Source organism: Lissotriton vulgaris, chromosome 12 (assembly GCF_964263255.1).
Source record: "Lissotriton vulgaris chromosome 12, aLisVul1.2, whole genome shotgun sequence".
Lineage (NCBI taxonomy): Eukaryota > Metazoa > Chordata > Amphibia > Caudata > Salamandridae > Lissotriton > Lissotriton vulgaris.
In genome coordinates this window covers 124,721,398-124,793,486 of record NC_141700.1, presented here as the reverse complement: position 1 = coordinate 124,793,486, position 72,089 = coordinate 124,721,398, and the positions used below count along the sequence as shown (strand labels likewise).

Genomic DNA, 72,089 nt, shown 5'->3' with positions numbered 1-72,089 from the left:
ATGTCTGAGTGTTCTAAAGAGAGAAAAGACTTTTCTTTCGCTACTAGTAAACCACTTCTGTCTACTTTTCATTCACTCTGGATAGACTTCTTTGCCTGTCCCTTCACACTAGTAACATAGAACCCGTTATTCTTCTGACTCATCCACCTTAGTCGGGGATATGTACTGAGCCAGGATTTCACCAGCGAACTATTTTACTTACCAGACAAGCCTCGGAGACCCTACTACTCCTTTCGTATGCGACCCTTACTAGGTGATATCGCAATGAAAGTTTTATAATGGACTCGTAGCTATCATTCACTCCAGAAACAAAGGTCCTAATTAGTGCTTCCAGTTATCCTTAACCCTGCACTAATACCTCAAACTTAGTGACTTCAACAGCTAACCGGATTCTACTCACCGTTAGCTAAAATACTTCCCCGGGGATTCGGACTACACTGAACATTTACAAACAATTCTGGGTTAATTTCAACATGCAATATTTATAGCAGCAATGCAAAATCATGTACATTTATATATATAAAAAACACATTTCATAATTTTTTTGGAAAAATACAGTAGAAATCAGCAGCACGTTTTTATATTCACGGTTTGTTTATGCCTATCCTGTCTACCTAATCTAACTAGTCCAAACCATCCTCTGGCTGCCAGAAATTACTGCTAGAGCGCGCAGTTTTCCCCCGGTCACCCGAGTTACCAATTCTTTTACACGCACTGGGCCCTTGGCGTGGTAATACTTTTTATCATCACACTAATTTGTTTGGGTGATCCGGGTGAGGATTTCTCCTCCTGCGCGCTGCTAAGAGTAATCAAGTTTGGATTTACCTCTGCTTACCATGTACCCGACTTACCACAGGCACTATTCTTACGACGGACCTGGAGCTATTAGGGAAAATAGTAGACAGGCCTAACATCCAATACACTTTAAAATCAGTAATATACTTTCCACAATTCTGTGAAATGACCACAGACACCTGATGAAGTCAAAGAAACTTTATATAAGAATTCAAAGAGAAGATGCCAAGATAATAAGCGATACACAGAGTAATATATCAAACATTAAAATCAACACCAACAGGTAACTTTGCATCAAAAATATGACCATTAGGATATATGGGGAGACTAAAGGTAGGAGGTTTTAGAACAAAACTAGTCACTGCAATTTTATACTAGAACGTAGGATTGGGGATGAGGCCTAGAACATGTACTTAACCTAAGTATTTAAGCTATTCTTGCTAAGTTCACTGCAAACCACTAAAGGAAAGGGGAAAAAACGGGAACATGCTATGGTTTTATAAAATCAATGAGTTTCTAAAGGATGGGGGGAGAGAAGGAACCAACTAAAATTCAGACACATATAATTGCAATGGCAATAGAGCAATAACACAGGTAAGAATGCTTTTACCAGATCAGATAAAAGAGAGAGAGAGAGAGAGAGAGAGAGAGAGAGAGAGAGACGTAAACCCACAATCTATATTTACCTAGTTCAGATCGAAGACCAACCCTGGCCACGGGTCAGTTGGGAAGACAGGGACCCTCAGAAAAGAAATGCCAGAATGCGAGCAGGTACAGCTCACGGACAGTAAGGACAGGATACCCCTCAGGTTCAGGTCAAGGACTGGGCCTCCCAGGGTACGACCAACACCCACAGCTTCGGACAGCAACGCCTGCGTTACCCCTTCCTGCAAGTAATCCGCCAGAAACCCCGATTGGATTTTCGAATTCCCCAGCAAAGTGCTTCGCCAGCACTTAGGATTTTCCACCCCTTAGGGAATTGTGGAAAGTATGGACAAAGTGCTCCGCAGCACTTTCAGAATGAGCACCTATTGAGATCGTAGGGTCAGTGACAGGTCTGCTACTCGGACAAGTCGGACAATTTTCCTAAGCTAAACTAGGGCAATTATACTATTTTGGGGACCCTTAGACCACCCACTAATGTTGCAAGTGACAGTTTCCCATATTGTGATTGGTCAGGAGAGGTGGTGCGGTCATTACCACCTCCTAGAATTCAGTTTTCTCATGTTTAATATTCAATTTTGCACACCCGCCCCCCGGGTTCACGTTCCCATGCATAGAATACAGCAGTACAGGACAGTTCACAATAGGTAGCAACAGTATTGCTTTTTCCAAGGTAAGACTCCGTATTCCCAGCGATGTTCCCAGGCGCATTGTGCTTCAGGAGCCAGCTGGCTAGATTTAGCTTCTGCGCGGTTGGAACTTTCTCCGGTCATGTGACGGTGCCCAGCAGAGCTTCAAGTATGGCTCCGCTCATGATTGCCCCAGCCCACAAAGACGCGGTACATGAAAAGTAAGCGAAAACAAATTAAAATCATACATAAAAATGATCGCACTGTATACCAAGATAAAACTTAACCAACCCTTACTTTATAATGACTATAGCATTAAGGATTAGTGCGAAAAGACAGATAGGCTAAAGCTGCTGCAGTAAGCAGAGAGCGTGGTGAGAGACAAGCAGCCATTGTAGTGTAGTTCCTAGTTTCCCACTAGGCCCTGCGCATTGGAATAACATAAACAGTAGTATCGACGTGGAACTGCTTATATTCCAGGCCTCCACTGACTATGCTAAACTTAATTGGGTTGTGTTACCAACTAGCTCAGAGGTCACTGGAAACTTTCTTCTCTGCATAGGAAGTGATCAGCTTCCTTGGCACAGACAATAAGGGATTCAGCTTTCCAACAACCGTGCAACATGACAACTTTGCTCCTCAGATCAAGAGTCGATCTCTAGGGTCGTGTGAAACAATAGACATAGATTTCACTCAGTCAGTCTAGTGCAGTTTACTTTCACAGTATGTAGAGAATAGAGAGACGGGCGTGTATCAATAAAGGGTTAACATTTATTGAACAGTCTTTCTTCTCGTACAAGAGAAATGTATTGCCACAATTGCAATAACTGTTATTATAAAAAGTACGTACAGTAAGATAAGAATAGCAAAATAGAACTGTAAAAGCATTGATATGGTTTCTTAGCCATACAATGGTTTAAAAGTAATAAAACATATATACAGTCATATATACATTAGGCTAACATACTCAACTGGTGCTTCTAACTAAGCCTACCCCAGTGTGCCTGACCTAAGCCTAACACGTGAGAAGGGGGAGTAAGTAAGTAGCTTAAGTTAAGTTGGTTTTGCCAAGGTTTGTTTCAAGAATTCTCTTCTAAGGGTTTAGTCAACACCATACCTCTGAATAGAATGATGGAGGATTGGTATCTCCTTCAGGGGTCTCTCTCGATATCCCAGTCACCCGCGAGGGTAAACCGGAAGCGCCGGGACTGGATTTCTCTGCACGAGAAAGGCAGCGGCTTCTCTCAGCGCGTCGAGGAAGGAGGGGTGACAGCGTCCGCGGGCAGCTGGGCTGGATGTCTTCGCAGAGGACGGCTGCACGGCTCCTCAAGCGTACTGCACCATAGGTCGCGCTGTAGCGGCGATAATGGTAATCAGTAGCTTCACCATCACAGGATAGCAGGCTGCAGCGACAGAGTGCTAGTTTTTACCAACACGGGGTCATGCAGGCAGCTGGCATCAGCAACAGTAGCTCACAGCTAACAGCTCACAGCTTCGCATTGCTTAAGGCAATGTTGGTAATATTTATACCTGACAGGTGCCGGGTTTGACGCAAGTTTGCTGGACATAAGACGTCAATTAAAGATGTCACTAGGAAGTGGCAGCTATCAGTTGCTCATTAGAGTTCTATTACTAATCAAAACATAGCAAGCGGGGATTTCCAGGTTTGCTAAGTTTTTATCTTGTTGAAGAACTCGGAGTGTTATCTAGGAGTATCAGATAGTGACTGCTGCTCTGTCATTGCACTAATTGGTCGCAAAGGAAGTAGCAGAGAGTCATGCTGGAATGTGGCTCTGTGGCTCTGCTCGTGTGAGGCCAGAGATGACTTTACAGAAAATCGTACTTGAACGGTTATGCCAATATAGGGAACAAAGGGCTTTATAGCCGAATAGGGGCATAAGGTCACAGTATCGATCAGGAACCTAGATAAGCACATGACACCCACTCCACGAATTCATGTCCATCAAAATTACTAAAACTAAGCAATTAGATGCATGTGTAACATGGTGTAACATAGCCCACCCCAAAATACATAAATGCATTCGAAATAGGCGTACTTGTAATACATGGAATTTAGGTACTGTACGTTTTTTAAAAGCATAGTAATCATTCAAAAAATTATTGCATATGAAATCAATGAACGATTATGCATAAAGAATTACACATGAAGTATCTCTGACAGAAGAAATGCGAGATAAATCATCACATAAAAATGCATTATAATAATATGTGTGCTAGAGGCTGGTGTTATGTTGTTATGTCTCTAGATGAGTTTAGAAATAGAAGTGTGAAGCTTCTGTTCTCTAAGAATAGTTTTTACGTTAAGCAAAGAATTGTTCGTGCCAAAAAGGAAAGGGTCAATATTAAAAAATTGTCCAATTCAAAGAAAAATCAGTTTACCAAAGCTCCTGGCAGTTTTATGTTGATCAAAACTGAAGGCCGAATTCAGAGTTCATGGGAACGCTGTGTGTCGGAAAGCTTCTCAAAAGTTATTGTTTCTCTGTGGGTGAGAACATCGTATCAGACAGGCTCGCAAAGAATTGGTCTACAAAATCAGGTGATAGTTCAACCAAATTAGATAGCGCTGAAACTTGGCAGGTGTGAGAATGATTGCTGTCATCGAAGACAGGATCAGCAATGCTCACAGAACGTTGTACCTGGATGATGTTGCTTTTGTCACTCGCTCCACTGTTACCACTTGGCTGTAGTACAGGAGTCTCCACGAATGCCGTCATCAGGATTGGTAGCCGCTGGGGACAACACAATGCGTGAGCCGTTATTGGACTTAGCAAAGTATCGACGTCCATTGGTACTGCTGATGGAAGTGAAAGACAGATGTCCAACACGCATTCATCGCCGCAAAGCATACACCGTAGCACAGGTAAAATGCAATTTTGCCATATTGGTCTGAATGAAAGGAACCAGGTCATGTTTAGATCTCTCAGCCTGGCCAATCCGAGGACGTTAGTTATCCTGTCCCTGTAGCGCATTGCTAGGATTGTTTCTTCCATTCCCATGGGAGCTATGTCTGAGCCGAGGCTTGCCATAACGTAGCAGGATGGTCAAAAATAGAATCCCTGCGATGAGTCCAAAAAATAGTGGAATACCACCAAAGATGGAGTGCACAAAATTAGGAAAGATTCCCAAAATTGCCTGGAAGGGTGTTAGCAGTCCCGTAAAGACTGTCTTAAATATGCCTGGGATGCTTGTAGCACTAGACATGTTAAGGAGTTGGTCGAGCATTTGTACGAAATGCACGGGGCAATTTGTTGATAAAAGGTCATGGACTTCTGTAGCCGTCCTTGCGACTAGAAGATCATACGTCTCTTTAGATGACGTTATAGGCACTGTTGTCTGTAAAAGCACAGATTTCATTTTGCTTAATGTATCAATTCGTATAGAATAGAGATTCAGACGAGGCCAGAGGGGAGTCACTGTGTCTGGAGGCCCGCTCGGGAACAATGCTTGCATACAGCATTTGACCATGGACGTTACTTCTACTAGATAACTTTTTCCGGGCGCGAGGCCACAGCACCTGTGATCCGTTCTTAGAATGTAACTCCCGTTTGCGAGTTGCATAAAGAAGGGCTCTATCTGAGTTGCAGGTGTGACTAGCTGGTGGCATGAAAGGTTGTTTGAATTGCCATCACATGCTCCGTGTAAATTAATACCCTGACACAAAAGTATACCGCTTAGTGAGTGTTTACAGTTGTCACCACTAAGAAATACATTTTTGTCGCTGTCACTATAGCAAGAATGAGTGTATGGTAATTTCCATTCGGATTTAACATATCCCTTACCCAATTGTTCATACTGGCCAGCAGGTATGTATTCAAGGCATTTTTTAAAGCGGAAAGTTGTTATCGGAATTGTGATAATTCCGTGTATTATCCATTCAATGACAGGGCTCTCTGACATTGTCAATGATAATCTCTCGAGTTTCTCGATGCTCAAGATTGTATAGTCTGCTCCTTTCTGTGCCAAACTGATCTGTTTATCAGTAAGGTTAAAAATGGAAAATAATGACGTTGTGTTTATCAAGCGCCAAGGCACATAGCCTGAACGAAGATTTTGCAGCGTCCAGCCTAGTTCTATAATAGAGCGTAATTGAGACTGGCCATGTTGTAACATTAGCAAATCCCTGTCTATCACATCAAAGGCAGAGGATACAATATTGTCCAAAGAATATATTCTGGAAGACAGAGTCATTAACCCATTGTCTACCACAGAAAGTGATTTTTCCAAATTAATACGATCAATTTCTCGTATTTTTTCAGCAGTTTCAATTTGCTTTACTTTCCAAGCCTCGTTGTAAGCAGCATAGATGCTGGTCGCTATGAAACGCTTTTGACGCTGTTTGCGTGGTCCAAGAATGAAATCGCGCAAATCAGCACCATCTTTTAACAAAGACAAGTGTTGCTTAATTTCAGCCAGTGTGGATGTAGTTAGCCATTCTAGGCAGAGTTTGCCTACACTGTATGTGGTTATAATTCCTGGATGTTGTCTCTGGGAATATCTAGGGTCCAATCTGGTCATTTTTAAACCCTGTGTTTTGTTCAGGAATCTATCTTGACAGCTATTTGTGTCTGTAGGCCAGATTAACCACTTTTTCCAATCAGGATGTGTTCTGTTGAAATGTAAAATGTTTGACACGTCTAACTCATTATCTGCAGTTGCATTCTCAGCTATTGGCTTTGGTATAGACGGTGTTTTCATTTCTTTGTTCTTGGCTAGGCCAAGACAAGATGTTTGGTGTACAGTGTCATTTAAAAATAACATTTGTTCTGGTATCATGCAGGTTCTAAATAGTGCTTCTATGCCTTGCACCTGCCAATCTTTTGTACCCCAAATTGATTTCGTTTCAATATTATTTTTCCAATAATCAAAACCAAATGTCATCATTTTGTCATAAAATGCTTCTGAATATATCAATTTAGAATTTGTCAGCATTGTCTTCATTCCTGTTTTATCTAACAGTTTATAATAAAACGTTTCTGCATCACTGGTGTTAAACCCTGAAAAATATTTGAATTTCTCAAAAAATGCTTTAGAACTGCTTTTAAGTGGTGTAGAACAATGTTCCCATTGATTATACATAAAAACATTTCTAGGCTGTGCAGATTTATGCAAGTAATGATCCCCATAGTGGGTGTAACAGAATAACTGCTCATAACTAGATGAACCTTGTAAATAATCATGATCTGTGAATCTAGCTGACATTACTAAATCAGACATCATGTCATTAATACTGTTAAAGTCCCAATCATCAGAGAATGTACTAGGTGTAACAAAGTCACTTAAGGAAACCTTTAGTTGATGAGGATACTTCAGGATTTCGACCGGACCATAGATCTCATAGTCTGTTTTCTCCCATACTACCCCACCAGGTATTGGAATTGCTGTGACATTTACTGTTGACAGTTCTCTTTTCTTTACGTGGGATGATCTGTGTGGTTTCAGGACTAGGTTGATGTTCTGACTTGCTGTGTCCATTGTAATATATTTTCCTTCAATGAATTTTCCCAAACACAGTACCATGATGAGCCAAAGCAGGAGGAAAAATACACCTAGACCGAACCAGAACTCTAGCCAAGGGGAAATGAGGTAGATTTCCTTCAGTTGATGAAAGAGTTCCGTTGCTTTTTCTTTAAAAGACTTTTTTGTTTCTGGCATCACTTCGGGATCGTTTTAAATCTTCAGAGAAGTTGTCGAAGTTGATGAAATAACCAGAGGCAGTTCTGTCAATTGATGGGATTGTTCTTTCAATCTGTCTCTCGGTAGCACTTTCTGATGCCACATCATTGTAGACTGGTGTTGTTTCTTGACGAACTGTTTCAATCTCTGTTTCAAGAGGCACGAGTTCCATGGCATTATTGCATAGTCCTTCATTGTGCACTGCAGGCTGATCGAATGTGATGAGTCTTTCAGTTTGAACCTCTTGGATTGTTGCAAGTTTGGGTATTCTGTTGTTTCTTGGGAGTCCACTGGGCCTACTGTTGATTATAGGCCACATGCTTGTGGTTTTACCAGATCGATGGACACGATTCTGTTCTCCTTTTTACCAGCAAGGGGCGGTAGCACAACTGATCTTGTTCCGGTGACTGCTAAGACAGGTACTGCTTTTCTGTAAGAAGGCCCAAATTCCTTCTTAACCGCGATCTTTTCTCTGACTAGATCCCCAATCTTTGGAATCCAGACAGGCCTTGCTGGGGCTGTTGCGGGTGGTGCCTCGTCAGTGGTATTTGGCTGTTGCTTTAACTTTATGTTGCTTAATGATTTTCTTGTTTCATTCAGTTCCTGTAAAACAGCCAAACGGTCTTTTACTTCAAACTGCTTTGTTTCTTTTTGTACCACTGACATCTGACTATCGAGGTCCTGAACGTTCATTCTTATTCCGAACAATAGTTCGTATGGGCTGAAACCTTTTAGAGAATTTCTTGGCATGTTGTTAAGACTAGTCTGGACACTTATTAAATGTTTGACCCACCCAGCGCCTGAACCTAATACCTTCGCTGTTATAGATTGCTTTATATCCCGGTTTTTTCTTTCTACCACACTATTCCCTTCGGGATGCGACGGACAAGAATACCGCAACCCAATTCCCATGCTGGCCATGGCCTCCCTATAGGCTCGAGAGCTGAAAGCAGGACCCTGGTCAGAATGGAACGTGGTAATTGCGTATGTGCCGATATGGACTCGCAAATCTTTTATAACCGTTCTAGCGTCAGCCGAGCGCTGGAGGCCTCATTTTTTAAGTGTATTTCGTCTTAAACGTTGTACACTGGGACGCGCTTCTCTTCTTTGATTGCGCCGATAGACCGCCTTATGCTGTCTAGAAGGGATCCTGAAACTACACTGGCCTGTTCATTACTGCGATCTCTGTTGCAGTCTTCACATTTTTGAGCAAAACATTGAATATCTATACTCATTCCTGGCCACCAGTACTCTGATTGTAATTCTTTCAGAGAGGCTTTGATTGTTTGGTGTTTCAGACCCAACCCCATGTGTGCTTCCAGTAATAGGAAGCCCCTCCTGCTCCTGTTTGGAATTACTCTATCCCCCACTCCAGGGATTCGAGCAAAAGGAACGGAGTTTGCATCGATTATGTATGCATAATTGAGTGGATAGTTTACGGGTAGTGCTGCACAGTCGCCTTTTACGGTCGTTTTTACTGCCAGCATGGTTTCCCCGTCTATATACTTATCTGTACGCTTTTTTGTGGCTACGGAAGCCGGTTTAGTTGCTTCCGCGGTGGCTGTATTAGCCAATGAATTCCCTGCAACGTGAACGCCATCACGTTGAAGACTCTGTGCGTGAATCACATGAGTCTTTTGTAGTTCTTTGTGTAAAAGAGCTACCTCGTTCCAGAGCAATTTATGCTTTATTGTGGCACCTGTGTCATCTTTGTAGTCGTTTTCAATCCAACTCTGCAGTTTATTGTTGTAAGAATTGACGCAAAAATGAGAATCGCACACTATAAGTGTGGGGAATTCGCGTTCTGCATTTTCGAGCGCCATCTTTAAAGATCTGATTTCAGTTCTCTGAACCGAACAGTTTCTTACAGATTCAGTTTTTGTTACTTTCGGTCTGAATTTACCGCACAGCCAACGACCTTTAATGATCGCACATGCTGCATTGTAGGATTTACTCTCTACATTAAAATGCTGTACAAAGCTATCTGTATAGATTATACAGGCGTATTGTGGGAGAGGCAGAATTTCGATTGGCAGAGGATATTCTTCTTCATATTCTAAATCATTCAGTTCTTCAAATTGCGGGGCGAAATAGTATTTCACATCTTCCGCTCCTAGAGAATCTATGCACTGTATCCATTTCGGATCCAGTGACACTGTAGGCAGGTTTACTGGGCTGAATAGCGCTTCGAAGGCGGATTCCGCTGTAAGGATATTAATCCGTTTGCCGTGTGCTAGTTCTCTTTCATTTGCTAATGCGATTTGCACTGCGTTCACAGTTTTTTCTGTGCGACTGAATGTTTTTTCTGCTTGTGTGTACAAGTGAGACTTAATTGAAATTGGTACCTTTTCTCCCTCATTAGAGGTTAGGTATGTGAATCCGCATCTTCCTGGGATGACTCGGATTACAAGATCGATCGTGTTGTCACGCGTATCTAATTTTGTTTTTGCTAACATGTCTGTTTGCAGCGATCTCAAAATTTCTGTGTGTTTTTGAGTCCAATTGATTTGTTTTAAATCAGGTTTCATTAGTTCGTAGAGAGGTTTAACCCTCTCTGCGTAATTTAGGATGTAAGTTCTTCCGAAATTCAGAAAACCTAGTATGGATTGTAAATTCTTCAGTGTTTTTGGAGCTTGGAGTACAGCGCACTTCTCTAAGAAGTTGTCCGCTAGGCTTTTTCCTTCACTTGATAATTCGTACCCTAAAAATAGTACTGTCAGATGGGCAATTCGGGACTTTTTAAAGTTGAATTTGTAACCCTCTGCTGCGAACCCAAGTATAATGGTGTTCACCCTTTTCAAGTGAGTATCCAAGTCATCGTCTGTGAGATAAATATCATCTACGTAAGATAATGCTTCATCATCATAGATTTGTAGTAACTCTGTTACCCTAGCTGAGAATAGTCCTGGGCTGTTCTTGAACCCCTGTGGGAGTCGACAGAATTTTTTCTGTGACCCAAATGCGGAGAAAGCGGTCAAGTATCTGCTTTCTGGTGCAATGTTTTGACAAAACACGTTGGGCGCCATGTAGTGTAGTTCCTAGTTTCCCACTAGGCCCTGCGCATTGGAATAACATAAACAGTAGTATCGACGTGGAACTGCTTATATTCCAGGCCTCCACTGACTATGCTAAACTTAATTGGGTTGTGTTACCAACTAGCTCAGAGGTCACTGGAAACTTTCTTCTCTGCATAGGAAGTGATCAGCTTCCTTGGCACAGACAAGAAGGGATTCAGCTTTCCAACAACCGTGCAACATGACAACTTTGCTCCTCAGATCAAGAGTCGATCTCTAGGGTCGTGTGAAACAATAGACATAGATTTCACTCAGTCAGTCTAGTGCAGTTTACTTTCACAGTATGTAGAGAATAGAGAGACGGGCGTGTATCAATAAAGGGTTAACATTTATTGAACAGTCTTTCTTCTCGTACAAGAGAAATGTATTGCCACAATTGCAATAACTGTTATTATAAAAAGTACGTACAGTAAGATAAGAATAGCAAAATAGAACTGTAAAAGCATTGATATGGTTTCTTAGCCATACAATGGTTTAAAAGTAATAAAACATATATACAGTCATATATACATTAGGCTAACATACTCAACTGGTGCTTCTAACTAAGCCTACCCCAGTGTGCCTGACCTAAGCCTAACACGTGAGAAGGGGGAGTAAGTAAGTAGCTTAAGTTAAGTTGGTTTTGCCAAGGTTTGTTTCAAGAATTCTCTTCTAAGGGTTTAGTCAACACCATACCTCTGAATAGAATGATGGAGGATTGGTATCTCCTTCAGGGGTCTCTCTCGATATCCCAGTCACCCGCGAGGGTAAACCGGAAGCGCCGGGACTGGATTTCTCTGCACGAGAAAGGCAGCGGCTTCTCTCAGCGCGTCGAGGAAGGAGGGGTGACAGCGTCCGCGGGCAGCTGGGCTGGATGTCTTCGCAGAGGACGGCTGCACGGCTCCTCAAGCGTACTGCACCATAGGTCGCGCTGTAGCGGCGATAATGGTAATCAGTAGCTTCACCACCACAGGATAGCAGGCTGCAGCGACAGAGTGCTAGTTTTTACCAACACGGGGTCATGCAGGCAGCTGGCATCAGCAACAGTAGCTCACAGCTAACAGCTCACAGCTTCGCATTGCTTAAGGCAATGTTGGTAATATTTATACCTGACAGGTGCCGGGTTTGACGCAAGTTTGCTGGACATAAGACGTCAATTAAAGATGTCACTAGGAAGTGGCAGCTATCAGTTGCTCATTAGAGTTCTATTACTAATCAAAACATAGCAAGCGGGGATTTCCAGGTTTGCTAAGTTTTTATCTTGTTGAAGAACTCGGAGTGTTATCTAGGAGTATCAGATAGTGACTGCTGCTCTGTCATTGCACTAATTGGTCGCAAAGGAAGTAGCAGAGAGTCATGCTGGAATGTGGCTCTGTGGCTGTGCTCGTGTGAGGCCAGAGATGACTTTACAGAAAATCGTACTTGAACGGTTATGCCAATATAGGGAACAAAGGGCTTTATAGCCGAATAGGGGCATAAGGTCACAGTATCGATCAGGAACCTAGATAAGCACATGACACCATATTTAGCATCAATGCGCATGAGCACAGAATCCCTCCAGAATGCGAGTGCGTCACATCACATGGGTATGACCGACGCATGCGCAGACTGAATTTCGGCAAAGCAGCCATTTTCAGTGCAAGCTTCGTTTTAGTACGGAAAAGACAAACAAGCAAGCATCCTGGGGACACCCGCGTGTTGGGAAAACGCTTTATAAATGACGAATAACGAGGTTAATATTATTATGCAGTTTAGACAAGGGTTTTGCATACGAGCAAGGCGCTTTATGGGCAAATCCTTGCTCCATCAGGGTGAAAAACCATCAAAGCGTCATTAACAAGGCAATGGTCTTTTAAAGACGTGTGAAGTACTGGGGCTGCTGTGTGCGCGCGGGGAAGCTGTTACAGCCCAGGCTGCCACACAGGAGGGGGGGGGAGGAGTGCATGCACTGGCAGCAACCTGCCAGGCCAGTGCACAACACTTGCATCACCCTCTCTCTTCCTGCCATTGCGCTCCGTGCATCTGAAAGTTTTAAAAAACACGTGCATTTGTGTTTCAAATGTCCGATCCTGCAGCAGCCACTTCCAAAGCCCATAACCCGATTCAATGCCCCATTCTCCCGATTTTTTTTTTAATTCTCCCACTTTGCTCTTCTGAAATGTTGGCATGTATGACCTCTCCTTCTCTGGATCAGTGAACAAGGAACATATTTCATAGAGGCTAAATTTACAGCAGAAGATACATTATTTTAAGCTCGTCCAACTCAAACAGTACGTTTCCGGCGACATAGTGAGGTCGACCGGCTGACCCCTGTTCGGGCTGCACTCAAATCATCATAGGTCGGGCAAGGGTGAGATTTAACGACAGTCGTTACCTCTCGTTTTCCGGCAGTGTGGCAGTTTACGGCATTTGTCCGACTCTGCCTGTCTTCCGGCAGCGTGACAGTTAGGTAGGCTCAGCTGACGCACTGTTGGTTTCGGTGCCCCGGTGGCCTTAAACCGTACCCTTTTCAGTTCCCGAGGGGCGCTGCTTTCACCATGAGCGTGTATGACCAGTTCAGGGGCTTCTTCGGAGTCCCGGGAAGGAGGTAAGAGGCTATACACCCCCGCCCCCATGCAACACTCCTAATGGCGAGTGACCCCAACGGGTCCTCCAACTCTCCTGCTTTTAACGTTCACACCTGACCTTCCCACATACAAAGGGTGTGTGGTTAACTTGTAACCAACTACATACACCGTTGAAAGGAACACTGCTGGCACGCCAGAGCTACATGTAAGGGGTTCCACCCCAAACACACCAACAATAGAGGCAGCAACAGTCCACGCACAGACTGCATCGTCTCACAGGTGTGAACGTGCAAAGGATGTCTTCCGAAGTGAGGAGTAACTGCTCCACCCGAGGGTGGGACAAGCCAGTGTTCACACACCTACAATTGCTTGAACGACCTCCTCTTCTCACATAGAGGGGGTCGTTAACTGCCACTCTACAAGTAGTTGCGCTGGGGCGGTGGTAACTGACACCCCCGTCGGGGGTAGCCGTGCGCTTAACAAATCTCTATAATACAATAATAAATAACTGTTAGAAGGTCCGACTTTCCTGCACCTCGACTAAAGGCGACTATGATTTCTCTCAATCTACAAACGTATATGTTTTTAGACAACACATATTTTTAAAATCAAGTCACATTTGATTGTTGGTTTAAATCATACTGTATAAAAAGTCAGCATATTGTAAATGTATTTATATGGCGCTTACTCTGACGAGACGTTGAAGCACTTTTCGGTGGGTAGCAGGCTACCCCGGAACCCAAAGTAATAGTGGTGGATTAGTATAGGGAAATATAAGATGTTAATTTTAGGCGGTGGACATGTGAGTCTGTTAGGTTGAATAAGATAGATGAGGGAAGAGTTTAGATCAGAGATACTCCACCTGACCTTTGATTTTGTTCCTCTGGTAAACAGCAGCACTGGGCTTCTGTTCACCTGACAGAGCAGGATCATCCATAAAGCTGTGAAATGGGCATATATTATTTACAAGTAAAGTAACGGTAAAACAGCAACTAAGGTGTCCTAGGCACCTTATCTTTAGGAATACCTTTAGTTTTAAAGACATCTTGCACTAAACATGTTAAAACATGGTAAACTCTTTGCAAACTTCAAAAAAGTGTGTTATATTAACCTGCATGAGCGTTTTACCTTAGTAGATCAGATTAAATCAGTGCATTGAGAGACCTTCATTAGCAGTGATCGTTTTAAACATGATCTTGGAGACATTCATTCCACCCCCATTCTGAAAACAATACCATCTGTGAACCAAGAGTCAAGCCATTAGTCCGGTGCACCTTGTGTGTATCCTTTGTTCTTATATAATTGGAACCTTATAGTTTATTAAATAAAACACAAGAGACTGTTTCTATACAGCATACCCCCTGAACTTGTGTATTTCAAAGGGCTCTCATATGTGGTAATGAAGAAAAAGGAGGTAAAGTGAAATTAACTAATTGCATAGGATCACACAGTTTGTTCAAGTGGAGAAGCCAGGACTGATGCCAGGTATTTTTTGGTTTCAAGTTTTGCAATTCAGCCACCAAATGAGAATCTTTCTCTTTCACGTTTTACATTAGAAGGTAATGCTTTGACTTTAATTCTTGGTGCATGAGAATACAGCCTTGGTGACAGACAGAAGTCCACACCACACATCTGCTTCACGTCCCCCTACGCCCTCCTTTCATCACTCTGACCCTTGCCTTGCTAGCATAGGTGCGGCCATCGGGCATGCCACTGACAGTACTTTGTGACCCCCAAGGAAATGTTTGTGAGTACCAATGGTCTATATAGTGTTATTTGGGAGATCGTATTAGTTAGATGAGGTTTGGGATGAGTTAAATGAGGGATAGGGGAGAGAAGAATCTAGAAAGCGTTATTAAAGATCATAATAGTAAAATAAAGTTTGGGGCGAGTCAAGGAGGAATAAAGAAGGGAAGAGTCAAGAAAGGATCTTTGGGAGATCATAGTAGTAAAATGAGGTTTGGGATGAGTTTGAGAGTGGAGATAGAGGATATACTGAGAGAGGTATAGGATGAGACATAGAGTGGTGCATTGAGGGAGCTAGACGTTCCTTCTTTCTTAGGAGTAAAGTAAAACAATATGTAGATGCAGAACTTTATAGAAAGGGTATGCATTTATAAAGGAAAATAATAAAAAGATAAATGATTGTATTGAATAAAATTCCATATGTGCAAGTATGAATAGTAAGTGAGAAATGCAGACCTTTAGGCATTGTACTTATAAGTCAATTAATAAATATATATATATATATATATATATATATATATATATATATATATAATTCCACAACAGGAATCTTGTAGTGACCACAAACAATGAGGTGCGCACCGGGAATATCCTTGTTAGATTTTATTGCCAACACGTTAAAAACACCGGACAGACGCGTTTTTGCATGTTCGCCTTACTCAATCTTGGTGTGGCTCGATTTCATTCTGCCATTGAAAATAAAGGAAACAGAAAAAGGAAGCTATTCACTGTCAGTGAAATCAACAAAGAGCAGAACTTACAATGGTATATTCTTGAGTCGGCCATCTTTGAATGCTTATTGTTTCTTAACAGTATAACCTCATATTCAACTGCAGGTCCAACCATCCTAAATGTCAGTTATTATTCCAACTGTCTTTTCATTGGGATCCCCAATTATAGCAATGATATAAATCAATTCATTATTAAAATTATCTAATTCATGCAAACATAAAGTACATGTTCCTCAACATTTTTCTATTAAGCCCTGGATGGGCAATCATGATTTTATAAATGTTATTCATATTTATTTCCATGATTTGAATATATTTTTTCGGGGTACATGTCCATCGGTTGAATAGGACCATCCTTGATTATTGGTATCAAGCCCTAATTAGAAAGGGTATACATTTATAAAGGAAAATAATAAAAAGATATAAGATTGTCTTGAATAAAGTTCCATTTGTGCAAGTATAGACAGTAATTTAGAAATTCAGACTTTCAGGCGTACGTAAAAGCACATTAATATATATATATATATATATATATATATATATATATATATATATATTGTTTTCCTCAATATATCAATAGTGAATCACTTACAGATATAGTTGTTAAAATTATAGTTACTGTTAGATGGGGACCCGGAGGGTCGGCCGAGAGCAGGGGTAGAGGCCTCCGGTGAGGGCCGTCTCCGGCGATCGTACAGACAAGTAACCCCCCCCCCCCCACAGATGGACACCACACAAGGATGAGTTCAACACACTTTATATACGAATCTTGAGGCAAGGTGATAACGATACAGTGGAACCAGGATACGAGGATCCTGCCAATTCTAGTAGCTGTAGGGGAAAGGGGTAGCGGGACAGTCTTAGGTCCGGTCCGGTACAGGTGCAGCAAGAGGGAAGCTCACAATCCTCGAGCTTGGAGGTCCGCAAAGATGAGCCGCGGCAGCGCCAGCAGGCTAGGTTGATGGTTCACAACGAGGAGGGCTGCGGCAGCGCCAGCAGGCTAGGACGATGGTTAACAACGAGGAGGGCTGCGGCAGCGCCAGCAGGCTAGGACGATGGTTCACAACGAGGAGGGCCGCGGCAGGGCCAGCAGGCTACGAAGATGGTGCACGACGAGAGAGGCTGCGGCAGCGCCAGCAGGCCAAGACGATGGTTCACGTTGAAGATGGCCGCGGCAGCGCCAGCAGGCTTTGGAGATGGTTCACAAGAAAGGGCCGCGGCAGCGCCAGCAGGCCTTCAAGGATGAGTTCCTCACGGTGTCTCTCGACTCCAAGATACAACTGCCTTCCGGCTCTGGAGCTGCCCCAGTTATAGGTCTGGTCTCCTTTGATGTCCGGACCCTCGCACTTGGAGGTCGGGAGGTCTGGGATGAAGGAGTCCAGACACCCAGCAGGGGGGTGGAGCCAGCGCCCGGGGAGGCCGGGGGCGATCGACACCTGGCGGAGGGGAGCCATCGACACTCCTTCTCCCATTGACCTGCCAAGTGGTCTCTTCACGCCCTAGGTGGATGGTGGTGCCTCGATGTCGGGGCCTGGCCAGGCCCAGGGTTGGGGTCGAGCCGAGGCCACGCAGCCTTGTTATCTAGTGTCCAAAGATGGCGGCTGGGCCGGGGCAGTGGTGCTGACGGGGGCCCGGGCCAGCCGATACTGGGGTGTTCGGGGGCTGGAGTTCTGTTGTGGACGGGTCGTGGGTTGCCCCAGCGGGTTGCCGGGATGGTTCTTGTCCTGTATACAGGGAGAGCCGGGGTCCGGGCCCCGCCATGCCGGGAGGGAGCGGGCCTTCCACGCGGCCTGTCCAACAGTTACATATAGTGATAGGTAAATAAAAGAGAGACACAAAACACTACAAGGGCGGGGGGAGCTTTAGAAAAAAGATAGGTCCAGTACCGTTGCTCCTAAGAACTCACTTATAATCACTTGTTGGTAACTGTTCCTAAACAAAGAACCATAACCAACTTGGTTACGTAGAAGAGAAAAAGAGAAGGAAAATAGGCTCTATATGTGGTTCCCAATTGCTGCAGGTGGGGGAATTTCTCCTTTATAAATTAGTGCCCTCACACACACTTGCGAGTGTCATGCTTCATGATCGGGAGTTGCTCCTCGCGGGGGTGGCGCTGCTGTCCTCCACGGGCCCGCAAGAGAGCTCTTTGTCGGAAATCTTTTTAGAAGACGCCGCACTTGTGCATGTGGGTGTGTGGGCCTAAAAGGGGTTAGTGCAGGTGTATTAAAATTAGCCCAAGGGTACCCGGAGGTCAGCTTTTATTCGTAAGTCCGGGAGGTAAGAGTAAAAGAATTATACAGAAGAGGTGGAGCACCTCATAACAAATATCGTAGAGGTCAGAGTATTACTCTGCTGCTCTCAGTTCCCATGTGGGTTTGTGAGTGTGAAAGTTTGTCCGCATGTTTCGCGCTAGGAAATAGGTCCCTAATGGATCCTCGTTCGCTTCGTTAGGACCATGCGGTGTGAAATCCTGAATAAAAATAGGAGCAAGGAAAAGACACCCTATCTTCCTATGATACCTCTATTAAGGTGTAAGTGCGTCATTGTGCTCATAGAAACATCTCAATTGTGTTCCTCTTATTACAGGGTGGAGAAAAAAAACAATAGGAATAGAAGACAAACATATAGAGACAAACATAAGTTATAGTGAATAAGAATCCACATTTAACTTAATTTCAGAAACTGCGTTTGAACTATACCATGCATCTTGTTGCGGCAATTGTGGGAAAAAGTGCCCTTGACATTATCATACTGACACGTGCACGTTTGACAGCATCTGCTGTCTTTATGATTTGTGGAGGTCTCATTCACTGGCCTCGTGTTGCCTGTGCACGTCGTGTTTTTAATGAGCGATTGATTCAAAACACACTCGTTTGCATCGTGGTCACCTCCAGTGTTAATATATGCAAAGCACACTCCACGTGTGAGACGGAAAAAGAGCATAGCTGCCACGAAGTTCTAGGCAGACTTTTACCGTTATAGACCATCATTGTTGCTTAGTGGTTTTTGGCACTATTATTCTTTAAAAATTGTAAAAATCATATCTCCAGGTACCCATAAAGAATTTTTGTCATTTTGGTATTGTTTTGCTTATTGGACTTCACTCTATTTTGCCTGATTCGGTTTGGGATTGTTAATGCTTGGTGTTTTGACTTTATTACTGTGTTAATACGTCATACATACTTTCCACTTTGCCCTGTGTTACGCCTGCCTTCTCTCTACCGCAGCTACTAGGGGGTTTAGCTCAGGTTAATTTAGTGACTGTACGTTTCTCACTGACAAATTAGTTTTATTCTTCCTTGAGGCGGACAACCGCCCACCTCAAATAATCTCTTTCCTACTGTATCCTTTCCCTCCGTCTCACTCAGAACCACCTGGCATTCAGAAAGCAACTTAAAACTTGTACATTCGACAAGTAATTCCCCACCCTTCTTCAAGCGCCTTGAGACCCTCCGGGTATGTAGCGCGCTATATAAATCTTTGACTTGACTTGGAGGTGTAAATATAAACAATCAAGATGAACGTTCTAGCATCTTCGTGGTCTTGGTTTGGCCCATTCTGCTGTGCTCTAGATATTTATTTCTAGTTAGTCAATTTCATGGACATTTTCTGGCTTGGGTTGTAGTCGTTGTAGTTGAAACCATTCTGACCTGCATTAGTAGGAGTAGTAGTTTTTTGCAGTATAAATGATAGCCAAGTCTAGTGTTGATTGCTTGGATCTCTTTGTTTGATTGTACAGTAATGGGCTCCTGGATCAGGGCGTCTATATTTTTGTAGTTTGGTGTTTTAGGGCCCACTGCTTTTTTAAGAGCTTGGTGTCATTTTGTTCCGAATGCTTAGTAAATGGAGACTGATTAGTGTTAGAAACGGAACTATTTGTTTCCATATCAATTTTGTGCCTAATTATATTTTTATAAATGACGAGGTGTCTCATTGTGGGCTCTCGTGTGTTGTTAGTTTCTGAAAATAACTTGAAGATATTTAGGTTTTTAACATTTCTTTGTTTCAATGAGTAAGCAACATTCACTTACAGGCATTTACTAAATATGCAATGCTGTACAACATCTATTACTGTTTAACTTTTTTCTACTTGTTTAAGGTCCTTCTTTCAGTTGCTTTACATGAATGTAAAAAGGACATAATTTCAAAACTCCCAACTCCCCCCCGCCCCCCCCATACATGCTTCCTCCATGCAAATTTGTCTTATTGTATACTTTAGGTGTGCCATTGATTATCACTGGTTCGCACTTCCTGACTGTGAATATCCTCCAATTCCTGTTATTCCCCCTTAGATGGGTCTTGTTGTCTGGGTGGAGTTTGATATACTGCCTATTGGATCATCATCCCCCATACCTGCAGCCCCTCCAGCAACCCCGCGTCCCTTCTAGTTTTCCTCATGTGGTCCTCTTCCGCCATTGCCCATTCCTTAAGGTCTGTCCTCCACTTATCTATAGTTGGGCCCTGCGGGGTTAACCAGTGTATAGCTATACGTCTCTTGGATTTTGTAAGTCCAAGTATCAAAAATCATCTGCTAGTCTTTTTTGTTTTGGATTTCTAGGTATCAGGCCCTGAAAACAGGTCCGTATTTCAAAGGCTACCTTCCATCCTGTCACCCTGTTAAGTTGATCTAGAATTAGGCCGTACACTGGCTCATACCCTTAGGCCACCCTACAGCAAACCATATATCACAGAGATTTGTAACAACGACGGGACGCTGCTCACGACTCCCACAGATAACAGAGATGAAGTCTTATCCTACTACACTACGTTATACACATCGAGACACAGCTCTGACGAGTCCGCACAAAAGTATTATCTCGGAAATTGCCTTAGTCTACCTACAAAAAACATGCAGGAATTCATGGCAGAGCCAATCACAGTGACTGAGGTGCGTGGGGCGATTAAAGTACTGCATAGCTCTTCCGTCCCTGGACTAGATTGGTTTACTGAAGAGTTCTATAAGGCCTTCTCTGACCTTCTAGCACCGAAATTGATCGTGGTGTATGCCGAGTCCCTGGAAAAGCAAATTCTGCCTCCTACGTTAAGCGAAGCAGTTATTATTCTTTTGCCGAAGCCCGGTAAAGGCCCCTTCCTTTGCGGATCATATAGATAAAATATTAGCTAAAATTGTAGCCAACAGACTGTCGCAATTAATGGAGTACATTATCTCCCCAGCGCAATCAGGCTTCGTCCCACATCGTTCGACCGTATTAAATTTACGGACCTTGTTCGCAGTATTGCATAGGATTAATCCCGAAACTCCGGCCGCGGCTATTCTGCTAGACACCGAAAAAGCCTTTGACACACTCGAATGGTCCTTTTTCTATCCATAATGTGTGGTATGGGTATGCCAGTGGGTTTCATATCTACTGTAGGCTTACTTTATAGTCTGCCTACGGCAAGGTTTCACATAAACTGCACTATTTCTGTCCCTTTCACACTATCTCGAGGTACACGTCAGGGATGTCTTCTGTCACCCCTTCTGTTCATTCTTTCCATGGAACCTCTGATACGACGTTTTCAGGAACGTCTTCTGCATAATGAACTACAATTTCGAACGGGCCCTCTTTTGGCTTCATTATATGCTGATGATACTATTCTTTATGTTAGAGAACCACAACTGAACCTAGCCCCCTGATCCCGGAAATCCTTAGCTTTGGGCAACATTCTGGGTTGGGTATTATTTGGCTCAAATAGATTATTTTTCCCTTGACTAGCAGTACGATCCCTTGGGAATGCGAGTTCCCTTTGGAATGGTGCCCGGATTCTGTCAAATATCTGGGTATTCATGTACACTTGGATCAGGACCAGATTATGTGCCTTAATTACGGTGCAGCGGTTGTGAAACTTGAGACTCAGGTGGAGAAATGGTTATGACTCCCTTTATCCATGGCAGGCAGAATCTCCATAATTGAGATGATGGTCCTACCCAAATTTTTATATCTTTTAAAAAATACCCCAGTACCCCTCACACAGTTTCTTCAGAACACTGCGATCCCACCTTATCTGACTGGTATGGGGAGGCGGGAGACCACGCGTACGATGGAAGATACTCACCTTACTGTATGATAGAGGAGGATTTGGAGTGCCGGACTTTTATTTATAGTATATAGTGGCGCAGTGCAGTTATGCCTTTGCCTGGTACCACCCAGATGCAAGGATCCTATTTCTGCACCCAGAGGCTGACTTCGTCCTCCCTGAGAGATTAGCTGCCGTTTTGCCCAGGGTCGAACCCAGGAGTCCAGTAGATATACAAATGGTTTCGACCACCAGCTGGGCTTGGAACAGGCTTATCTGCTACACTGGCACTGCAGTTTTATATTCCTCTGCCCTTCCGCTGCCGAATGCTCGTTGGCTTCCCATAACAGGAGAGAGAATGGTGCAATGTATGCTAACTAAATTTGACATTAGCACGGTAGGTGATTTGTGCCCGGGTGGGCACGTCTTCTCGGCTACTGAGGCAGTTCGCTTCCAAGAGGCCACAGCCATGGACAAGTTCGTTATTTAGAGACTATATTCTGTATTAATAGCCACAATCAGTGGCTTCCCGCTGGAGCCCATCTCCTTCAAACCACTGTCTCTCCTGATTGAGAATAAGAGTGGAACACACATAATTTCCAAACTATATAAGCTATGCATAGCACTGGTCCCTATCGTGGATGATAAAGTCAGAGCGGATTGGGAGGCCAATTTAGGGCGTCCGATTTTAGACGACCAGTGGACTGACTGCTGCAAAGTCACAAAGTATGTCTCACTAAATAGTTGTCATAAATGATTACACTTTAAATTTCTCCCAAGAATCTACATGACACCGGCCAAATTGCATAAAATTGACCCCGATAGGCCACACACATATGGGAAATATGGCGCCCAGCACGCAGATTTTGCTCACCTAACCTGGACATGCCCACACATACACTCCTATTGGGTACAGGTGCACAAAACACTAGGGGACATTCTTGGGCTCACACTTGTTCTTATACCGGAAGTGGCTCTGATGGGTTACACGATTAATTTTCCCAAAACAGTCAAACGTTGGTTCCTTGGCCATCTCTTAGCAAAACAGGAGATAGCGTTACACTGGGGTAGCAAAGTTTCTCTCACGTTGCAAGGCTGGTTGAATAGCCTAGCACATTGTAGTATACATAGCAAAATCTACTCTAGGCTATTGTCCAGCACTGCCCGCCCCAAGAATATCTGGGGGCCATATATGGCATATATTGATAATTTGCGCAACTCCTCTGCCTCCCAGTCTAGTTCGGGGATAGTACCCGCGGGTATAGGATAGATAATATGGAATACACCTTGATGAGCAAGAAGAGGATTTATATAACACTACTGGTTTTCGCTCCGTGGTATTCTTCTCATAACAGCACTTTCTGTTGTGGGAGATTTTTACTGGATTGCTGATGGCATACCATTCTCGGGATGTATTCAAACACGAGAGTGGCATTTAAACACGGGACAAGTTGGTTGACGAGCAAATGTCATATACCGTATTGTATATTATATCCATTGCTGACATTACGAGGTAACTGTATCCTTTACAATGTGAACTATACTAGATAACACAATATCTATGATGTACTTACTAAAGATAACTGTATTGGATCGTACATGTGCTGTTGTTTTATGATAAATCGATGAAAATAAAGTTTAAAAAAAAAAAAGTTGATCTAGAATTTCAGTCCAATATTCTTGTATTTTGGGGCAGTGCCAAACCATGTGCACAAAATCGACCTGCATGTGCTGACACCGGGGACATTGCGGGTGTAGCGTTGTATTTATGGTGTATAGTCGCTTAGGTGAAAGATGCGTCATGTGAAAAATATTATTTATACTGTATATGCATAAACCTGGCATATATTGATACTCTACGGACTCCTTAATGTATTTGTTTCCAATTTGTCGGCATCAGCGGTTGGTCGCTGGCCTCTTCCCACCTCTTCTCAATCTTAAGGTTCTTGCCCCGATTATCTTCCCTCAATGCTCTATAAAGGTGGGTTACAAACCTCTGACCTCCCGCCATTGTGTTCATGGTAATCAATGTTTGTGAATGATCTGGGGCTTCAGGAAATGTCGGCCATAGCTGTCGGCCGTGGCTGCCATCTTTAGGAATTGTCCATCTTCCCAATTTAAATGTTTCTACCGCATTCTGGTATGTTATGAACCTGCTCTCTGGATATAGATCTGAGAGCATCAGGCAGCCCCCCTCCTTCCACTTCTCAACTGTCATTGCCTGCGCTATCTGGGCAAACTGTGGTTTGATCCAGGTGTCTGCGTCTGATGCATAGGGCCCTCTTTTAATAATCGTTTTTACTGTCCTATCCCATATTCTGGCCATTAATCTTATCACAGGAGGATATGTTCCCTGTATTCCCCTTCCTTTCAGGAGTAGGGCTCCTAGTTGCTGTCTGCCATAGGAACCTGTGAGCAGGGTCATCTCCCAAGAGGGGTCTGTATCAAGCCATGATATTGTATGTTGTCGTTTTCATGCCAGATAGTATAGTTCCAAGTCTGGGATTTCCAACCCTCTTCTTTCCCACTGTCTTTTTATTACCTCCAGTCCTACCCTGCAGCGTTTCCCATTCCATAACAGCTGTGTTAGTAGAACATCCAGTTCCTTGAATATTATATGCAGAATTTCATAGAAGGACCCCTGCATAACAGAGGCACTTAGGCAATACAACCATTTTAATCAGTGCAGCCTTTCCAATCAGTGACAATTTCAGTGTATTCCAAAAGTGTACACTACCTTGCAATCCCTTGACTATGCTTCCCATATTTTGTTCGTAGAAACAGGCATTCTCTCTAACGATGTCTATACCTAGGTATCGAACAGATTCCAATTCCCAGGGGAGCTCCAACCATGCTGAGACACTTCCCCATCCTACACTCTCTCTATTGGGTATAGCTGCAACTTATATTTATTAATTCGCAGGCCAGAGACTTCCACAAATTTTTCTAGGGCCTTAATTAAAATTGAGGTGGAATGCGTCGGGTGGCTCAGATACACTAATGTATCGTCTGCATATAATGACACTATATGTTCTGTCTGTCCCATTGTTATGCCATGTCCCTTCAGTACTGATCTCTGATGGCATTCTAAAAGTTCCATTGCTATTACAAATATTAATGGTGAGAGTGGCCAATCTTGCCGCGTCCCGCGGTGTAACCTTATAACGTCCAGTACAGACCCTTGCCATTAGTTTTGTATACAGTAGATTAACCCATTGGCTGAATCGAGGGCCCAGGCCCATTTTGTGAAGAACTTACCAACTATATTGGTTAGTGTTCAAGTTTTTGGGTGGATACAGGGATTTCCCATTCAGCTAATAAGTGCCAAATTTTTGATTTATAGTGCATCGAATAATAAAAGGGTGCTATAAGAATGTACATTCAAAGATGCTGGAATTTCCAAACTCTGAAATTGGCAAATAAGTGCCTATATGCTAATATGCATTGAAGCTTTTCTTGTTTACATACCATTAACTTGCTAGTTTCATGTACCTTGCTGGGCTATGGCTTTAAAAAGGCCATGTTAATTATTAGAGTTGGTAAAGTTATGATGTTGGATAGCGCTTTTCTAATTTAAAAATAGTAGCTAGATGTAAAAAAAATCATGTTCTTTGGGAATTTATTGGGATGTTAGTACTACAATAGGATGGGTATGCTCTACGTTTGCTAGTTCCACTAGTCTGCCACATGACTGTCTGAAATTTGGAGAGTTATTAGTTACCTTTTTTCAGTCGTAAAATTGTTAGAGCTTTGCTTTGCTTTACCTTGCTGACTTGAGGCCTGATTACGATCTTGGTGGATGAGTACTCCGCCAGAAATGTGATGGATATCCCGTCCGCTGTATTGCAATTCCATTATATCCTATGGAAGGTGTATTACGGCGGACTGGACATCCTTCACGCCAAGATCGAAACCCGGTCCTTGGTTCTTGTATGCCGTGTTCTTATACTTCTTCTAGGGGTTCAGTGTTTTAGTGGCTGAGGCTTAGAATGATTTATTTTTAGCAGCTTGTTAGTTAACCTGCCGAGCTATATGAACGTCGGGTGCTGTGGTAAGTGTCTTGAGCTGTGTCATTAAATCATACTGGCAGTTCGGGCTGGACTGTTCCCATGAGGCGCAGGGTCAGACTGATTTGCATATGGCCATGTCTGAACTGGGGTGGCGGAGTGAGCTAAAGATCGGTGATGGATTAAACCCAGATCAGTTGACTGGAGGTGAGTGTTTGTATTGTCAATGCTCCGTCCATCACCACCTTTGGTTTTCCATTAAATCATACTGTAACACAAAAAGATTATGGACGGAATGTTGAACATTGTCAAACATTCTCCCCCAGTCACAGATCTGGGTTTAATCCATCATTATTTTGCTCACCACGCCACCCCAGTTCAGACATGGCCATATGCAAATCAGTCTTCACCCTGTGCCTCATGGTAACAGTCCAGCCCGAACTACCAAGCCATGTCTTTCCTGGACCGGAATCAAGCATCCTAGGACCTGTTTCTGGCTATCAGCCGTCATCAGCTTGACTCCAGTGGCATAGTGAGCACGGGACCCACATCTGGGCATATCCTTCCCACACAGGGCGAACAGCAAAACATGCAAAATGATGGACGGAATGTTGCACAATGGCAAAACATTCACCCCCCAGTCACAGATCTGGGTTTAAACCATTGTTATTTTTCTCACCACGCCAACCCAGTTCAGACATGGTCATATGCAAATCAGTCTTGACCCTGTGCCTCATGGGAATAGTCCAGCCCGAACTGCCAAGCCATGTCTTCCCTGGACCTGAATCAAGCATCCTAGGTCCGGTTTCTGGCTATCAGCCGTCATCAGCCAGGATAGCTTGACTCCAGTGGCGTAGAGAGCACGGGACCCACGTCTGGGCATACCCTTCCCACATAGGGCGAACAGCAAAACACACAGGATGATGGACGGAATGTTTGTATATGGCTGGGTTCAAACTGAAATGGCATGGTGAGCAAAAAAACAATGGATTTAGGCCCAGATTTCTCTACTGGGTTGAATGTATGACATTATTCTGCATTCAGTCCATCAATTGTTGTTTTTGCATTGCACCCGAGTGGCACGGGTATGCTCAGACGTGAGTCCCGTGCTCTCCATGCCACTGGAATCAAGCATTCCTGGCTGATTAGGGCTGAAAGGCCGAAACCGGTCCTAGGATGTTTGTTTCAAGTCCAGGGAGAACCTGGCTTGGCACTTCGGGTTGGACTGTTCCCACGGGGCACAGGGTCAAGACTGATTTGCATATGGCTGGGTTCAAACTGGAATGGCATGGTGAGCAAAAAAACGATGGATTTAGGCCCAGGTCTATTGCATTAGGGTATTGTTATGACATATTGCCTAGATGTGTTTATGCTCTGTGTTATACGCAATTGTGTGTTCAAAGTGGCACGATGACCGTTTTGTTGGATCCTTGGTGTGTTTGTGATGAAACTTGTTAAAGATGGTGGATACATTCAAAGGGTGAGAGGCTGCCTGGTGTCCAGTAGTGGATCTGTAGAAGCTGTGTGAGATGGATGTGTGCCAGTGGAGCTGTATGGTGCAGGGCTCGACAAATCTGAAAAATTGTACTAGTCCTGCAGGTCTAGTAACTTGGAAAATCCCCTCGACCCAACTGCAACGTACTTGACCTCTGTCTCTGAAAACAGAGCAAAAATGACAAATCTGAAAGAAACAGGTTAGTATTAGATTCCTTACCTTAGAATATCCCTAGGCGTCAGACTGGATCTGGAAACTTTTGCGTAGCAGTACCCCTGCGCGTTGGTAGGCGTAGTCTGCGGCTACGCGTCCGTCGTCTGCGTCGTTTGCACCAGGATGACGTCGCCGAACTACTTAGTCGCCGCCCTCGCGCGCTGACGTCAGTTCTTCTTTTTTCCGCTCCAGCTAAGCGCAGATCCGGAGTAGTAATACCATTTAGTAATTTTTTGACTAAACTTTAATCTTTTTGATCTGTTTTTCGAGTCGATTGACCCCGACGGTGCCGGTAGGGATGCCCGGGTTCAAACCCTGCTCCAAGTCCAGCCGATTGATGTCGGTTACCGACCCCCATCGCCAATGTCTAGATCTCGACCACGACGACCGAACCTGCTCCGACTGCCGGGCCCTGACGTCTAAGGCTAGGCGGGAGTGGTCCCGCAAGCGACTTGAGCTCCGGCAGTCGGCCCCACGCCGTTCGAGGTCCCGGTCCCACAGGAGGTCGAGGGACCGGTTGCGGGGTCGGAGCCCTCGTAGCTCCGAGAGTCGGCATCGGTCTTCGGGATCAAGATCCTCAGGTAAGGGGCATGAGAGGTCGGAAAGGCGTCATCGCTCTTCCGACCCACCCCGACGCTCGCGCGACGCGGCCAGGGGTTCAGGTGACACCACCCACACGGCTCCGATAGTTGCGGGCGTTCGGCCTGCCCCATACCTTCCGGTCCCTGGGCATGACGCGACGCCGGAGGAGATAGAGCGCTACCTCATGGCCATGAGGTCTCTCCCTCCTCCGCCAGGTTCCGTGGCGCCTTCGGGCCCAGCGGCCCCGGCTGGGGGGCCTAGTGGGTCGGGTGCTTAGGCTCAGACGCCGTTGGGTGCTTTGGCCCCGGCGCCGCCGGCGACTTCGCTCCAGGCGCTGCAGGCCCTCACTGGATCCCGTTCCGGATCTGGGTCGTCGCCGGTCGACCTCACCGGCGCCGGCCCCTAGAGTGTCGCCCCTGGCGACGCTGTCCCCGATCCTGCCCTCGATTCGGTTCCGGCGCCGGAGCGGCGCCGCTTTCAACGTCGTGTGGAGATTTTTACTTCCACGAACCGGCCCCATCCTTTGAACCTGCATACCAGGAGATGGATGACGAGGGGGATTGGGAGGGGTCTGAGGACCCTCTGGCACGGGAGTATCAGTCTCAGCAGGACTGGACAGGTGAGCTTGGGACTGCCAGTGGGCTGGACACCCCGCAAGACACTGGTTTTGTCTCCCCTCCCACTGTGGCTTCGGAGGAGGGGGCTGCCTACAGTGTGTGGTGCTGATGTTGGCAGCCAAGGCCTTGGGACTGGAGCTCCCAATCGCGGCCGTGAGGACTAACCTCCTAACTGAGGTCCTTAAACCGCAGTCAAGCTCGGCTGAGCCTCTGCTGCCGTTTAATGAGGCCTTGTCAGACGTTCTTTTAAGCACTTGGTCCAAGCCCGCTACAGGTCAGCCTGTAGATAGGAACGTGGCCAGACGCCACCGCCCGGCTCCGGGCACCCTTGCTTCCTGTCCACTCACCCCAACCCCAAGAGCCTGGTCATCCAGGCCTCCAACTCCCAGACCGCATTCCTGTCTGCCCCGCCCGATCGGGAATCCAAGAGGTACGAGCAATACGGTAAGAAAGTATTCTCCTCCCTGAGTTTGGGACTGCGGTCAGTCAACACCGCTTGCCTCTTGGGACGCTGCACCCACTCTCTGTGGGACACGGTTGCGGACGTGCTGCCAGAATGTCCAGCGGAGGTCAGGACTAAACTCACCCAAGCCCTTGCGGAGGGTCGAGATGCAGCACGGTTTTCTATCCGGTGTGGGCTCGATACCACCGACTCACTGGGCAGAGCGATGGTAATGACGGTGGCGATTCGTCGCAACGCCTGGTTGAGGTCCGCCAAATTTTCGGCCGATGTCCAGAAAACTCTTATGGACATGCCGTTCGATGGCCGTCGCCTTTTTGGCGACAAGGCAGACCATGCGCTTGAGCGCTTTAAGGACGCCAGGGCTACGGCCAAGTCCTTGGGCCTCTCGGCCCGCGCCAGCAAACGGGTGCCTTTTGCTCCTTTCGTGGCCAAGGAAGGGGCGCTCCCACACGTGCTGCCAGCCACGCACCGCAGACTAACATCCAACGCGGTGGCGGCCATGGAAACCGCCGTGGCGGCAGTCGGGGACAACGGCGAGTCCAGTCCACACCTTCCCCCGCAGCATCCGCCTCTAAAGCCTCCTAGTCCATGCTTTCAGGCCCATGTGACGCCAGTGGGGGGCAGGGTTCGCCATCACCACTTCCACTGGCGCACTGTCACTTCGGACAGGTAAGTGTTGCAAATCGTCCGAAGGGGCTACTCCCTCCCCTTCGAGACAACCCCTCTAGCCATGCCACAGCAATACCACCGCGTGTCGGGGGACCGCTTGCAACTTCTTCAAGAGGCTGATGGCCTCCTGCATCCTTCTGGTGCATCACGCCCGGTGGCGGATGCGGGCTCTGCAGTGGGACCTGAAGTTTCAGTGGGCCCAGCATCAGGGCAAACTGTCAGACCATGTCCTGATCTCGGAGGGCACTGTGAGACAGCTGCAGTGGTGGCTCACGGACCGCGATTGGGTCAGCGGCAGGTCCCTCTCCTTACCCCAACCGGAGCACGTAGTTGTGACTGTCGCGTCCCTCCTAGTTTGGCGAGGCCACATGGGAGAGGCCGAGATCAGAGGCCTCTGGTCTCTGGCGGAGTCCTGGCTCCATATCAACCTTCTGGAGCTGAGGGCGATTCGTCTAGCACTGAAGGCAATACTCCCCTCTGTCCGGGGAGCGTAGTGCAAGTGTTCACGGACACCACCACCGCCATGTGGTACTCCAACAAACAGGGCGGGTGGGGTCATGGACCCTCTGCCAGGAGGCTCTGCGCCTCTGGTAGTGGCTGGAACATCAGGGCGTGACCCTGGTGGTTCAACACCTGGCAGGTTCCATGAACCCCAGGGCGGACGAACTCAGCCGACGGTGCATGATTGATCACAAATGGCGTCTCAACTCGGATGTGGCGCAAGGCCTCTTTCTGCAGTGAGGAGAGCCTTGGTTAGATCTATTCGCCACAGAAGAGAACGCACAATGTCATCAGTTCTGCGCGTTGGAATTTCCAAGGCGGCACTCGCTCGGAGACGCTTTTCGTCGCGAGTGGAGTTGCGATCTGTTGTACGCCTTTCCGCCTATACCACTTCTGCCCAGAGTGCTGAAGAAGATCAAGCGCAACCGGGCTCAAGTTATCCTTGTGGCTCCGGACTGGGCACGAAGGTACTGGTATCCCGAGCTACTCTGTATGTCTGTCGGTCCCCTGGTTCGTTTGCCTCTTCAGGAGGACTTTCTGTCGCAGGAGCAGGGGACGGTCCTCCACCCGAACCTGTCCAGTCTCCACCTACATGCTTGGAGATTGAGCGGCGATAGTTGAGGCCATTTGACTTGCCTCATGAAGTCTGTACTGTGATTCTGGCTGCCAGGCGTCCCTCCACAAAGTCGGTATACGCCTGCAGGTGGAACAGATTTGTGGCATGGTGCACAGCAAAGGCTGTGGATCCTCTCTCTGCCCCTCTTTCGGAGGTTCTCCTCTTCCTTCTTTCTCGTGTCCAGCAGGGCTCTGCTCTGGGCACTCTCAAGGGCTAACTTTCTGCCCTTTCAGCCTTTTTAAGGCTACCTGATCAGCCATCTTTGTTCAAGTCCCCAATTGTAAATAGGTTTTTGAAGGGTATCTCACACATGTTTCCCCCTGTTCCATTCATGATGCCTCAGTGGGACTTGAACCTTGTTCTTACCTATCTGATGTGCGCTCCCTTTGAGCCACTTCATAACTGTCCTCTTCGCCTTCTTACTCTGAAGACTGCTTTCCTGGTTGCCATCACCTCTGCCAGGAGAGTGAGTGAGCTCCAGGCTCTTTCTTCCAAACCTCCTTTCCTTTCTGTCCATCCGGACAAGGTTGTGCTGTGGACAAGACCCTCTTTCCTGCCCAATGTTGTCACAGCCTTCCACATCGGGCAGTCTATCACCTTGCCAACATTCTTTCCGCCTCCGCATCCCTCAAAGGAGGAAGAGCGGCTCCACCGTCTGTAACCAAAACGTGCGCTCTCGTTTTATCTGGATCGCACACGACAGTTCCGGGTGGATGACCAACTCTTTGTTGGTTAAGTGGGTGCTAAGAAGGGACTTGCGGTACACAAGCGGACCATCTCTCGGTGGGTCGTGTTGTGTATCAAGGCATGCTACTCCTTGGCTAAGAAGGAACCTCCTGTTGGGCTGAGGGCCCATTCCACTCGGGCCACGGCGGCTACTACTGCCCTGGGTCGGGGAGTCCCCTTGCAGGACATTGGTCAGGCAGCTACGTGGACCTCGCTGCACACTTTTGCAAGACACTACTGCCTGGACAGTCAAGTCCGGAGGGATGGCTTCTTTGGCCGTTCCGTCCTCCAGATCCTCCAGGACTTTCTGGGGTTGGTATTGCTGGGGTATCTATTCTAAGGTAAGGAATCTAATACTAACCTGTTTCTTTCAGATGAACAAGTTACTTACCTTCGGTAACGATATATCTGGAAGAAACAGTAGTTAGTATTAGATCCCTTACCGCCCCACCCATCCTCCCTGTTCTGCGAACCGATATCTAGGGTTAAGGTCATCGCCTTTCAGTGCCCTAGTTTCATGGCACCAGTGTTGGTTTTTATCATGGCTCTGCGTTTCTGGCGTGGAAAAGCTGTGTATAAGAACTGACGTCAGCGCACGAGGGCGGCGTCTAAGTACTCCAGCGACGTCATCCCGGAGCAGACGACGCCTACCGACGCGCAGGGGTACTGCTACGCAAAAGTTTCCGGATCCAGTCTGACGCCTGGGGATATTCTAAGGTAAGGAATCTAATACGAACTACTGTTTCTTCCAGATATATCGTTACCGAAGGTAAGTAACTTGTTCGTTAACAAGATTTAAAGGCATCACTAGCCAGAAAGGGCGAGTAGGACCTAAAAATAACTCGTCCTCATCCATTCTTCCTCGCAAAGGCGAGCGGGCGAGTGGATTTGTCGAGCCCTGTGGTGTGAAATAGGGAGCTTACTTAACTTTTCACAGACTCAACACCTCCTGTATAACAGACTCTTTATTAAAGAAGACAATATTATCCACCAATGCATGAATTAATACCTAGGGACTTAACACTTAATGCTAAGACACCTTGTTAATTTAAAAACAAAGATCAGCCTGGATCAGGTGGATGATCTTTCGGTCAAGATGGGAAAGATTTATTTATAGACCTCCATATATCAAATGGTTTTACCCATTCTGCTTCTGTGATTAATTGGTTGATAAACAAGGGCCTAGGTCCCTTGACTTACTGTGCCTGAACTGAGCTCAGCTATGTAGGTATCAAGGACCCCCTGGTTAGGATATGACTCCTGGGTCAGGGAAACAATTTTTATGTAAAGGTATATGCCCAGGCAGACTTACAAAACAAGAGACTGGCTATTTTTAAAAAAAACATTATATGAACATAGATCAAGAAATTAGCGCAATGGACTGTAATGATATCAAAAATAATTCTTAAGAATCGATAGCTTTTATTGTGTATATCGTATATACAGATCTACATGTATTTATTCATTTTTTAATATATCTGAATTAAAAATTATTTTTGATATCATTACAGTCCATTGCGCTAATTTCTTGATCTATGTTCATATAATGTTTTTTTTAAAAATAGCCAGTCTCTTGTTTTGTAAGTCTGCCTGGGCATATACCTTTACATATGAACTGAGCTAAGCGCCAGGAACGCTGGAACGCTGGTTCTCCTCCACCCACCGCTACCCTGCCACGCCCCTCCTTGCTCTAAACCACAGTTGTCGCTTACTGCATGGCCGCCACACCTCACCACATAATACGGATGAGTGTTCACATGCTCCTCCTGCAAGTGCATGTCACTAACAGCACCCCACTTGCTCACGCAGGCCAGCCACCTGCTCACTCAGACCAAACACCACCCACACTTTCATGCATGCTGTTCAACACCCCCTCGCTCAACTAACCTGACAGGGCCCCCGCAGTGTCTAAGTCTCCCCTTGGCACCCTCAAGATGAAGTGTCAGGCAGCCTCTTTGGTCACCAAGTTGCACAACAAGAAGGGAGTAAAGGAGGGTGGGAGGAGGAATAAGGTCAGGTGTATTCTCATCTCTTCAAAGCCACTTGAGGGCCAGTCGATCCCGCAGTGTTCTCTGTAATGCGTTCATTTCTATTCCGGTTAATTTATTAAATTGTCCCCCTTACCGTGGGATTTCCAATGCACTGGAAATTGTAAATGTTAAACATCATTGTACCACAGCTAAAAAAAAAAGCAAAAATAGCTCAGTTGCTTATGATTCTTTGCACCTTTCTCTGTAGTTTTTCAATGTCAGGTAAGCGAGGATTCAGTTTGGTGTGCTGATCTTGAATTAGGCACCCAGTCCTTTCTTTGTACTCGTTTGTGCTTTATAGTAGTTGGTGATAGGGCAGAATAATTAAAAACATCTACGAGATTGCCTTCCTATGCTCGAGAAGAGAACTCTGCTTGGCACACAGTGAGTGGGGTGGAGATGTATATATATCCTTTGCTGATCAGACTTAAGATTGCTTGAAAGCATCAGTGCCTGCTGTTGCGGTTTGCCACTACACAAACCCTCTCTTTCTTGGCTGTCTAACACAGAGATCCCTTCTTCGGGGGCATCGCTCATGATGAGGATGAAGAAGAGGAGGATGGTGACGAAGGCCGTGCTTACCCTTTTGGTGGTAGAGCGCCCGAAGGTTTCGGATTCAGCTTTGGCCCCGGAGGGTCCTTTTTTCACAGCAGTTTCGGCTTCGAGGAAGTTTTCCAGGATTTCAACAAACTCTTTACCGATATCGACAAATGGGCAGCCAGCCCAATAGGTATGTTGTCACAGCACCTATCAAGCTCTTCTTCAGTGTAGATGGTATTGTGTTAAAATAGGGTATACCCTATCACGATTTCAAACCTGTTGAGTGTTCATCAGGAGGTCTTTTTTAGAGAACACACTGTGCCACAGTACGAAGACATGGGTATGTAACCAGGTGGGACTGGCATTGGGGCAATAGAACAAAAGTAAGTGGCAATCATATATTGGATGAAGTACCTTCTACCATACATTATGGCAAGTCTTTAAGATGTGCCATGACCACACAGAAGAGCGATAATGAAGGCAAAGTTCCTTTTATAACATCACAGAACTTAAAGATGACTTGCAAAATCCTTGTAATGTACAGCAGATTGTATTTTATTAATTGTAACTAATGGTCACACATCCAACCCTTTCCGGAAAAAACATCAAATCATGGTCTCCTGATCTTTCAGAGGACACAGATGGTATGGCTCCAAAACTTGCAACCATAGATGTCTCCTTTCGGCTAGCCACTGTTTAATTTCTGTGAAAATTGTTCAGAAGGAGTAAAACCCGAATTTTCTCTTTCATAGTTTAAATAGTAGGCGCAATCCGGCTTTTCGACCTGCGTTTCCCAACGCTGCTGGTTCTGATAGGCATTGTGAACTCGCAACTCACCTGTAGTAAGTTTTTACGGTATAGTAGCTATGCCACTTCCTTATTACAGATGACTAGTGATATCACTAGACTTTTAAAAAATCAGAGGCGGGTATTTATGCAAATATAGAGCAGTATAACATTACATAAGAACAAACATGAAAACTCAAAAGTAAATCACAGTAAAACAGAGGTCTGTAATGCCTGAGGGAGGCAGAGTGTTTTTGTAGCCCATAACATTTCCCTTAAGAATCTAGAGGAAAGGCCACATAAACTACTGGCTCTAGTAACACTCAGTAAAGCAAAGCACACGCGTCTAGGGCCCCGTTGACTACACTAATCTAACCAACTACAGAAAATAACTTAAAGATACGTTTTTCTGTGATTTACCTTTTCAGAACACTGTGTTTTCATGTTTGTTTGTACTTGGGTGACGTGTATATCTTGGCAGTCAGTTAAATAACAGCTTTTTAAATCTTTTTTATTTATATTTGTTGTTTGTTATGACTTTCAATATGTGCGCCATATAACTTGCTTTTAGTATGTTTTTGAAACAAGTTTATGTTGAAGTTTTGTTTTTTTTACATTTTTTATTGATTTTTTTCACATACCGCACAGCACAGTAAAATATAACAATACTAAACGTCGATAAGAAGCAAAAAAACACAAAATACAAAGAAAAAAAGAGTAAGAACTACTTCTTTGCGGGTTCTAATACATAACACAAACTAACGACCAGTCACCAGATATATAATAATACATGTATTCAGCTCACCGACATACCCTCCTTCCATATCCATATTGGTTCCCAGATTTTCTTCCATAACCCCCTCGCCCTCCTACCCTTCCTAGCGTATATGCCTTTTTCTAAGTTGTAGACAGCCAGGAGGCTTGCCAGCCACTGTTGCATTACTGGTGGTATTTTATCCAACCAAGTCCTAGCTATCAAGAGTCTCAGAAATGCCATGGCGACAAATAGGAATTCCCCATACGTACTGTCTGTACAAACACCAAGTAGTGTCAAAGGTGGGGTGAGGGTAGTACTAACCCCTAACAAGCTGGCAAGAAAGAATTCAATATCTTTAATAAATGTATAAAGTTGTGGGCAGGTAGCAAATATGTGTATGATGTCTGCCTCTGGTGCATTGCAGCGTGCGCAAGTGGTCCCTGAAGTTCCTCCCCACTGAGCTATTCTTGCCGGGGTGAAATAAAGAGAGTATAGCGTATAAGCTTGTAGAGAGGCTGAGCATAGTACTGAGCACCTTAGCTCTAAAGAATCTTGAAAGCAGCCTATCTCGATATCTAATTTATTAGTCCACTTAGCTCCATGCTTTTCCAGGTCATCTGGTTTTACAGTACCAGAGCTGCATAAAAACTGCGGATTGTACACTCCCCGCCCCTTTCTATGCAATCCAAGATGCCATTATTGGCAAACCCTGCAGTCCCTCCCTGCCTGCTACTCAAAAAACTCCGAACCTGTAGGTATTTGAAAAAGCTCCTCCTGTTTATGTGGAATTTAGCCTCTAGATTCGAAAATTGAAGAATCCCATCTGGGCCCAACAGGTCCCCTATCTTCACAATCCCCTTTTCTGCTCAATCTGCCATAACTGAATCTGAAAATATCGTTGGTGGTAGGGATCTGTTTTTATACAACCGCGTATATCTGTTGAACCTCCCCAAGCCAAATTTCTTCAAAAAAGCTGCCCAGATTTTATGGGCGGCCCAGACTGTCTTAAACCTTGTTCTTTTAAAATAGGAGTAGTCAGTGCAGCTAAGAAAAGAGTTCTCCGTCTCAGTACCGAGAACAGTTGCGTAAACTTCTGTAGAAGTGGACGTGATTTTAGGATCCAATCCGCCGCCTCCAATCAGACCCTGCATATGCTGCAGAGCCGCTGCCCCATAGTAAAGTCCGGTGCCCCCCAGCCTCCTCTAGCCCTAGGGAGAGTGATAAACCTATATGTCCTCCTTGTTTTCCCATGTGCCCAGATAAATGTATTCAGAACTAACTCTAAACTATTAAACCATTTGGCCTAAAAAAATAAATGTACTGAAATATAGAAATTTATGTAAAATTACCATTTTAATTATATTTGTACGACCTACCAAAGATAAGTGGAGATTGTTCATTCTCACTAGGTCCGAGCTTACTTTGGCCATTAGGGGTGCCATATTCCGTTCTACTACCACATCTAAATCTGCAGAAATCTAAACCCCCAGATAAACTGCAGCGTTAACTACACGGCAATCATTACAAACAGTGTAAGAGTTTTTGACTATCTGGGTCTTGCTCTTATTGAGCTCTTATTGAGCCTATATCCTGAGAACTCTCCAAATCACTGAGCCTCCAATTCTACCTCACCGATGGCTAGGGCAGGATTGGGAGTGACAATTGCCACGTCGTCCGCGTAGGCCAGCGTTTTAATTTGCTTGCCGTTTATGCTTACAGCGGGAATGCTTAAGTTGTCTTCTAACCTTCGCAGTAAGGGGTCCATATTTAGAGCGAATAACAAAGGTGACAATGGGCAGCCCTGCCTGGTCCCCCTGTTAATCTGCACCAAGGCAGTATGTCCCCTATTAATCCTAATCCGGGCTGTCTGCTCCCTATATAGTGCTTGAACACCTTGGATATAGCCTTCCCCTAAGCCATACCATCTCATTACCGCCCAGAGGTAGTACCAAGAGACCCTGTGGAACACCTTTTCTGCATCTAGGAATAAAACTGCGATAGGGTCCCCTGGGACGCCAGTGGCATCAAACAGAGTAATTACCTGCCTAATGTGCTGAGTGGTGCCCTTCCCCGGAATAAACCCGTGTTGTGTGGGACTGACCATGACAATCTTTTGGCTAAAATTATTGAAAAAACCTTTGCATCCGAATTCATTAAGGTGATAGGCCTGTAAGAACCCGGTGCTGTAGGTGCCTTGCCGTTCTTTAAGATGACTATAACGTCAGCCCCCCCATGATCTTGGAATTGAATTCCCCTGCTGGGCCTGTAGTACCGTATTTAACATCTTAGCAATAAGCACCTCTTGAAATACCTTATAAAATTCAATTGGGATCTGGTCCGGGTCTGCTGCTTTTCCTGAAGGAAGATTCGCCAGTGCTGAGGCCACCTCCTCTAGGTTAATTGGGGATTCTAAAATTAGCTTCTTTTCTTCCGAGAAGTTCGGGGCTAAGCTGTGGTTAAGATATTCCTTTATATCTACATCCCCGCCACCATCCTCTAGGCCATAGAGATCTGTATAAAATTGCCTAAAAACCTCCCTTACGCCCCCTGGCTCGTATACCATATTACTTTGGCTATCCAAGATATCCTTAATTTCTCCTGCTGCTAAGTTCTGTCTGGTGCGAATTGCCAAGATGTGTCCAACTCTCTCGCTCAACTCGAAAGATTGTTCCTTCTTGGCTAGGTAGTTGGCTGCAGTTTTACTAGCAATACCTTCTATTGCTTCGGCTTTTAATGAAATAATTTTAAGTAATTGCTGTTCCAAGGGCATACTCAGCTGAATTAACAAATTCAATTCCTCCTCTGCCTTAGCTAATGTTCTTACTAGTTCCTCAACTCTGGTCCTCTCGGATTTCTGTTTATGAATCGAATAGCTCAGTGTCTCCCCTCGGGCTCCCGCCTTAAATGCATCCCAAGCAATACCTGAGGCTGTGCTCCTTCTATTGATTTCCCAGAATTCACTTATCCGTTTGTTAATTAAGTTTATGTTTAAGGTTTGAGTGGAGCTCTTATAACCATTTAATCCTTAAATATTAATCAAAGAAATACATGTATAAACATTGATACAATGCCTTGTATGTGTTAATTGTTTATAGTGTCATCTGTGACTAATGGGGGTCCTGTTTCTTTTCCATTTTAGTAGTCAGTTATGCTCATTAGACCCATCTTTATATGGTGGTACTACTATGGGATTCTTTAAAAAAAAAAAGAGTAATTGGCTTGAGGTATCCATTAAGCGGACACGTTAAATTTGATCATGTACTTGACAATGAATACCCTTGTTTGCACTACTTACTTATTGTGCTTTCACACTTCTTATTTGTGTTACTGTTATCTTTAAGTTATGTATATCTAAATTCATACCATTGAATGTTAGTTTTATTTTCTCTGTTGTGTGGGCAAATAAGGCAGAAGTGACGTCATAGGTTAAAACGCTCCTTATAGAGCTGATCCGTTTCTTTGGCAGTGACATCTACTCCTCGGGCAAAACTTTTCTTGATGCTCCTAACATCTGTCTTACAATATTGTAAAATCATCACCATCCAGTGGGATGTGATTTATATGACAGCGTGCATTGTGACCTCACAAATCACCTGTAGTAAGTTTTTACGGTATAGCAGCTACGTTCCACCAAATTGCTATAAAAATGAGGTGGGATAATTCTGACCACTACTACCCCAGTATTTTCGATCCAGTGTGATCCTTGGAGTTTTTAAAAAATGAATGATTTGTTGGTGGATAAAGTACACATCCATAAAATGTTACCAGTATAGTAAAAAACATGTTAATTTCTTCATCCTTGTCAAAACTTCGCAACAAAGTGAGAGAGAAAAGTGTCTGGTTTTAGTTTTAATTGTTCATCCAACTCTGCTTCCATTCTTTATTTCTCCGACTGTCGGAGGCGGTCTCATTGTTTGATGCTGTTATCACATGCAGAGCTTCCTAGTGCTGGTGAGTACCCCGTAGACCGAGGAAGGGACCGGTCTCTGCGAGACTCCATGTTGAAGGAACCAGACAGTGACCCACCTAAGAACAGCGAAGGCTCCCTACGTCCAGAAGCAAGGGACATACCTGGTTACCGATCACCTGAGAGAAGAACTCCTTGGAGGCCTTTTGGCAGGGTATGTGCGGGCTGTGCACAGAAGGACCACTAAAGTTTATTGGAGCTGTGCAGGATCCAGTGAAGAAAGGGGGACTTCTAGATGCAGTTGGGGTAGAATCCCATGAGCATGCACGGCTAATCTAAAGGTGTATGGAGTGAAGGGATGTAGATAGACTAGGCCCAAGAGTGAGCTACATTTTGGTGGGATATTGTTGTGTAGATCGCAGCAGTGACGTGTATATGGAAGAAACTAGAGGGTTTCAGATAGGTGACATTTGGTAAGTTGGAGTTAAGAGTACTCTAATGGTCATTCTTTTGGGTCTTTACATTCCCAATTGAGAGATTTTAGGTGAGAGGGTGGACCCTGTGAGTACTCGAGGTATATACTTTAATTGCCCAGAGAGGGGGCTTTTGGTATCCTTGGATGGAAGGAATGCTGGACCATGATAGGTCTGCACTGAAAGTGATTTAATTTCTTTGATTAGGAGTAACACAGTGAATAAGCAAAGATGGGAGTTTAGGATACTCTTGGAACGAGGCCCAGGAAGGAATAGACTTACTCATAGGTTCAAAGGGACCAAGCCTGCTGAAGCCTGTGGCTTTGCAGAGCACGGGGTGGTGTTGTTTACATGTATTCTGCGGTTATCCGGGATAAACTGAGTAATCAGGAGACCATTTGAAGTCCTTTGCCTGTGAAGGCTGGCAAGGCCTCTGTGGTCAATGGGGGTGTTGAGAAAAGGGTGATCTTAGCAGATAAGTGCTTTAGTTACCATGTACTTCAACAGGTGTACAATGTTGGTAATGTATAGTGCGTAGTATGGAATATTCTGTGATTGCTCTTTACCAGTGGTGATGCTCTTAGTGCCTTCTTTGTTTTTTAGATTGATGATTTCTGGAAGGCACCACCACATACAGGAAACGATGCTGCTCTAGAAGATAAAGGTCAGTACATTTTACTCTTTTTGCTAGAGTGACATTAGGCATTAGATTTTCCGTCTGATGATTAAGCTCCTTGGGTGTATCATCACAGTTGAAAATGAAGCTGATTGAGGTAAAGTGGTGAGACTTGTTGAAGAGCTACAGTACCTGGCTTTGTTGGGAGAGCAGGGCATAGCAGAAAGGAGTGACTGATACGAAATTAGTAAGGCACATGGTTGTATCATCTTTATGCAAGCAGTGAGAACGTGGAAGTAGGATACAGGGACCTTCCACTAGTGTGTGACAAAACGTTGTGAGTCCAACAAATACAAAAAATGAGAGCCACAGCCTAATCCATTGGGTGTCCAGAAGGAGAGGAGTGATTGTCACTTGAAAAGCTTTAAATGCAGGTAAAAGAACATCTAGTTGAACCTTAGAAATAGAGTTGTAGAGCATTCCGTAGAGATGGTTCTGTTTTAGTGCCTTCTGTTTAGGAGGGTGTGAAATGTAGAAGTCTGTGTATGGAGGAGTGGTTGTAGAATTTGTGTTGAGTTAGGCATGCTGTAATTTATGGCCGGAGGTGAGTTGCAGAGCTCTCTATTAAGCAAGCTACTTGACATTGGATGAGATCCGAGATGCATAGCTCTCTAGGGATAAATGAGCAGTACAACCTAGTAGTGGTGGGCAAGTACGAGAATGTCAACCTATCCGGATCAACCTATCAGAGTGGTAGGTTGCATAACTCTCAGCACACACTTTGTAGATAAAGACTAATTGTAGAGCCCTATTGTAGGAGCGTGACCCAACCCCCACTTTCTTTTTGCCTGTCAACTTATGTGATTTTGACTGGAAAGTGCACAGAGTTCCTGCTAACCAGGTCCCCGGTGCCAGATCACTTTCACAAAACTGTACAATTGTTTCCCCCAATTGGCAAAACCTTTAGCGCCTTATGTAAGTCAATAGTAAATTTTATCCCTGGTACCTAGAGTGTGAGGTACTAAAGAGGGTCCCTTAGGGCTCTAGCACAAATTGTGGCACCCTAAGGGAACCCTAACCAATCACATGCAAATCTGCCATTGCAGGCTGCGTGTCTTAGTGCAGACAAAAGTGAAAACACAATATGTCACACATCCCTGCGTGCCATATCTCCTAACACTACATGTAATATTTGTGAGTTTCCCCTAGAGCAGGCCTAGCAGCCCTAAGTCAAAGTAAAGAATATTACATGTTAGGGCATACCTGCATGAGCAGGTATGCCCCTGTACTGGTCAGTCCTAATACTGCCAGTACAAGTGACCAGGGAAGCCATTTTAAAACGTGCTGGACACTGTTTTAAAACAAGATCCCCAGCTACATGATGGCTTCACTGTAGATAGGAATGTTTAGTATCAAACATCTTGTATTGATAAACCCACACTATTTCCAGAGTTGGATTTACCAATAGATTTACCAATACATGCACACAGAGGGGACCTTAGAGGTTCCCCCTGAAAACCTACTAGCCTCTGGTGTGCACACCGACTGGTTTCTGCCAGCCTTCCACCCAAGACACTCTTCTGACCTCCTAGGGTTAGAGCCTTTGCTCTCAGGAAACCCAGAACAAAAGCCTATCCAGAAAGAGGGTGCCACCACCCTCCCACATAATGGCCTGCTGATGAGCCTTTCTAGGCTGGCAGGCATCAAAGAGTTACCGCCTTTGAAATGCAAATCTGGCTTCCCTCAAAGGAGAGGAAGGTGACTCCCTTTGTCCAAGCCCTCTTGGCACCTGGACAAGTGGGAAAATTAATCTAGTCAGGTAGGCGTGCCACCGCCCCCCAAGTTAGTACCACCCCTAAAGTGTGCTCAACTTAGGTTGACACGACTTTTCAGAAGTAGCCATCTTTGTGATAGCATACTTGGGAATTCTGGGACATGTTTATACCCCCTTCCCACAGGAAGTGGCCAAATAGGGGGCATAGTGACCCCAAGGGTCAGCTCATTGGCTACTACCCTACACTCCCCTAAATTCAGTATTTAGGGGAGCCCCTAGCACCAGAAGAGTAGATCCTGATTACCTACGAAGAAGGACGTGAAGAGCCACAAAAGCAGAAGGCTGAAGAGACCAGCTGACTTGGCCCCAGCCCTGCCAGCCTGTCTGCTGCTCCTTGTCAAAACTGTGCCAAAGACGTCTCGTTCTGCAGCTGTTGTGCCTCCAAAATCTGGGTGCACTGCCTACCTTCATTAAAGATCTAAGACCCCCCGTGGAACAGCGTAACTGTCCCCTGCATCATGCAAAAACTCCACAGAAAGGACTCTGAGGACTCCGGAACGCCTGAAGCCACCACTGCACCCGTCGCTCTAAGCCGGAGGTGTAGTGGGCCAATGGTGCCATGGGCCAAAGGTGCCCTCGAGGCCTACCAGCCCTCCAGAGCACAAGTCCTTTGCGGTTTCACCCCTCGTGGACCATCTGATGTCACCTGCAACCTATGCATGCAGGTCCCCTGTACTTCGACTGCTCCCGGTAAGAAAACCTGATGCCTAAAAAAACCTCTGGACCCATCATCCCTGGGCCGTAGAGAAAAGGACCAAAGGTGCCCCTACGTCCCTGAGCACCGTGAGACGTAGGCCCCACTACTGGTTCAGCCAGACTGGCCACCCAATGAAAGCCTGCAGTCTTGTTTCACCATGACCGTTCTCGATAGAATAACATTTGTCACCAGATGCTGTTTTGCATCTCTTCAACCAACCACCCTAGTGCCGATGGTGCTGGCTTGGACGTTGCCCACCACTCCCCATAACTCCAGGAGAAGGGTCCTGTAAGTCGCTGTACTATGCCTGAATGCTGCATCGACTTTTGCTTCCATAGGATAACATTGAAGTATCCAGACATTGCAAGTGTTGAGTTTTTGAACAAAAAATAATTTATTATACTTGCCTGAATGATTTTCGTCTGATGCCTTAACATATATAAAGATACTTGCTATTTTTATAACATGGTGTGGGGCTCCTTCTTGAGTCGTGTCTCATTTACTGACCATTGTGTGTATTTTCAGATGCCTTGCACTACTCTGTGATGAGCCTAAGGCTGCCCAATCACACTACCCCTTAGCAGAGCACATTGGGATTGCCTAAACAAGCCCCTGTCCACTCATAGGGGAAGACCTGGCTTCTTTACACAAGATAACTCATTTTGATAGATCATATAAAGAGCCAGCTTCCTACACCTATGAATTGAGAGTTTGAGTTTATAGTAATGGCAAGTTGTAGCGGCGTGTAGTAACGGGATATTTGTGGATTTTTAATGTAGGGGGAAGTTCAAAGGGCTCTCTGCACGGAGCGTGGGAGTTTTAGGGTTCTCAGTGTGGAGATGAGAATTAGAGATCACTAGGAAGAGAATAAGATGTATTTCTCTGTGGCAAGAGTGTTGTGCAGCTCTGTGAAGAGGAGGTGATTTCCACTGCTCTCTGTAGGGATCATGGAATTCTTGGAGCTATGGTGGGTGAATGTGGTTTGTTGTGTTCGGAACAATGGTGTGAGAAGGAGCTGCTGTTAAGAGCAGATAATCTCATGTGTACGGAGGATATAGAATCAAACAATGCACCTCTTTGTAAGTGAGTGGAGATGATAATGCTGTATTAAGCATGTTGAAGCTTGTACAACTTCTTGTTTCATTTTGTAGATCTAGATTCTCAAGTATCGTCTGAGGGTCTTGACACAGTTCTAAGACCATCAAAACCAGAAACAAAATCCTATTTCAAGAGTGTGTCAGTCACCAAAGTAATGGGACCAGACGGGGTATGTATTATTCTTGAGCAGTATGCATGCACTTTTGACTGAACAGGAGTGACGTCTTGAAAATGCTTAGATTCCCTGTCTCAATCAATTAAAAAATCTGATTCACTTTTACGATTACAGCATCTATCAGGGCTTGCTCTTCTAGAAAATATTTAGTATAAATATAATAGTAAGATAGATATATTTCATGTTATGTATGAAACCCTTTTGGATCACTATAAAACAAAAAATTTAAATAAATCCTGTTCCTCCTTCACTCAATATAATCTCCTGAATAATCCAAGTTTGGGATTGTTGGCCACCTGCGTTCCATGATTATTTCTCATCTTGACAAGTTATATTTCTTTCTTAGACCATTGAAGAACACCGCACTGTCAAAGACAGCCATGGAACAGTAGAGACCACTGTAACTCGAAGGAAAGGTGACCAGGTGTTTGAAAGAACCGCGATCACCGATGAGAAAGGAGAAGAGAAAGTCTCAGAGAAGATGATCAATATGGACGATCGTGAGTGTCTCTCTGAAATAGGAACTAACATAGATTTCCATTTTTGATATACATATTGAGATGAATGCGTAGTTGGTCTCAAGTCTGTTGTTCAAATGCAAGAATATTGCAGTTCTCCTAAAGCAGTGGTCAGAAGAGGAGAGTGATTGAGTTAGACTGGCCTCAAATTCCAACAATCTAAGAACCCACCATTTAGCAGTGATGTACTCCTTAGTATTTGCCAATGGAAACCATGAAGTAGTCATTCAATTACTTTATTCAATAGATCATAAAAGTGCAGATGAATACAATTTAAAAAGAACAAAATACAGATAAATACACATTAAAATCATCAATCAGTACAAAAAGAGAATGCTATACATATCAGTATGGAAGTAGAAGTTACAAAGTGAAAGCAACGATAATTGGGAACTATTTAAAAAATCATTCAGTGGTGTTGTGCTGCCGCCTGATCTTCCACGATTGAGTTAAAAAAGACACCACTAATAAGCAAACCAAAGGGTTAGGCAGGGATTGTAAAAAGAACATTGCTAGACGACATTGTTTGAAACAAAATTTGCACATCAGGGGGAGAAAAAATCTTTTACGGGGGCCCCTATAAAATTTGCAGAAGAAAAAAATATGTAAACTTGATTGTGCAGAAGAACTGTCACAGGGACAGAGGAGTAAGTCATGAAGTAGATGAATTGGAAATGTCTCTAAATTCAGCGGTCAATGTTATATTCTTTTTTCACTGGTATTTGAAAAATAACTTGGACTTTGAAATATCCAAATGAATTGTTCAAAAATAATTAATTGTTTTATTGTTTCTATCTTGTTGAGAAGATTTACATTTTTTATCTCCTATGACCCATTCTCCAGTAATTTGTTTTTAAGGATATCCCTTCATCAGGGGGCAGAGTAATCAAACATAATGTTTCTTATATTTGTTTCAGTTCCTATATAACATATCTAAACAGATCTCAATATCATGAATGGATTAGATGCACACTTACCTTTTCCTGCTACACTTATATTAGTGCAGCTTCTTTTTCTTGCACCTCTGCAACAGGTGCAATGCTTCTCCAATTCAAAGGTCTGTCCCAAGACTTTGAAAACATACAGCAGTAGGAGTGTGCCCGTCTATCTGTGCCGGGTGCAGGCATACCTCTCTTGGAAGTCCAGACTAATACCAAACTGTTGACTCTGAGGTCCAGTGATTTTGTACCTTAGGTTGTACTGATGGGAACGCTAATAGGTCTCACCTTCGGGCCTGCTTGGCTTTGTAAATGGTTTTAGACATGCAGTACAGTGTCCCTGATGCTGTGCAGCATAGCTAACCAATAATAAAAAAAAAAACTTTTGATGTGTCTGATCACGTCCTTTTGTAGAAATCGCACCACTCATGCGTATGCCTAGAAAGTGATGGTGCACTTTTATTTTTTTTAATTTACCAATCCAAGTTGGATTGGTAGCTAAAAAGAGGAAACAAACCATGAAAACGGTTTAAAATGTTTTTTAAAAAAATGTTTTTATTTTTTTTAAGTGGATGGTTGGAAGCAACACTGTAGTCGAAGCAGAAGCAAAAACAAGGGAGAGAGTGGGGTGGGGTGATTTTAAAGTGCAACACCGGGTGAAAAAGTAACCCAGGTGTGTGAAAGCAACCCAGGGTGCAGATGGGACAGAAGCAATACTGTGGATGAGGGACGGAAGCCAAACATGGGCCCAGGTGGGCATCAAACGAGTGAAAAAGAGGAACATGGAGCTAGTGGGGACAGATCTCACAGGCGAGAAGGCAAAGCATAAGGACTGGGGGAAAATCTCAGTGGCTAAAGAGAGGAACACAGCAGTGCGGGGGGAGAGCAATACATGAACAAGACAGCAGGAAAACACATGCACTCATAGAACGCTTTCACAAAAAGAAAAAAGTAGTGCCTTGGAAAGTGTTCTGGGGAAGGACGTAATAATGCTCCCTTGCTTCAGGGGCTGGTCAAACACATGAAGTGGAGGGGAATCACTCAGTTAACAAGAAGCAAGCAAATTAGAGTGCCAATAAAGCCACCTAATGGTAAGCAATGGCGGACACTAATTACACTGTAGGATAACAATGTGTCTTGCAACACACCGCGCATGTGCTATGTAAGGCGAGACCTTAAAATCAGCTTTCTCTAAATTTGGAGTTGTCCTTCAATCAGGCGGAATATATTCACTGGTTTCTTTCCTGGGTTTTAAAGCCTACAGGTAGAGTTGGGGCAGGCTGGTCAAAACCGGCCGCATTTTCTGTTATGTGCCAGGTTTTGCTGAATTCTAGACAATAGCTTGCTAAACATAAGAAATTGGAGTGGTAGTCCGTGTAGTGGAGGTAAAATTTGCGTGACAATGACTAAATGATGATTCTCCAGTTGACTTCAGAGAGCTACAGTATGGGGTTGTAGGCCAAGGGAATAAAGGGTATGAAGTTGACACAGCCACAGTGGAGGAATGCAGCCCACACAAACACCCATGTGTTGCAGAATCACAGCTAGTCTTTGTTGTTCACCACTCATTCTGCAAATAGCTGCCTAGTTCTACACATGCTGAGCCTCTGTGGCTTCATACTTTACATTCGAATAAGAAGAAGGCAAGAACCCAATTATGGGGCCATGGGTCAGATTTTACAGGTAAGAGATTAGTTTGTCATCTTCCCTCCAGGGGAAAATGACAAACTATTATATGTGCTCCTGATTTTTTCGTATTTTGTATTGCCCGTTGCCCATAATTTGGAATGAGGTGTCAGTAGTCATCCTTGAATATATGTGCACTTTGGATGCACCCCCTAAGCACTCGAACCTTGTTTCTGTTGCGAAGTAAAATGACAGAGCACATTCTGTGGATTTACCTCATGGTTCCTGTGGGGGAAAAGCAAGGCAGGTCTGAAAAGCCAAAATAGGACCGAGGGTTGCTTTTCCAGGTCATGTTAGGACTTGTGCTTTTACAATATTGCAGAGAAATCTACAAGCAGCAAGACTGCAGGTTTTGCGCAAAAGTGGGGATCTCAGAAATGCGCACTCTGCCTTCAAATATATCATTTATTATCAAAAAATGTATTGCACTTATTTGCTTTCAGGGATATATGAACCCACCACTGAAGGGCTTTGAAAAATGTTTCCATTAGGAGATGTCCCCAGTAATGCCATCCTGCTCTGTAATATTTACTGAACACCACTGTCCTCCAGTGAGCTCAACAGTCCTGGAAGTCCACGGTTGGAGTCATTTTGTCTTCATAAAACAGAGCTTTAAAAACAAAAGGATGGGACGCTCAAGGTGTACCCCTTTCTGAACGAGGATTGACATTTCCTCCTGAACCCTTGTTGTGCAATGACTGGCTTTGGGGCAAGCATGATTCTAATCCAGTGAAATGGGTCTTTTTAACATTATCCAGTGGGTAGCCTGCCTGCCAGCTCTCAAAGATTTGTTCCCAGAAGTTCCTTGTGTTCGTCATGCCTGGGAGTTGTATAAAGTATGAATGTTTGTATGCCTTGGTGAAATGTGTGGTTCATACGTAGCCTGTTGATTGCTGTGCGTCGATTTGGAACCCATGCATTTGCTGTACACAATTCCTCAGTGATGTTAAAGCCCATCTCAGACATATCAGCCTGAATAAACAAATCCCCAGTTAATTTCCCTGACACCTGTGTGGTGCTGGATGTCTGCAGGCCGTTCCCATTTGTCCAGATTAGGTTCCCATTTCATGGGTCAAACTTGCCCATCCCCTTTTTTCCTGTGGTGACCCAATTTTCAGTGACAAAGGGCTATATTGAAGCCCCAAACTCAAAACGTGTAGGGCTAGTAAGAACCAGTCCAGAGAAATCTAGCCATTAGAACACTGTGAACCTGTAGGAGTTGAGGATCATAGGGATTTCTCCAGGACCACATTCCAGCCTTGGTTACCAAGTGAAGTACAAGCGCTAGAATCCTCTGGCTCGCTATTTCTCATTGATTGGTTGGACCAGTGATTAATAATATTATTGAGTACATGTCCATCAAGGCAACTTGATGCTAGAAATGAAGGAAATTCTGCTGAAAACAGTAAAAAAAAAAAAACTATCAGATCTGATGTTGGCTTTATCAGTGCTTGTTTTGTCGTGGTTTTTACAAAACCTTATTGTTGTGGAAGCTTCCAGTCCCACAGGATGCACACACGAACAACTGAAAGTATTGTAAGGTGCACAGTTTAGTAGATGCCAAATTCTGATTGCTGTAATCACGGTTATACCATAGTATTCCGAGTAACCTTCATCTATCAACATTGTATTGAAAATGAAGTAAACTATTTTAAATGCATGTCTAGTGCGTACAAGTTGATTTCATACCCCAACGCATTTCACAATGTCCTTCATCGACTGGCCTACATACAGATCATTCAATTGAGACTGAGGAAAGAGAACAGTGTACATCCATGGCAAATGTAGCCTACTGGACATAGACATTAAGAAGCTGGCTATAATCTGCTGAAAAGAGAGTAGACCATGAGAACGATTTCCACTGTGCAGCCAAGAGCTACAAACACAACGTATAAACCTACCATGATCCACAGCAACTGATATTCGATTGTGCCAACGAAATGTAAAAGAGTGCTGTTAGAGGTATGTGACAGTTTAAGTCTGATACGAAAGACAATGCCTATGTGTACGCGAGTGCAGAATAAGAATCCTGCAAGATCACAAAACAGAAGAAAGCTGCGTGGTCAGAAGAGATGCTTTAAAAAGTCTGCACACAGAGAAGTTCCAGCAAATGGTGTTTGATGAAAAGAAAGTACATGTAAACCAAATAGTGCACAAGTCCTCACCGAACGGATCTTATTTGGATTGGAAAATAATGCAGTGCCTCTGTACATGCACTGACGCTAACACTAGAAGCAGGGTAAAAGTGGCACAGCGTTTGAGTGCTTACCTGGACTCATGGCTAGTAAGTAGAAAGCAATGAAAGAACCGCAGAGACCAAAATGGAATAGACCCAGGGCAGAAATGCTTTAAAAAGGCAACTGGTGAAAAAAAAAACTAGAACTTTCAGCTATTATGGATGCTATCTTAGAAGAATAGGAATTGGAGTGAAAAGCGCATAGTTCAAGAGCTATAAGGGAAAAACAAAGAATGAGACAGAACAAAAAGGGGCTTAAACCTGCTGCTAATTTTGAGTGCTGAACAAACGAGCAGTGATTTTTTTTTTCTGATGCTTACAGATATAAGGATAATACTATTGAAATGATATAAATGTCTGTAGTTCCTAGCTCAACAAATGTAGGATCGAGATAAAGAACAAATAAACTTTAATGTTCATTAAAATGTGAACAAATTACCTGTGCATTATTGTATGATAAAGAATTGAACAAAACTCACTCAACTTTACATCATAACAGCTTAAAATAGTAAAGTAAATGACAGTAATACGGAATATATTTACAAAAAAGATGACAATTTGAGTCTGTCATTAAATCCCGAGGCAGAAAACAGTTAATTTGGGTAATCAAGAAGTAACCAGGCGCACTTGCATCTAAAAAAACAAATGGCTAAAAGCAAAACGTGTCTGTTTTTAGTCTCAAAAAGCACACATTACCATAGTCACTGAGACCTAACGGAACTACTTTTCATGTAGATGCGCCCCTTCCGAAAGTGAAGACTGTTATCACTCACAATGTAGTTCACCGATGGCTGAAGTGGGCTGATTCACTGACCCATGCTGTACGTCGCAGACTAACAATGTGAATGAGACAATAACAGACAGTTGATGAATAGTTTATAAGGGAGTATATTCTCCAGAAATGATTAGTAAAATCAAAAGGTATTGACTAATGCCAGACCTAAAAAACAGGAAAATAGTTAATTCAACCTCCCCCAGCCATTCAGTGGGTGGCCCAAACAGCCCAGCTAAGAAATATTGACCAAGAGTCACCAACCACCAATGCCACTGCACTATTGGTCACCTATACCATTGCACTCCATATTGATAACCAAGTTACTGCCTTTTACGCAGTTGCTCTCCAGAGGTCTTCAAAGTCAAACAGTTTGAAATTCAGTTAAAGCACCATGCAATGACTGATGCTCCATAAACCCATTGTACAGTCAGTGCTGAATCGTTAAGAATAAATGACTTTTATTTATAGGTAACCTAAAGAACAGTTACATAAGAAGACCTAGACTAGCAGACGGTGCTGTAGAATTTTGAGGCCAAAATATGACCTAAAAGGTTTTTACAGTGTTTACTTGTAAGACACTAAATTTTCTATACTATTAGGCTTATGACTGGTATTATGCTACGATGAAGTGCTTGGATCATTCTGGGGCATACAAATTCGTCTGATCTTATAATCTAGTGTTTACAAGCGGTCTTAGGACATCCAGTTAATGGGTCTAACATGCCAGATAAAATGATATGAGCTAGGGACCTTGCTCTTTGTCTGGCCCTCCGTATGGCTACTGACTCTGTGTGCAGCTGGAAAACTAATTGGGCAGAAGCCTCGTTTGTTGATATTACATTTGTGAACATACAAACATCAATTATTTTTCTAAAAAGCCAAAAACCGGCTACTCAAACAAGGACCCCATCAAGATAAAAATAATGGCGTCAAGATGCGAGCTTTTTTCCTGTCCATCTTCTTTGGAATAGGGGTCTGGTCACCAAGATTCAGCCACCAACAGTATTGGACAAAGCCAGCAAACGACCTAACCTGTTCTCAAAAGGTAATATTTGCTGTTGTGGATTTGAACCCACATTGGCATGCCCTAGGATATTTACTGATAGGCCCGTTCTGCAACCAACCGCCACATTTGAAATATCAATGCGTGGGGAAAAAACATGGGACTGGGGACACTCATTCGACCCCAAGGCTTCAGCAGTTTCCTCTAGGAACTGAACTTTAGGATTTGATACGAACCACAACATATTGACTATATGTACAAACCTAGAACGATTCGAAAGATAGTTTAACCACTTTCAGAAGTGGGTCTATTGTCTTCAGTGAGACCGAACTTCATTACAAGGGGAGTGAAGAGTCTGAGCTTTCACATCTCTCTAGGATCAGAATTGGTACAGGCAAGTTAGCTTAGGTTAGGCTGATTTATAAAGTGCGACAGCTGCCCCAGCAAAGGGGCGTCCCGGCGCTAGAGCAGACAGGCAACTAACAGCAAAGATTCCAAAAAGGCAAATGGAAGAAGAGCTCGAAAGACAACCACAACTACAGGGCTGGGAAAAGATACGTTTTCAGGGCACTCCGGAATGTCAAGTAGTTGTCAATACTCCGGATGTAGACAGGCAGGGCATTCCATAGCTTGGCTGCTAGAATGCGAAAATAGTGTCCACCGGCACGGGGCCTCTTGACCCGAGGTACAACTGCAAGGTGTTGACCTGCTGAACGAAGGTGAAGGAAAGGGGCGTAGGTGGAGAGCAAGTCAGCCAGAATGCCAGGAGCTGGGGAATTCAAGATCCTGAATGCAAAACAGAGAGACTTAAACTCCACCCGCTTTGCCACTGGCTGCCAATGAAGCTGACGAATGGCAGTGGAGGTGGAGCAGCGGCGAGGCAGGCCCAGAAGATTTCTGGCGGCCACTTTCTGGACTGTCTGCAGTCTGGTAATCTCCATCTAATTGGCCCCCAGGTATAACGAGCTGGCATAGTCCAATCTCGACAGCACAGATGCCTGGACAATCATCTGTCGGATGGAAGGATCAAAGAAACCTAGCAGGGGTTTAAGTCTACGCAAAATGGCAAAACATGTCGCCGCTACCTTCTTAGTCTGGGTTTGAAAACTCAAGGCGGAGTCCACCCAAACCTCAAGGTTCTTCACCACCTGTTTAGGGGTGGATGCGGGGCCCATTGTGGAGGGCCACCACTGTTCACTCCACAGCTCCTGGTCTTTCCCAACCAGCAAGACCTCAGACTTGCTGGCCTTGAGCTGGAGACAGTTGGCCGTCATCCAGACTGCAACGTCCGCTAATCCACTCCGGAATTTAGCAGTGCCGTTCAGTCAGTCATCGGAGACAGTCATCGGAGAGGGCGACAACTAGTTGAGTGTCATCGGCGTATGACACTATAGTCAGCCCTCTCCTCGTGGCTACCTCAGCTAGGGGCTGAACATACAGGCTGAAAAGCGTAGGACTCAATGCCGAGCCCTGCGGTACTCCTTATTTGATAGAATGGGGTCTGGAGGCAAAGGGAGGGGCAGACACCAGAAAGGTCCTCTCCGAAAGAAAGGTGATAAACCAGTCCAAGGCGTGACCCATTATGCCAGCCTCCTTCAACCTCTATCAAAATCTGATGTAGAAGTATGCTAAAGGTACAGGGCTCTATGGGGAGGAGTCTGGCAGTCTCTGATGTCTAGGGAAAGCTTCTATGGAGCGTCCCTCAGAAGCAGTAGTTGTTTGTGTTTTTGTCTTTTCTTCATTCAGGCAAGCTAAGCTGAAACACTATTGTGTTTTCTGGGCAGTTTCTTTTCCTTGTTTTTGCAATCCACTCAGATCTTCAGTCATATGGTTGTTGGGTAGGCTTTTCAACATTCAGGCAGCTCCTCTCCACACAGGGCAGGACAAGCCAGTCCAGCTGCCTCCTCCCCAGGTTACAGCACAAGGGGTTCCATGAACCAAGGATAGGCAGGCCTCTGGCCGAGTGAGAGGAACTATACGCAAAGGTTTAACCTCCGCTAGTGTGGTTGCTCAGTAGTGTTAATTGGAGTCAGAAAAAGAGAATGTTAGTGATTTGGAGCAGTATATTCTTGCCAGAACTAGCATAAGACTGAAACAACCAAATTGTCTGCTTTCTTCAAAATATTTTTTCCCCCTTGATTGGCAAAGAAGTGCATCCTGGTCTTGATTATGGTATTGACCAAATTCCTGACACCAGTAGATGGATAGGGGTGGTGGAACTGGCCAAGGGTAATGCATGTATTCTACCCAGATAGCATTGAACCACAGAGCCACATTTTCTGCGTAGGTCCCTGAATTTTTCATGCTCCAATTCTTGGGTGGTACCTTGCAAATTAGATGTTGGTGGTAGTTGTATTGCTTGTAACTGACCAACAAGGGACCTGCTCGTAGTTGGCTCAGTCCAAAGTCTCTGCCTTAAAAACCCTTCCAGATTCCATAGGGACATTAAGGGCCAACACTCGCAGGTCTTATTTACTTCCTCCTTGTCAATTGCTTGTTTGTGCTGTAAAGTGCTTTGGGGACAGAATCGGTGCTGTTTGATGTGAAACACATTAACGTGCTTTCATTTCTTCATAATGTACAGTTGTACAAAATCAAAGTCGCGTTTAATAGGTAAAATCAGTGTTTCTTTTTAGGAGCCTGACAATCTTTGTTTCTAATAGCTCATTAATTCAAGAAATGCACATTTTGTTTGCCAACTTAGTACAATACTACAGCTATTGCTGTTGAACTAATTAGATGAAGGCTTAAATCGATTGTTCTTTGGTGTCAATGATGTCATTTTATTTATGTCCAGTAGAAACAAAAGCGTTTTTCCCTTCTGCTTCCAGGAGACCTTGAACAATTCACTAATATCCTGAAGAACAACGATCAAGTGGGCACGGATTTGAAGGATTCGTCATCTATTCTTGGCATGTTTTTCCGAGGATGGTTTACCAATCGATAGACTTCACCATCCACCGAGTAGATCCCTTGCAACTTATTTTATTTAGGGGTGCATGTGTTTTTAGAAACTTAGTGAGCATGGATAGTGCTCATTACAAACAAAACTCTGAGAATTTGCTACAAATTCCCCGGAAGCATGGATCAAGCCATGTATGCAAACTGGAAATCATAGTTTAAACAACAGACTACCAGCTCAGCAAGGACCTGATACTGAAACCGTCCCATGTTTTGTTTTTCAGCTGGGGGTCCGTAACCATTCGCCATCCAATTTAAAGAAATGCTGTTGTTTTTTTTGCATCGTGATCTCTAATGTTGCATCTCTTCCAGTAGAACTGCAGATCTTCTAAGCACCAGGTCTTCTCTGTTTGATATGTGGCACTACTCAGTTCATATTGTTTGATTTTTGTTTCCCTACAGTATCCTATTTGCTGATGCTTTTCTTAGACCCAGTAACTAATGTTCAAAATGCCTTTGCCCAGTCGGCAAGAGTGTGTAGGGTGGTTCCTCACCCCTTCGTATCAAGTGTATAGATTGCCTCCTAAACCAGACTTCGATCCCTGAATAACTTTTAGAATCCTAAGTGTACCCAATTTAGAAGAGCTTTTATGTGACAAGGAAAATGCATCCTGTCCAGCCTCCCACCCCTTCACCTGACAAACAAGACATGGCTGAATTACATCCACCATTGTTCAGACCAAAGACAACTATTTTCAGTTATTCTTACTGATCATATGTGAATCATTTCCCTCCCTTTCTTCATAAAAAGACTTTACCTCAGTGATACAACAGGCATACACTTTTGCAAAGTACTTATTTATTAAGTCTAGAGCATTGGCCCTGTGAAGAGAAGCTATCTCTTGTGCCCAGCCGCATAACTATGATGTTTTTTTGAATGAATGACAGACTTCAGTTGGTCATGTTTTCATTAAAGCCTTAATCACAGTTGTGTCTGGTCCTATGTCCCTTGTTTGTTGATTTAACTTTCACAGCCTGAACACTTGAGTGATTGTGTGTTTCATTAGCCTCATTGAAACGTTTTCCCATCTCTTTAAAGATGAATACGCTGTAATTAATTTAGCAGACATTTGTGCAGTATGTTCAGTTCCAGCATACTCAAGTTTCTTTCATAAATAAGAAATATCATAAACAAACCAGTAGTACATAAACACAATGAATGTTGCAATCATTGGGATGTCTTCTTTGTGTTGAATTATAACAAACAACTGTATTGTTTATACTATCACTAGCACACTCCATATGCTATACTGTTTTATTACTCCGTGATTCCTGAAAAGGGCAGTCATACGAAATATGTCTGCTATAGTTATTTTGGGATTGGGTTTTCAGAATGGCTGATCTACGAATATCCTCCTGTGAAGTTCCAAAACTGTAAGTTTGTTCAATGATAATCATTGTGGATATCCTTAAAACCACGGGTGGGCAAAGTTTTTGTTTTCACGTCAGAATCTTGTATGGAAAACATTGCATCTTAACAAGGTTGTAAAGTTATACACTCTGTCAAAATTGCCTGCAAACAGCAGCATTTGCATTATTTTATGTTGCAAAAGTTAACCATGCAGCCAAAATTATGTTTACATTTACCATTGTTTGACTAGAATGAAATATTAACTTGTAATCTGCAGAAAAAATTCTACATTTGAGTGTCGCACTTTGACCAGGAATCTTCTCAACAAAAAGAAAAAGTAGAACTTGAGAATTTTAGCAAAACGGATTAATGTGAAAATAAAAGCAGCACACTAAAAAGCCATAGGGATAAGGTGTGCTGGCTGCATACTCGAAGTCTGTCCCAAGTGTGTCTTGGCAATGACGCACAACATTGCAACGCTCTCTATGTTTATTGGATAGGGGCTAACAAGCGAGTGGAAGTTGTACATACAAAAGGTTTGGAAGAGTTGCAGTGACTTAAATCATTGCAGTCCAATGTGAGTAACGTGAAGGGGAGATATAATAGAGATGTAAACACTGCCAGAGCATTAACGTGTGACTCCTCAAAATGTATGTTATTCTAAATTCTTTGAAGTATAGCACAGCATCCTCAACACTGGTGTGCTTCCATGGAGGGTCCCAATTGAGGGTCTTCGATTGTCTTACCAGTTCAGTAATTTTGTTAAGCAAGATTTTTAGGTGTAGAAGAACCATGTCATGGGTAGAGATTGAGGTCTCTAGTAAGTCCAGAAGAGAGGTAAGAAATAGTAGTGTTGCACAAAATTGAAGTAAGTTTTCCTCAGAAAGAAGAAAAGATCCAGGTCTGTGCCAAGAAGAGATGGAACGATTCAGACCAAGAGCCAGAGATTCGCTAAATAACATCTGAGCACTTAATTTGTGTATGGCAAAGCTTTATCCCCAGGTGTGGTAGTGCTCATCTCCACCTCTTATGGTCATGTGTTCAAAGACATGAAATTACTGGGTCTTAAAAAATAGGACCTGGTTTACTAGGTATGATCCAGTATCCGGTTGGAAAGGTGCAGGGGCTAAGAGCAGAGAGGCACAACCTGCACTCTTCTCCACCCCTCTTCCCCTACCTCAACCCGCTGGCAAAGAAGTCAAGACTCTTTTGCCATGGTGTCCCCTACCCCTTCACCCGCATCTGCTCGGCTGCAGGCATTTACCACCAGATAGGAGTGGGTGTTAAATGTTAAGCAAATAGAATAGTTTCAAAATCAGGGAAAAACATGCAGATTTTCTCCAGGTCTTCTCTAATCCACGCAGTTCTTCCCTGTTCCGAGGACTTTAACTCATTCTGGCCATATTTAGGCCCTGGGATATCAGCCACAATTGGAGATTCCATGCCTCTGATACAACCCTGCTCTTTAATCCAGCCAAACTCATAATGACCGCCTCAATCTTTAATGCCAGTTTGCCTTTTCTGTACAAGGCGGGGACCAAGAGGAGTCGTCACACGTGGAATCCAAGAAGGGTTGGTGACTGAAGGAAAGAAGAAAAGGAAGGGAGAGAGAATATACAGATAACCTTTGGTCGTCTTAGATGTGTGTGTAATCTATGATTTTTCTTTTCTTTGAGTACTCTGTAATCTTGCAAAGATACAAGGGCTGCCAAACCCACTTCTGCCTGCTAGGTATCGCCAGCACAAAGCATCATTGAGTAATAATGGAGCAAAAATGGGGTCTAAAAAAACGTATAAGTTAGGAACAGAAACTAGAGTTAAGGTGAGTCCTAGGGACAGTCTCTCAAGTGGGTATTGAAGGTGCTGGGACAAAGACTCCATGATTGATGGGAAGAGTCTTGAGTTGGCTCAGGAATGGAAAGAGGGCTGAGAGTTCTGATGGCAGTAGTCTGTGTGTGTGTGTGGACCAATAGCCATTACAAAGGCTCCACACAGAAGAGCAGGGTAGCGTATTATGTAGGATGTATGGTTTTAAGAGATGTGAGGTACGACTGAAATGGGCAGTGTTTCAGAAGTAATGTATTTAGCTTATTTAAGAAAAGCAGAAAATGTTTGAATGCTGTCAGGAGTGGAGGGAGTCAGTAATTCAGCCCATGCTGAACATTAGAGTAAATGCTTTGAGAGTAAAGTAAGGGCCAGAACTGAAGTAGAGTTTACTGGTGTCCTAGCAATAGAAATGAGGAGTGTGGCAATCCTTAACTATAGTCAGTGTCTGTCTACATGATCTTGTGGTAATCTTTGCTCTAAAGATAGCCAGTTACTGTGTTTTGATGCATATGTCTCCATGCAGATTCATCATCTAGTATTATGTTCTAGCCATCAATCTGGATTGGTAAATGTTTGTATGCAGATCCTCCAGCCCCCATGGATCTGCAGGTTCATGGCTCTCAGGAAGTGGAGTTCCAGTTTCAGAAATGCAACTTCATGCCTATGGTCTCAGTTCCAGGTAAACTGTGATACAGTCCTCACCGGCCTTGGTCTCTGCTTTCATATTGTTGGTTTTTTCATATTTTTTCCCAGGTCTGGCCTAAAAACTACTTTATCTGTCTCTTCAGTTTCATGGTTTCTAAAAATGTCATAAAAGAAATACAAACATAAATATATACAGAACTTTGGTCAGCCCTCTTCATCCACAGGTCTCTTCAAGTGAACCTAACCGAAAGATTGCAACTGGTACAAAACCAGACAGCCAGACTGATCTACCAATAGCCAAGAAGGCGCCACATCACTCCCCTGATGAGGAAACTGTACTGGCTATCAGTGAAACATTGCACTGCATTTAAGATCAGGTGTTTCATCTTCAAATCCCTTCACGCCACCTGCCCTGAATTCATCTATACACTCATCCATAAGTATAGCCCTGATCTGAACCTGAGGTCCTCATACTGCGACCTCCTGCTCATCCCCCCTTTTAAAAAGAAAAGGCTAGGTGGAGCCAGATTTTCCGTTCTGGACCCTCATTTTTGAATTCACTCCCTTCGAACATCAGATCATCACAGTGCTATCTTAGATTCAGACAACTTTCGAAAACAGGGCTGTTCTCCCAAGCATATGAATATTAACTGCATGCTCTTCCCTGTATCCAGCGCCAAGAAACCACATTATGTATGTGCGCTCTCTAAATAATTTTAACATAACTTTCACAGTTTGCATTCGCCTACCACATCCTACAACATGGAATAGTGGTTCAGGCCATGCAATTCAGTGACTGCATTTTGACTGATCAAATGTGCCCAAAGGCCTGAAAAGAGGTGCACTTCAGTGCCAAGGCTGGTTTCTCTGGGCCGTTGGGCTGCCCATGATTTTATATATATATATATATATATATATCACGAGCAAATGTCCCAAGTGGGGGGAGCAACTTTTAGCTGGTGCTGACGGCGAGGTTCGGGACAGCCTTGCGAAATGTACTCAAGCTAATGCCTTCAATTAAGAAGACTTCGCACACCACTTCAACGGTTTGCTTCACTTATTTATTCACTGTAGGTTTTCCCCACCTACGCGTTTCGGACATATACTGTCCCTGGTCACAGTTAACAAACATTTGTCTGTCATTTGTGTTCATTATTTATACTAGAGACTCCATGTGGCATATTATGGTGCATTATGGGCTCAGTAGTGAAATATGCATTGCTTGCTGTCAAGCTTATCTTCGTATTTAGAAGACCGGTGTCCGGCAGTTCACGAGACCAAGGGGGAATTCTTCACCGCTTATAATTAATCAGCGTGTGAAATATGCATGGTTGAGGCTGCCGTGGAATTAGTCAGCCTCATAAATGACTTTTACGTCTAGTAATACTCATCCGTTTACAATTGTCGACTGAGTGTCTGAGTGTCAGTAGTGGCTGACACTCAGACATATATTTTTATATATTTTTTGCCACATATAATTCATATGTTGGCAAAAAATTAATACATTAGCATGCTTGCCACAACTAGCCCTATTGACCTTGCTAGGACTTTTGTTTTGACTGCCTTGAATCCTACTCCTCATGTAACCTAAATCCTCTAGATTTATGTCTCCAGATGGCAGGAGGCAATTGATTCACCCATTTGTGTCATGCAAGGCTATGATGCAGGGCCTAGTTATAACTGTGACCTGACATGGTCGAAGCCATCAAGGAATTGGTGGCTAAAATATGCAGTATACACTGGTGGAAGAAGTGGTCGAAACCTGAAAGACATCAGGGCTGCCATCAATCCCTGAGTCTCGTTATTCATCTTCGTCTGTTCTGGTCCATCTTAAACTTTTACAAAAGTAGGGTTTGCATGTTAGTGTACTTTACAATTTCTCTATGGTAACTTCTTGTGATGATTTTATGTTTCATTCTTGACCCACATAGATCGTTGTTTCATCTTGTCTTTAGTAGGTGGCATCCATGGCTTTGTGGTGTTTGGTGTGCCTCCATCTGCCTTATTCCAGTATGCATTGCCAATTGTTTGATGAAGGTTTGCATGGTGGTGGGCTTCAGTGTGTGTGTGGTTTTTGTGGTTGGTTTGAATGCATTATTTTGTGCTTGTTGTCATAATGTCTTAAGTTGTCATTGTTGTGGTTAGGCTTCAAATGCGCTTGTATGGGCTTTGGTGTTTGTTCATTTGAAAAAAAGGTGTATTGTGCCTTGGTGCTATGAATCACATAGGATCAAATCCACTCCTTAATTGACCTTCAGAAAAGCCTTGCTCGAAGTTTTCAATATTACCTCCTATAAATGGACTTCTCATGCCTACAGAAACCCCTGCCCTCCTTTCCAGTTCAGAAGAACCACCTTCCTGCTTTGTAACCATACCTGTTTTCTTAGATTTCCGATTAACACTTATGTCATACTTTACACCATCACAACATTTGTGCATTGACATGTAATTTAATGGTCTCATGTCAAGACTCGTTTGAGTTTGGCGCTTTGTAGGAACCTACTGTGGTATTGCTACTACAAGTAACACTGCTGGTGGTGAGGATCTGATTGGTGAATATGGTGGTTACATAGCTGAGCCAAAAGGAGTGCTGCTACAGCTTTTGTCTTGTTTTGTTTTTGTTTCAGAGGGTACACCTGTGAAGAAAAGTGCATAGTGCACTGTGCTTGCCCATTTTAGGCTTCAATATTTTAATTAACTTAATGTCACCATTTGGAGCAATAATATAATAGGTGCTAGGCCATCAATTGCAAGTCAGAATATGTTGCAATACATCATTTTATTGGTTCACTTCGAAGTGTAGTTTGTTCATTCGAGCTACCGGATTTATAAAATGTTAGGGTGGGGTTAAGAGGGAAGCAAGAGGAAATGAATACCAGCTTTCTCCTAAATGTTCTCACCTCATGTTCATTAGGAGTAGATCATACCAGAACTGGGTCCCCATAGGTGGTGTTATCAAACAGCGGACCAATTTGAAATTTCCACAAAACACTGGGGTTGCATGTTAGTAATTCCCCAACTTTGAGATATCCCTTGCTGTCTCAGGATCAGTAAATAAGAAAGTCTTACAATTCTACCTTGTAGATTTGTGGAAAGTCAGAAAGTTGCTGTCATAGTTCTTCCTTTCAAAACTTTTTTGGGATAGTCTACAGGCCCGGCATATGCTACAGGATTGTAATGCTGAATTTTGGGAATATATGGATTTTAATTTTGCAGCCCATTGTAAACCCTTATTTACCACAGCCTTTGAAACCCATTCAGATTACCCAAAGTCTGCCAACTCAACAAGAATTGTACTTGTATGTGTTGGGTGTTTGCAACCGGGTCCTGTGCCCATCTATTTGAGACGTATGTTTCACATGTGTACTTTTATGGGTGCATAGAGGAAGTGTCTTTTTGGAGCATGTATGACGCAGATGGCTGTAGCTACATAGTAATCTATCTTGCATTTGAAACATTGAAGTAATACCAAAGACGAAAGGTTAAAGATGGCCTAGACAACAGATCTGAATTCCAGATCTCTTATCCAGGCCAATCCAGGAATCCTTTGTAGTGGGTCAGTAAAAGGAGCATTAAGGAGAAGACACAGAAGTTCCCTTTGAAGTTAGGAAGATTCCACTTGTCTTTTCCTCGTCACTGTTCTGTGGAAGGCCTACCCACTACAAGTCCCCAAGTAGTTGAAAGTGGAGCAGCGTCGCTTGCTTTTGTGTCCTGGTTTAAGTTTCTGGCAGTAGACTCAGAGGTCCACCCCAACTTCCTGCTCACATGCAGTGAGAAAGAGCTTGACTGACCAAGTTTGAGTGGATTGAGCAAAAGAGTGTAGAACATCCCAGAACCAGCCTCCGAATTGACTATTAGAATGCGCAGTTACTGTCCACAAGAATAGCCCAAAGAGGGGGCAGATACTTTCTGTGAGTTTGCCAAGATTTCTCTACAGGATTCCAGGGTCTCCACACGAGTGTTGAGGAGAAATTTTCGGTGCTTGAGGTATATGCCGTCAACCGCCCTTACCAAGTTTAGGATCAGAAACTTAAGACTGTTTCTTTAGACTGCCAGGAAATGCTACATGGACTCTATGAGCAGCAGAGCTGACCAACTGCTAAAGAGTGACATTAAAGTTGTTGCCTGAAAGATTTTCTACTGTCTCACCTACAATTCAAGAAGTACCTAAACCCCCCTGATTCCACTTTTACTTGTATATGTTTTGTTACCTAACTATTACTGTTCTGACCCATATTTTCCTGCATTTTTTATGATTTTTGCAGTCAGACATTTATATATTGTCAAGCAAAAGAATACAAAGTTCCCCAGGGAAAGTTAAGGAAGTATGTGCAAGGTATGGAGGTAGAACGAAAGCAGGGAACGAGGTGTTCCCTTTTTGGAACTAGAAGACCTCACACACCCAGAAACCTAGGTGTCATGCTTCATCATTGGTCTCCTGCTCCTCGTCAGACTGGCGCTGCAATGTCTGACGGGCGCCGTAGGCACTCTTTGATGGAGATCTTTTGTTCCAACCAATGGGTTGAGAGCGTGTAAGGGGTCTGGTGAAGGTGTAGTCGTGAGGGGATAGTCAGATTAAAAGAAGGTGAGTCAGTCCACAGGGGACTTTATTCACGTGGCTGACTCCCTTGGTTAAAATGGTGGGAGGTGAGAAAGGAACTGCTTAATCTACAGTGGGCTAACTCAACCCTCTAAAAAGGTCGACATGTTTCTTGCCTGCCTGGCAATTCTTCAGGACCTCGGGTATTAGGTACTACACAGTGAGAATAAGGTAAAAAACAAAGAAAGAAGAAAAATACAACCTCACTGGGTCAATCAGGGAGCAGGCCAATTGGTCCTGATCTTGGGGTGGGGGGGGGTGGGGGGGGGGGGGGGGGGGGAGAGAGAGAAGACCTAGGAAAAATGTGTAGAAATAAGCCAGTTAGCATGGATAGTGGCATTATCTCACAATACTAAGTTCCTTCAGTGCTCCATAAAACACACATACATGAAACATAATGAAAAGGATATTCTATAATTACACACTGGTGGGCGTATTAAAGGTAGTACGTCCATTCCTGACCATTGGGCAGTGTAATCATGGATCAAAACATATTGAACAATTAAAAAAATTGGACGAAGAGATTTGTCACAAAACTATAGATGGCTGGATTAGTGCTTACCCTAAGAGTAAAAGTACAGGGCCCCGCAGTCTGTTCCCGTGGGGCTGTTCGAAAGGTAAGTTACCTGCAAGAGAGGAACAGATACAGGCACCCGGATGGTGTGCTGAATATAAAACATGCCAGGGAAGCGAGGCCGTGGTTGAATGTAGACACATGGCCGGACTAAGAGAAAAAAGAATGATTGGTAGGACCAGAGCGGCTCATCACAGATCCCTCTTCTGCCCTGTGGTTCGGCCCAGCCAATGATTAGCCCTGCAAGGTGTACAGTTGTCCACAACAAGGCTGCGTACACACAGTACCCCACCACTGGACCAGAGATCGGGCGGGTTGGCGGGGCCAGCGCGCACCATGCTCACACAAGGGGAAAATGTATCATAACTGTCCTGGGGAGGGCAGCCAGAGTAAGAAAACCCAGACTCTGGGCTCACGTTCAAACCAACCCGGCTTGATCACCGGTGACAGAGTGTGGCCCATCGACACAACTCAAGCCAAGGTGCCAATAACTCAGCAGGGCATCCTATGACTATAGGCGTTCCTCCAAGGACAGAGACGAGGGTTTCAATAACGCGCTAGGCGTGGTGGAACCAATAACGTTATGCAGTGAAAAACTGCAAACAGGACGAAAACACTGCAACGCCGCTTACCTTAGTCACGAGCAGCCAGGGTGTATAACCTACCCCTCACGCGAGGCGCCCCAATCGGTGGCGCGGACCAGCTGGTCCCGAGTCGGTGTGTCCACCGGGATTAAATGCTGTTAAGCCGCGCTTCCGTGTAGGGACGCCGCGTCAATGGGCGTGGTCAGCGTAACCTCGTCTGCGCATGCGCAGGAGTGCAGACGCATGTGATGCGTCCGGGCTGTTAGTACAAACCCCAAGTGTGGCGGCCATCTTAACATGGGGTGAAATGGTGTGGAAACGATATTAGCCTACTAAACCGATTAACATTACACCAATGACCGAATCGGTATAGTATTGTTTATTGTTTGTAGAGGTGGCCCCTATAGTAATCCCCTCAGTAAGTAGTAAGAAGAGGGCGCTGGAAAGGGCATAATGAACCGCTATAAGGGGGACACTCAAAGAACGTTCCGGAAGGTATTCAAAGCAAAACCGGACCGTCGGGACCCAACAATGTCGTATGAAGGTATAGTCTGTTAAATTAAATCGCAACTGAGTGGGAGCAGGCGATAGTGCCAGTATCCCGATTAGTGTGTTCAGGCAAAAGGTCAGCCTGTAATGTAAGAGTGGGTGCAGGTCTTTGTCGATTAAAAACGCTTGTTTTTAAACCCTTGGGTCTCGTTAGAGAGAGATCTTTAGTGGATTAGCCATAGCTTTATAGGAACAAGCAGCTGGGTTCTAGGGGACAGCACCACCAGGACTAGTCACGGGATTGTTATCATATATTGCCCACCTCAAATGACCTGCTGCTAGTAGATCATGGAAAACATAGCAATTTTTTGTGGATGAGAGGCGACATAAATTTGATCAAGTTAAAACTGTACGGTCAGATTGACGAAATGAGTCTTGTGTTGGTATTCTTCTTTTATTTTCAGTCGTGTTTTGGTATGCACAGAACAGAGTCAGCCAACACGTTTCGCCCAAAGGATGGGCTTCTTCAGTGCAAAAGATTGTTGATGACGCACGTAATTCATCAAGGTTTGGCCATCTGAATCGTAGTGAATAGACGGTTTGTGTTATATTGCGCAAACTTTAGTGTTGGAGAGTGTTCTTTGATGGCAGAAAGGACCTTTTGGTCATAAATGCTGGATCTGAGAAAACGAGCCGTGTCCGGATGGGATCCTTCTGCCTTCAAGCCTGGAGCGCAGTGACGACTAAACGGGCTCCATAGTTATATTGGGAGCCCGTTTAGGACTAATGTTATTGCTCTTTTTAAATGACTTGAACGAGTATCTAAAAAAGCACAAACAGGGAAATTAAAATATATGCGATGCATATTTAGAACATCCAGTTTTCTCTTACCCAGTATGCAATCTTCATTAAAACATTAGTTTTGTCTTACCAAGTACATGATTCTCATCAAAACCTCAGTTTTGTCCTACCAATTGCTTGATCCACATTAAAACATCAGCTTTGTCTTAGCAATTATGCAATGCAAAAAAGGCAACTCTTAGTCTTAGCGCTTATGTGGTGCACAACACAACATCCAATTCTTTCTCTGGGCATTTTAAATTACATTTCACAATTGTCAATTATGTTTTAGCAATTATGCGATGCAAAAAAAAAAAACTTGTGACTCTTTCATGCTGATTACAATCTTGCCTGGAGAGCATTCTTACAGAATTGGTTCTGGAATGCTTTCCGGACGACTCAGATTGGGTCAGTCCAACAGAGCGATTTGGATGTATCAAGATCCTTCTGGATAGGATTTGGTAGGACTCCCATTGACTTTAATGGTAGCCTGTGTTCCGAACGTGAACTTAGGCTCACATTGACAAAAGGGGTGGCCGGGGAAAATCATGCACCCTTTGACGGGCACCCTTGGTGCCAGCCACACTGTGCATGGTTGAAAAGGGGGGTCCCTTGGGTACCCCCACAGGACCGATGCATAGGGACCTGATAAAGAGGGGCCTGCTACGGGCCTCCAAGGAACGGCTGACCGAATCGGTCATCGTAATCGCTTGGGCACTGAGTCCATAGATCTGAACAATTCAGCTCCGAAAGACTGTCTTAACCGCATCGCTGCGGCGGTTATTTTTCTGCTGTGCGGCTTTTTTCGAAAAGCCGCGTTAGATGACGAGCTCAGCTCGTCATCCGCACACGACCACTGTGGCTGATGACGAGCTGAGCTCGTCATCAGCCGCAAAGGGGTTAATACCTTTCAGGACCGATTTGGACAGCTCTAATGGTTTAAAGGCATCATAATCGGTCATTGGGAAGTGTTTACAATTCGGTCGGAAACAAGGATTCTGAATCTGATTCGGTAAACCCGAATCAGATTTGGTCCCTTCCGAAGGGCATCGTAATCAACCCCTTAGTCTTACCGCTTATGTAGTGCACATTACAAAACCCAATTCTGTCTCTGTCAATTATGTGATGCACTTTAAAATGTCCAATTATATCTTAGTAATTATGTGATGTGAATAAATTTGGCTCTTAGTCTTACCACTAATGTGGTGCACGTCACAACATCCAATTCTATCTCTGCCAATTGTGCTATACACATTAAAATATCCACTTATATCTTAGCAATTATGTGATGCAAAAAAAAAACTTCCACTCTGTCTTACTGATTATGCGGTGCACATCACAACATCCAATTTTGTCTCTGTAATCTTTTAGTCTCTTTCAGTGATGTGAATATACTATATTACACAAAAAACCTCATACTGTGGCCATGTTTCAGTTATACAAGCAAACACTCACCATTGACATAAGAAATATGAAAACTTCTACTTGTTCAAAGCAATAAACAGCATCTTTATTCCACTTTTAATAAATGCAACTGGACCCCCCTGGCCAAAGGAGATTCCTTTGAAACCATGTGTCTTTGAGACCATGAAGTGACTTTCCTGGCATTACGCCTAGTTCAGAAATTTCAGTGTTCAGATCGTATCTGAAGGTAAAGTTTAGTGATACCTGACTTTCAGCTGTCCCTCTGTGTCAAGCATTGGAACACAAATTGGCACCTTCCAATTTCAAATAGCCCAGACTGACCACTTCCAACATTAAAATGCGGATATTGGCATGGCTTCAAGCGACAAGATGGCGGTCGTACTCTAAGAGTGCACCGGACCCCTCCGTCATCCGCTCTCATCCCTACATTCTTCCAAGAGTAGCACTCCAAACATCGTGCAATGATTATCTCTGGAAATGCCAGTGGATCTTACCTGATGAGTGCGTCCACTGGTGCTATGAAGGCTAAAAGCAGCAGCCCTGACGGTGTCAGTGAGTAGACAATATCGCGGTGGCCTGCTGGGGGTCTGTGGGGCCTGCTGATTACTAGCTACCAGGTGCGGATCTGCCTCACTGAGAGAGGATCCGGGAAAAACCCCTGCTGTTCGAGTGGTACCCCCTCTACACTGCGCCAAGACTAAGGTACTGCCTGAACAGAGGGCGGTACATTAAAGCTGACTTAAGGTACCCCTCTACACCGCCCCAAGCTGAAGGGAGAAGTGCATTAGACAGTCATCCTGCAGATCGACAGGAACATGCCTGGTGCCCGCTTACTGGTGGATCCCCATAAGAAAGACAGAGTTGCAGTGTGGCACCACCGAACACCTGGGCCGCACACATACTCCTCCCTTTCTTCCCCATCTTCTGGTGGAGAGACGCGGGGGCTGAGATCGGCCTGCGATCAGCAGGACACTGAGTCTAAAGTCGGCCCTTAGCACATGGAGCCTTGGGGGTGTGAAGCAGTGATTCACAAATCCCGGATAGACCTGAGCCCACGGAACAACCTAAACATTCCGGCGCCTGGAAGCCAGGACTTGTTGGTGCGAACTGGGCCCTTTCCCTTCCCACGGCCGCATTTGGCCTGCTGCACTGCCAGAGGAGGATGCGGCGGATTCCTGACCTGTTGATAGGCGCCTGGTGCCTGATAGTGGGTGGGTGCGCTCCAGGGAGAAGCCTTTGATGGGAAGACACCATGTGGGCTCCTGAGCAGTTGTGCCTATCGGCACTGTGCCCACAATATTCCCTCTGCCTCCCAATTTTTTGCGGCGAGGTAGGGTGGCTGGGATTGGTCTGCAGTCGGCAGGACACCACCAACACCAAGACGGAGACAAATTCCTCAGGGACTTGGGGCCGTAAACCATGAAGCTGGGCCCCTAGTGATTCAGAGCCAGTGGAAGAAACCAAAGACTTGGTGCTTGAGGACAGCGCTCTATTAGGGATGTGAGAAGTTGGCCTGATATGTGATACCCACTATTCTAGTGGGCACCCTGAATCAGTCCAAACAACCCTGATGGTGATGGTTGTAAAGTCAACCTTATAGACCAGCTATCCTAGTGGTAGCATAGACAAAGCAGTCTTAGGCTAATACTTCAGAGAGCATGTGAAGCCAATTGTTTTACCATTAACACCTTCGCTGCTAAGGCAATTCCCCTCCTGTGCTGGAAATTGCTATTTTCCTTATTTTATGACGAGCTGGGCTCGTCATCAGCACACGACCACTGTGCACCATGACGAGCCCAGCTCGTCATCAGCATCGAAAGGGTTAATAACCCCTTGAATACCAAATGAAAGGACACCACACAAGGTATATATCAAATATATATGTATTTATTACTAACACAACCCCTCTGCACTCTTTATGAGGTCAGAGTTCGAGATACAGCACAAGTGACTCAATAAGCATACTATAAATTCCACAAATAATATTTTGCCCTAGGGGCCTCATGAACCATATACTAAGTAAGTGGTATAAGAACCACTTCAGAACAGGTGAATAGGCCTAGGGCCTAGGGAATCGCTGGGACTACACTGAACAACCACAGGTTAGGAAGTAGGAGTCTCACAGGATGCGTGTGCAGTGTCTAAACACACATACAGGTTCTCATAGACTTTCAATGGGAACGTAAAGTTAACAAAGTAGTTTGTTTCGGACACTTCCAAGTGGACTACGGGGAAACCCGGTTAAAGTAGGACACTTGGATAGTTATTACCCATGGGAGCACCAGAGTACTCGAGTTACCTTACCCAGGGAAGCCGGGTGCATAGGTGCTCTTTCGTGTCGGGTTTCGTCATCGAATCCTATGGAGAACGGCATAAAGATGCTGCAGGCGACCAGGAGGAAGATGTCCGGTTGGAACCAAGGGTGGATCGAAGCAGTGAAGAACCTGAAAGCAGAGGGGACAAAGTATGGGTCACTAGCCAGTGACCAGGAAGGAACCAGGCGATGTCGAGCTACAAACAGGTGAAGAAGTGAAGCTTGTCTCTGCAGCCATGTGGACCAGGAGGCGTCGACCAGGAGCTGATTACGGACTGTCCCACGAAGGATCTCGCTGTTGGTCGTGTCGGTTTTCGGATTGGAGTCAGCAAGCCTTGGCAAAGGCAACCCACGCAGGAAGGGAAGATCGGCTTCTGTTCAGACCAGCAAGTTCTGGGGAGCTTCCCCTTTACAGGAAAGCAGGAGCAAGCCCGGAGCAACCAGGCAAGTGGTGTTGTTTTTTAAAGATGTCTTCAGGAGAGCTACTAGCCAGCGTGCTAGCAACATGAAGGCGTCGAGGAGAAATGCAAGAGCAGGCCCCACACGGCACTCGTGGAGGGCGGAGCTTCGGTGCACTTACGGATCGGGGTTTGGACTTCTCAGGGTCCAATGCACAACTTCAAGGACACCTCAGAAGCTGCACAGTTAGCAAAAAGCAGGTACTGCAGGTAGTCCGGTCCCACGTCTCTCGTGTCTGCCACAGGTCTCAGCTTTGCTGTGGATGTGGGTCGGGGTCAGAGAAATCTGGAAGTCCAGAGGCTGCGTCGCTAAGTCTTCGGTTTCCGGTGGGAGCGTCGACAAAGCAAACCGGCAAGTCACTGATGGTGCCTGTTTGCACAGGATGGTCACTCCCTGACCACAAGGGAGATTCTTCAGTCTTCTAGTTGCAGTAGAATGTCGAAGGTCCAGAGTTTCGTTTCAGAGTTTCCGTTCAGGATAATCTAAAGTCTCTAGACTCTGCTCCTAGCTTTGTACCAATCTAAGTGGCTGGATTACCTTCTAGGTCTCTCCTATGGGTGGAACCTGGGAAGGGGGTGGTTACACCCCTTTCCCTTTGTCCCATTGCACCAAAGCTGGGGCTGGAGTGCCCCAGTGTTAGACCTGTCTGGCTTTCTGACGTAGTCCCTCCTATTTATTATTTATTTTGTCCCCTTTTTGCCCCTCATACCCTTGATAATTTTTGTCCACTGACTGTTTTATAGGTGTTGGCTAAGGGGATAGGTGTTCTTTTGGGCCCTCATAGTTTTTTACCTCAGGCCCAGAGGCCTGTTCTGTCAGGAAACTCCTGTAATTCACAAAATGGAGGGCCCTAACTGTTTCCAACTGCCACATCCTAGACAGCCCCATAGGATAACCTTAGGCCTTCCAGAACCTTCTGGACCCTACTGGACTCTGTGGGGGTTGTCTATATAAGGGCAGAGGTTGGGAAGCCATTTTGTGTTGACCAGAGAGTGGAGGAGTGAGGCAGTGGTGAAAGGAGGAGGACGCACTGGGAGCAGTTAGTTTGTCCCTGTGACAGACAGCCACTACAGGGAGACGTTCCCCCTTCTACCCCTGACCAATCCCTCCCAACCACCTTCTCCTACTGAAGAGATTGTTCTATCTGAGGTGGAAGCCCCCCTCTTCACTTGAGCCCCATTGACCCCTGTCGGGACGCTCTTGCTTAAGGACTTCCCTGATTTCCCCCTGGCAGTGCTTCACTTACCAGCGTTGTGGAGAAGACAGCTCTAGCCCAGCGTTAAGCCCGGTGTTTTCCCCGAGGCTTTGAGGGAAAGGCGAGTGGCTACGGAGCCTTTGTGGCCCTGTCAAGCGAGCGTTCCACTCTAATCAGCGTGGTCCCTGGAGCCAGGTGAGGGGAAAGACTGTGGGAGTGGAAGCGGAGACAGCGCGGCGCCAAGCGGGAACACTGGTCCCTCGCGCCCGCGCTGCCTTGTTCTTCATTTTTGTGAGGCGAATTATAAAGCGAGCAGGCCCCTGCAGGAGACGCTACCGGCGTCAGTTCCGCGCATGCTCCAACTTGCGAGGCGAAGTGTGAAGTGAGCAGGCCTTCGCGGAAGACGCTTCTAGCGTCAGGTGATCAGCGCCGACTCCCAGCCGGCACACTATTCCCCCGCATCTGCGCGAAGGAACCGGAGTGCGTGAGAGACGCCCAGACCGCCGAGGAAACGATCGGCGAGGAAGCAGGCTTTGGCGCTTCCTCGCATCAGTTACCCCCCTTGTCCCTGTAGCAGCGCAACACAGAAGAACCGCGCTGAGCAGTAGGGAAGGGGAGACAACCAGGCAAGCCCCCACATTTGTGGCATCGACTTCCCCAGCGCCAGCCCAAGCTAAGAAGCTAGTCCGGGAAGCTGGGCAGAACCTTTGGAGGCCGATTGTCAGACAAAAGAGGAGGACTGTGGCAGAACTGCCACTGAGACAGTAAGGAGAGTGGGGGTGAGAAAGGAAGGTGCTGTGCCCTTGTGGTTAATGATAAAGATTCACAAGATCTAGCGTCTAGCAAGGTGCCCTGACTTCTTGCCATCTTAATTCCTGAGCTGTGTCATAGTAGGTGAGGGGAAAGTAGCTTCATAACCCCAACCTCATTTTTACAGGTCTAGGAAACATAAACTATTGTCAGAAGAGCGC

The 72,089-nt window shown here is 44.7% G+C and overlaps 1 protein-coding gene across 1 annotated transcript; it reads left to right on the top strand.

The window, feature by feature from the left end:
- The first annotated feature begins 13,218 nt into the window (after nucleotides 1–13,218).
- On the top strand, nucleotides 13,219–55,742 carry HAX1 (HCLS1 associated protein X-1). Its single transcript, XM_086947501.1, has 7 exons — nucleotides 13,219–13,421; nucleotides 34,325–34,545; nucleotides 39,835–40,019; nucleotides 40,882–40,942; nucleotides 44,577–44,692; nucleotides 45,045–45,198; nucleotides 54,686–55,742. Exons 1-7 carry the CDS (start codon nucleotides 13,372–13,374, stop codon nucleotides 54,799–54,801), a joined length of 903 nt encoding a protein of 300 aa, XP_086803627.1. The 5' UTR covers nucleotides 13,219–13,371; the 3' UTR covers nucleotides 54,802–55,742.
- The last annotated feature ends 16,347 nt before the right edge of the window (nucleotides 55,743–72,089 follow it).

Excerpts from the sequence above, each read along its gene's own strand:
- HAX1 (XM_086947501.1), top strand. The coding sequence starts at position 13,372 with ATGAGCGTGTATGACCAGTTCAGGGGCTTCTTCGGAGTCCCGGGAAGG. Across the intron at positions 40,020-40,881 it reads CTTGGAGGCCTTTTGGCAGG|ATTGATGATTTCTGGAAGGC; the intron begins GTATGTGCGGGC and ends TTTGTTTTTTAG. Across the intron at positions 40,943-44,576 it reads TGCTGCTCTAGAAGATAAAG|ATCTAGATTCTCAAGTATCG; the intron begins GTCAGTACATTT and ends TTCATTTTGTAG.